Below are 72,089 nucleotides of genomic sequence, written 5' to 3' on the forward strand. Positions count from 1 at the left end.
CAAATGCCACATGATCTGATTTACATGTGGAATCTAATAAAGTTGGACCCCAGAGGTGTTGAATAGAAAGGTGGATGCCAGGAGTTGTAGGTGATAAAAATGAAAAAACATTGGTCAAATGTTACTAAGCTTTAGTTAGGCATGATAGATCAATTCTGGGAATCTTATTACAGCATGAAGGCTATGGGTCAGAATTCTCTATTGTACACTTGGAATTTGTCAAAGGGCAGATTTTAAGTGCTCTCCATATGCATACAAAGCAATGACTATATAAGGTAATATGTAGATTGACTGGCTTACTTGTGGTAATATATATGTAATAAATAATATTACGTATTATTTTATTGGTGAATTATAGTCATACATCTTAATGGAGGACAAGATGGTGGAGGCACACATGCACACATCACTCATTTAGCCCTTCCCCAATTCCCACCCTATTCCCTCTCCTCCCTCCTTCTCATGTTTGGCTTAGTGATTGACTTTGATATGTTTGTGAATGTAGATCATGTACATTAGGGAATTTGCCTCTTCCTCTCTCCCATCCACCTTAGTTAAATTGCCTTATTTGCTCATCTATAGATTTTCCTTCTTAGTCTAGAGTTCCTTCTATGACCCATTTTCTCCCTAGCTTTCACATAGGGAGAACATCTGAATTTTTGCTTTTTGTGACTGACTAATCTCCTTAGCATAATGTTCTCCTGAAAATGAATATAAATGAAATTGAATCTTCTGAAAATGATATAATTTTGTTCTTTTTTATGGCTTAGTAAAATTCTATTGTGTACAAATTCAAATAGCCAATAAATTTATAAACAGTGTTCACATCATTAGCAATGAGAGAGATGCAAATGAAAACTACTCTGAGATTTCACCTAACCCCATTTAGAATGGCAGTCATTCAAAACACAAACAACAGATGCTGGCGAGGATGTGGAGAAGTGGGAGCTCTAATACATTGTTGGTGGGACTGAAAATTAGTGCAACCACTTTGGAAAACACTATGGAGGATCTTCTGAGAAGAATAATGAGAACGAATCTACCATAAGATCCAGCAATACCACCTCTGGGTATCACCCAAAAAATGGAAAGCAAACTACCAAACTAATGTGTGCGTATCTGTGTTCATTCCCGCACAATTCACTTATGTCAAATGACAGAACCAGCCAAGATGTCCATCAACAGATGAATATTAAATAGATATGTAATATATGTATTTTAAAATAGTATGTTTTTAAACTTTAATGTATTTAGTTTTTATTAGACAATTATACCTCAATAGAGTTTGAGGGAGAATTAAAACACACACACACACACACACACACACACACACACACACACACACACAAGCTCTGGGAATTTAAACATAACATGGACAAATAATTTTTTTAGGATGAAAATATTCACAGTTGGTTTCAATGAAGGATACAACTGAAACTAAAGACACTTGAAGTTAATCTGTTTTTATGTTACCAAGGCACAAGCACCGGAAATGCTATATTTAAGAAGCTTCTCAGCCGTCTCAGCAGTTGTAATATGTGATAAAATATCAGTGCTGTGTGCATGTGTTTCTATCACACTGAACTCTATTTTTAAATATAATTGCAATGCACCAATAAACAAAGAAACAAATCAAAAAAGAAATGACTCTGAAAGTCTTCAGTAATACGTGGCTTTCTTAGATACAAATTGCCTTGTGGTCACTTTGCTAACAGTACAAATTCAGCAGATTGGCTTTTAAGAGGCATTTTACCGAGCCGGGCATGGTGGCGCACGCTTGTCATCCCAGCATTTGGGAGGCTGAGACTGGGGGATCCTGGTTTGTTGACAGCCTCGGCTACTTAGTGAGGCCCTCTGCAACTCAGTGAGACCCGGTTTCAAAATAAAGAATAAAAAAACAGGACAGGGGATGTAGCTCGGAGGTCAAATGCCCCTGGGTTCCATCCTCAGACCTGCAAAAAGCAAAACAACAAAAAGAAAGAGGCCTTATACCCTGATGTGAACATAAACACTTAGTGTTAGGATTATTCAAAAACATATTTAAATATACTCTGAAAGTTGAACCTTAATCTGATGATATAATAGAGGGTTCCAAATATTCTGCTTTGATTCTTTGTGACATTTTTGGTGATTTTCTTCCATTTATCTGCTAATTTAGAAGCATATAAATTAAAATGGAAGTATTTCATGGGTTCTTTCTGGATTTGATTCTTAACTTCGGCCATTATGGTAATCAGTAAATTAGGTAGATATGGATGATGAGCCCTCTAGTATTGATTTTACTACAATGAATCTAACACATGGACGGCTAGGTAGTCCTCAGGTGCAACCACCTAATAGAAACTCCAGTGAATACTTACCTTCCTTCCTTCCTTCCTTCCTTTTCCCTTCCTTCTTTTATTCTTCCTTCCTTTATTCTTTTTTTACTTTCCTCCTTCTTTTTTCTTTGATTTTTTCTATACTCAAGATTGAAATCAGTAGCATTCTATCTCCAAGCCTCATTCTCAGTCCATTTAATTTTTTTTTTTGAAATGGGGTTTCTCGCTAACCTTGACTCTCTGGTCCTTCTGTCTCAGCTGTCCATGTTCAGCATATGAAAGTAGTTCATATATTCATTCTTTTTTTTTCTTTCATTTATTATAGTACTGGATTAGTCAGGGGCATTCTACCCGCAAGCTACATCTACAGCTCTGTCTTATTTTTTTATTTTCTAACATTCTCACTAAGTTGCTGAAGGCCTTGCTGTGTTGCTGAGGCTGGCCTCAAACTTGGTATCCTCCTGTCTCAACCTCCCAAGTACTGGGTTTACAAACAGCACCACATTTCTCTAAAGAATTACTTTTTTTTTTTTTTTGGTGGCACTGGGGTTCCTGGAAGCCCTTCCACCTCCAGGTTACACCCCAAGACATATATATATATATATATATATATATATATATATATATATATATGATAGATATAGATAGATATTATATATATATGATAGATATAGATAGATATTATATATATATATATATTTTTTTTTGAAACAGGGTCTCTTAAGCCAGCGCAGATAGCTTCGAACCTGCGCAATCCTCCTGTCTCCCCCTCCCAAGTGCGGGGATTACATGCATGGGCCACCACTCCTGGCCATTTTTTTCTTTTTGGTGGTACTGGGGTTCCTGGAAGCCCCTTCTACCCCTTCTACCTCTGGGCTACACTCCCAGACCTATTTTTCAAATATGGTTCAATAAAACATTTGATATTATATTTCATTAAAAATTTGCCTGAATAGCTCATGGAATTATTATTATTCTAAGGTAGATAGTTATGTTTTAAGGTGATTTTGAACATTTCCAAAATATAATTCTTTTCTTATTTTGGTTTAAAGAAGTAGAATAGTTTTCAAATAACACAATATTAAAAGTATTTGAGTAATTTTAATATTTAAATCTGAAGCTAACCATTATTGCGACCTGAAGAGTAAATCTGTCCTAAAGCCTCTAAAAGGCCGGCTGTGCACGCTTTCTGTTATTGCTCCATAAAGTCTAATGACCTTTCCTATTGAGAAGGAATATGCATCAAATTTATGCAGCTTCCTGTCACTATCAATGATGGTATGCCAGGGTTCACAATCTATCACTGCCATGTGTCCAAGATCTATGTGATTTTATGTGCAGTAAAGAATTCTCTAAGCACGTTTGAATTTTAAATCCTACTTTTTAAAATTTTAAATGTGTAATATTATGTGTGTGTTCATGTTTCACTATTGTGAAAAATGATATATTTGTGATCATGCTAAACTCAGAAGAATATGTAAGTATTAGATAATAACTTGGTGTCATATAGTGGTTGCTTTAGTTTTTATAAGACTTTGGACTTATTATTTTTTCAACTTAATATGCATATGAAAGAAGCAGAGTTTAAGAATATAATAAAACCCTTTCTGCATTTTAATATTTCACATCAAATCCTAATTTCTTAATCTCCAACCTATTCAATAAGTGGTGCTTTATAGTTTTATAAATTCTTGTTCAAAACATCAGCTGGATTATGCGTGTGTGTTTGCGTTTGCATTGGCGTGTGCGTGTGCGTGTGTGTGTGTGTGTGTGTGTGCATGTATGTCTGTGTGTGTGAAGTATAAATAAATCTAGTCCAAACATAATAAATATGCATAGACATAAAATGATTCGAGAGAAAATGCATCTCAGAGTCCAGGTGACGGAAGGAATGAATGTCGCTTTTAATAGAGACTAGAAATTTAACAGTAAGTGACAATAGCCATCGCTTTGAAGCACTCAAAGAGAGAGCTGATCAAATGCAGACCCACACACTCCTGTGGTCCAGGTTTGGGTGGGAACAGATTCTCCACAGAAAAAGAAACATGAGAAGTGACTCTTTCCCCATTCCTCACTAGGAAACCAGTTCCAGAATCAAAATGTTACACCCTTCACTACACTGCATTCTGTTCAGGTAACTTCAGTGTTTAAAAGCCCCGTTATAAATCATGCTACTTTTGCAAAGGATAAATAAGGAATGAATAAGCATTGGTGTTTATGCATCATATGATTATGAAAAGCCAAAAATTCCAAGCAGATAAGATATGGAAAATCAGAATAAATATTTGGTAATATGTTAAATGTAATTCCATCAATATTTAACATTCAATGTCCATGCAAAGAAAAAAAATACAATGGCAAAACCAGTCTTTTCTTTCTTCATATGTTGTACACTGTAGTATGGATAGAGTTATATATTTTTGTAATGTCATAAAATACACACACAGCCATATATGTACACATGTAATCCCCAGAGATATAGCTTCAAAGCTTTTCCAAAAGACTATATATAAGGTATTTTCTGTGCTACCCTATCATTGTATTTGTACCTTTTATTCTTCATTTTTAAATATTCTCTAGAAGGATATTATTACGTATCTCTAATGGAGACATAAAAATGTGTTGTGGATATCCTGAGAAAGGGCATGGTAAACTGTTCTCCACCAGGAACAGCGAGGACCTGGGAAAGTTTCTTAGAAGAAGTGGAGTCAGTTGTTCAAACGTCAACCTATTTCACACAGAGGTGATGTTTCATGTCACCGCAGAGGATTTACACCTGCCCGCAGTCACCCTCTCGGGCTTGGTGTCACCGATGGTGATGTTTCAGTGCACACCAACCACCTGACACAACTGCAGTTTTGTCTCTTTCGTGTGATGTTTTAAAACATTTAGATTTGCCTGTATTTTTAAAACATCACAAAACTTTACTTAAAAAGCTGCATTTCCAGCTTTTACAATTCTAGAATATAGCGGATGCAAACCCTCCTTTCCGCTGTGCGGCAGGTGTCTGATGTCCATGGTCCCTTTGGCCCACCTTGTCTCCACCATTCATTCCACTTTTCTACCGGGTGATCCAGGCCAGGTTAGAATGGCACCCATCAAGAACAGGAACAATAATAAGTACTCGTGATGATGTAGGCAAGTAGGAGCCCTTCTACACTGCTTATGAGGTTACAAATAGGTACAGCATCCATGTTTACTGCACGATTCATCAGCGCCAGAACCCGGCACCAGCCCAAATCCATTGACAGATGGGTCACAACACTGGTGTGGTCTGTACACACAGTGAAATTTTACTCAGCCATAAAGAAGAATGAAATGATGTCATCTGCAGGAAAATGGCTAAAACGAGATTACGTGAGATTAGCCAGTCTCAGAAAGTGAAGGGTCACACGTTTCTTCCTTAGGTAGAAGCTAGAGAAACAAAAGAGATTTCAGATAAATGAGAAGGCATACTATAAGAATAGCGGAAGAGAATTCATGGGGACACTTGATGAAGAAAGCGTCTCAAACAATTCTATGCCCATTTGCGAAGCTACCAATACCAATGTCAATATTATGAACAGGGAGGAGGGCAGGACCTTAAGGGGAAAGTACAGCGAGCTATGTGTTCCTGTGTTTTTTAATCTTATCATTCAAAACCTCAATATAACGTTTGGTTACAATGCAACAATAAAAGTATACTTTAAAAAATAAAGAGTGACAATAGCTTCAGCCAAGCAAATTGCCAGAGGATAAATTCCAAATCTTTAAGCTAAGGTTTCCATAGTAACTGGAGCCTAATAGCTTAATGGAGATTGTAGAGGGAAAAATAAAACATATCAAGTGTTTATTACAATAAAGTCAGATGTGTTCATTGGAGAGTTTGATACTATTGGCTTAAGTTTATATTTCTGTGTGGGAAACTGGAAGCCAACCCAGTTTTAAAAGTCTGTACATCATACCGATTATTCTTTTCTTAATACCAGATTTTTTCAGCTCCAGGATGTTGTTTACTAGATACAAGGTACAAAAGAAATCGAAATGAGGCGAAGAATTTTTAAACTCTAGGAATCCATTGCTCTGTGTGGACCCTTTTCTCCAGTCTTTTATGGATCACTCGTTTTTTATATTTTTATGCTTCTAATAATGTGGGTGATGTTTCTCCTAAACTCTATTCTCTTATTATCAAAAGGGTGGTGGTTGGTTGCTTTCAGTGCCTCATTCTGCCAAAGCAACTTCCAAGAATCATGCACTGCACTCCTCCCTGCTTGCTTCACACGGGCAAGCCAAGGTTTAATCCCCATACCTCAATTTGCAGTTTATGTCACTGCTCAAGTACATGCCAAGACGTTCTGTCTAGTATTGTAATCTACTTATCCCCAATAGCCTGACTCTGTTTTAAAATGAACTGTTCTTCAATACATCATAGTGTTCTTATGATTTTTTAAATGACCTAGTATCTTATTGAAATATGTTAAAGAGATATATGAATTATCAAGATACGAATTATTAGTGGAAAAAATTCAAAGCCCATTGGGTGTGGTGCACGCCTGTAGTTCCAGTTACTTGGGCAGCTGAGAGAGGAGGACCATGGGTTTGAGAACAGCCTGAGCAGTGAGACTCTCCTCAAACTAGAGAGAGCCTGCTTCAAAGTAAAAATAAAAAATAGGTCTGAGAGTGTAGTTCAGAGGAAGAGTGCCCCTGGGTTCAATCTCCAGTACCACCAAATAAAGAACAAAAGCAACAAAACCCATAACTAAAAGCTGTATTTTTTCTATTCAGATAACAAAAGTCTGAATAAATTTCATTTTGGACTCATAAAATAGATATTTGCTTTCAAGGTATTTTACCTGTTATTTCTTTAGTCAATTATATTTAAAGATTTCCAAAAATAGAGAATAGAGGTGTGTCAACTCTTTATTAACCAATCTATAAGCTGATAAAATGTATTTTATCATTTTCTCAACTTTTTAATGCCAATGAAATGAAATTTTTATAAAACATGTGATGTGTTCATTTGAATTTCTTTCCCATTCAGTGGAAATTTCTTTCCACTAAAGTCCAACTAAAGCCATTGCTGAGTGAAACTGACTCATTTTTGCCATTGTTCCAGTACATTCTAATGTGTCCATTTAAGACAGAGTGAGGAGGTTCAATAAAGATTAAAATGAAATACCAGATGACTTCGACAATGCTTTCTACTGAGTCCAAGTTGAAAAAGGTAGCTTAAAATTGGGTGTTCTTATGGAATGGGATTATCATTTTTCCTTTTGCTTTCTGAAGTTACAGCATTGTATCACTTGTGTTTTAAACCACAAAAAGAGTAAGTTAAGGTTTTGAAACATAACGCGCAGCATTCATGGTTTCGGAAAAAAAAAAGGTGATATATTAAATAAATTCTTTAGAAAAAAGAAAACGTTCAAGCTAGGTTTTTCTTTGGGATGTAGAGCCACACCTACTGTATTATTCTGCCCCTATTACATTTTTGAGTTTTTATTTCCTGCATTATTCCAGGGATCCTGGATAGGCGTCTAAACATAAAGAAGGCAGAGTGTTTTTACAGCTGCTCCGACACAGTTACACCTGTGCCACGAGGACCACACAGGGGGAGCACAGCTTCTCAGCTACTGAGGTCTTATCAAGAGATGATTGGAGTGAGCTTCTGCCGTTTCACTGCTTGGTGGGTAGACATACTCACCAACTGGGAGACAGATTAGGAAGGGGGCATACTTTGGAGAAACATGTTTTAGAATAACAGGAAAGCAAGGAAAAGTGCACAGTATAAAAATAATTAAAATCCCATAATCCGGAATGTGAAAGGTGATGGATTATACAACTCATACCGATAACAGCTCCATCACATCTCAGACATGTTGGAGAGTAAGACAGAAAAATCAAATGCAAGAGTATGTTCCAGTAGTGATGTGGAAGATTTTACTGTGATTGCCAGAGTAGTCTCTGGAACATTCAAGAGAATTCCATCACTTCTGTGTTGTTCGGCTCTGACGATATGTATTTGTAAAATGTATATATAAATGAGCAGATATCTTCACAGTAATAAATACACTTACACACACACACACACACACACACACACACACACACACACCTCTTATAGCCACATAGATATACTTATACCTACGCATACACACCTCTCATTACCCAAATCTGTCAACAGAACAAAAAGCAAGAGAAGAAAAATCACATAAATACTGAGCTCTCTATGCTCACACATGGAGTATTTAAATCAATATCAACCCCTGTGCTCAATTGTTTTTCTTAAGCATAAATATTTTAAGTAGCTTTAGAATCAGTATCTTCCACCTCCAAAAATAAAAATAAATAAATAAAAAGGAAAATGGCCTAGGTATTTGAAGAAACAATATGACCATTTCTACTCATTTTTTAATAGTTTAAATTAAGAACATTAACAATAAAGGCATATTATTTTCAAAGTTCCTTTGCTACTTTAAAACTACTTTTAAAATGTGTAAAAATGTTTTAAATGGTGTATCACAAAAGAAGCCAAGTGATTAGTAGCTTGACCTATTGAGATATAAAAATAGTACTTTTATTTCTATCTTGCTATTTTATTGAGCATTCAAAATGTTATACAGACTTATTTCATTCCATGTAGAAGTAAGGCCAAATTGCTTAAAAAATAAATGATTAAAAGTCTCAGCCTTTCTATGACACTAGATTGTTTTCAACAGTCTTGGAAGAGGCTTTGAACTAGAAGACAGCTATATTCTCAACTGCTTTTGAATCAAGTGGCCTGTTAAAGCTCCTAGACCCTAGTCAACTATAATAACCCAAGTTTTTTTTTTTCCAGAACCCACTTCTGAGTTGTGTTTCAAAATAAATATAAAACATGGCAAGTTGAGGCTAACCAGAATAGCAATGCGCCAAATCTTTAGCTGAATCTGATTGTAGAAAAAACTATTTGCTAATCTATCCATGAACATTTTCCCAGCTGTGAACTAACAGACTGACCAGGTAACATAGAGGAGGGGAGATTTATTTGCTCACACTTTTCCTTGAAGAATTTTGAATTGAGCCCATGTGTGGCTGGGGACCATGGGTGTCAGGGCATGCTGGAGGCAGGATGTGGAGAGAGGGAGAATACACCGGCTGTGCTCCTCACATCATGGAGGCCGGAAGCAAGAACGCAAGCAAAGAGAGGAGGAACCACATGTAATCCTCGATGATCCAGCCCCAGGACATACCTTCTCCAGCCACAACCTGTCAGCCTGGGCCACCACTCAGATAAATCTACCACAATGTATTTATCCACTGCTGAGATTATAACAAAGCCCTGCTTCCAACATCGCTGCCCCATTTCTAGGAGGAGTGAAAAGGCCCCAAATCTAAACCATTATGTTACATACAACATAAAATTAGAGTTTTAAGGAAAAATGATAGAAATAAAAATAATAGATAAAAACATAAATGATTTCTATGAGGCACTATTCATATCTCTCAGTCCTAAAAATTATAAGACAAAATGATAATATCTGAAATGGTACAAATTGTGAGCATGGCAAGTTGTATCATTTTAATTTTATTCAAATACTGTCAATTGAAACTCACAGTTCTAAAATATAGGAGAATGAAACTTGGCTTTCTTACATAGAGGAGAAAACATATAGTAAAGTGTAATTCATTCATACTTTCATAGTTACTTAGTAATATGTTTTATGTCTTACAGCATTAATTATTTTTAAATAAATGTACTTTTATAAGATAAAATTCCATGTGCTTTTAGAAAGTTTATAAATTATTAAAAATAAATTGGAAATAATAAGTAGTAGAGCTAAACCCACCAAAACAATCCATTTCAATTTGAAATCTCAGAACTGTTTTTTTAATTCTACTTCAGTAATATGCAATATTTCCCCAAATTGACTTTAATCAAGATTTAGTTGTAACTTATCACTAGTACCTCCTTCCATCCATTTCTTCTTTGTCTAATATGGTTAGAGTCATTTCAACAAAATCAACTTCATACAAAGACTTCTATCTTTAGAAGCAAAAACATCAGAATATTGTTGGCCTGAATTAAAATGTGTGCGTGTTTGAAGTTTTCATTTTCCACTTTAATGCTTTCATGTCATATAGACACAGCTATCTTCCAGAGACATAGCAAATTTTTTAGAATTTTAAATATTTGAATTTGGCCAATTCTTTAATACTTGAAAAATTTTACAGTCTCTTTTTTTCCCTCTTTGGTTAAATTCAAGGGAGATATCTGTATCTTTCAACTAAGATAAAGCAAATTTAATTTCAAAAAGTACTTTTTATTTTGATACACCAAGATGTTATTGTGGTTTTCAAGCAAATGAAAGTATGCAGTTAGCAACTTCTATTACATTTGAACTTTTATTGAGATAAAACTTGTCTAAAGACAAAATAAAAAAAAATCTCAAAAGTTCATTCTGGTGAATTGTGATAAATACATACACCTAAATCACCCTTTACAATATGGGACATTTCTATTATACCAGAAAAGTTTATTTCTGTATCACCAAGCACATTATCAAACACAATTTTGATTTCTATCACCACATATTTCTAATGCTGTACATGGTCCTTGAACATATAATATTCGCAAATATATGTTTGTGGATGGTAGGAAGTAGGAGTGGATTTTTTTCCCATTTATTTCTCCAGTTTTTCAAGAATTATATGGTATAAAAAGACTTTCTTTCTTCACTGAACTGACTTGGTACCCAAGAAAAAATTTGATTATGTGAGGGTATATTTATTACTCTATTTTATTGACTTGGTTTACTTTTATGCCAAGATTATACTCTATTTAATACTATAGTTTATGGTAAATCTTGAAATCAGGCAATGTTATTCTTACAAAATTATTCTCATATTTTATGATTATTTGGATTATTGTAGGCATTATGCATTGGCGCACATATTTTAGAATATGCTTGAAAATATCTACTGAGACAACTATTGAAATTCGGATTAGTATTGAAGTTCAGATTGGTATTTAAATTTCTACATTAATTTAAAATTAATACTTTGAGAAGGAGAAAATGGCAACTGTGGGACAACACATCTCAGTAGCTGTAACAAACAAAAATCAACTACTGAGAAGGCAGCCTGATGACGAGAAAAACAAAGCAGTAAAGATATATATGAATAAAAACACAAAAAAAGGGAACCACAGTCGGATAAAATCCAAGAGTCAGAATGCGAGCTCTACAGCAGAGAGCCCGAGAGTACAACTGACCTGGCACCGCAGCTGGCACTATCTTGGGCCATCAGCCAGAACCACTACTGAGAGCTAAATACCACACGCATACCCATGTTCAGAATAACACAATTTGCAATAGCCAAAATATGGACCAACCTAGGTGTCTATCAACAGATGTAGGGATTGCAAAATTATGAAAATATGCAAAATGGAATTCTACTCAACAATAAAGGACAGCATCATGGCATTCACAAGAAGATGGAAAGACCTGGAGAACATTATGCTAAGATCAGCCAAGCAAAGAAAGAGAAGGGACATATATTTTCTCTAATATGCTCAACCTAGGGAATATTAGGGATACCAGAGGGACTCCATATAATAGAGAGGAAATCTGAGCAAAACCAGAAAGAAAGGGGAGGGGAGGAGCAATGTTGACGTGAATTCATGGAAATTCTACCTGGGACTATGTGATGTGAATATAAGATTATTAACCTCGACACTCAGTATTGGGAGGGAGCAAAATGGGGAAGTGGGGGATACCAAGTGCTGTGTGAAGATATGCCATTCTCAGCATGATCCACATTAAGATGTGAGACTATAGTGAACCAATAAAAATATAATAAAATTAAAATCAAGTTCATGATCCAAAATATTAATACTTTAATAATAAACAACATTCTAGCACGTATCTTCTTCATTAAGTTAAATCATGTATAATTTTTCTTTTTAATTATTTTTCTTTCAGTGCACAGGTTTTCCATCCAATTTCTTAAATGATTTATAAGTACTTCAAACACATTAAAATATTTTAAACTTAAACATTTCATTTTCTTAAGAATATGGAAGTAAGCCAGACATGGTAGCACACGCTTGTAATCCCCGAGCTTGGGAGGCAGAGACAGCAAGATCACACAGGTTCGAAGCCAGCCTTGCTGGCTTAAGAGACCCTGTTTCCAAAAAAAAAAAAAATATATATATATATATATATATATATGGTCTGGGAGTGCCTGGAGGTAGAAGGGTTTCCAGAAACCCCAGTAACACACACACACACACACCATATATATATATGTAAAAGTTATTTTTATTTTGCTTGCCTTTATGCTATAAGTTTGCTAAATGTATTAATGTATTACTTAACCTAGAATAATTATTTTTGTAGGAATAGAAGATTCCTCAGAATTTTCTTATGCAACAAAGTGTGTAGTCTCTGTAAACAGACAGTGTTAACTTTTCCTTCTGATCTTTATGTCCTTATTCTGGTCACTGTATGCTTAGCCTGGGCGAATATGTACAATGTTTAAAAGACTGGAAAAAGCAGATATTCTTCCAAGAAACCACTTGATACTTATTCCTATGATCAGGTTGTCCACACACATAACTTATCCTTAAGGAAGCCCCCCACAATTTCCAGTTGCTAAGAGTGTTATTGTTATAAAACTTCATATATAGAGCTATTTATAATATCCGTATATTATACGGATATTAAGTTGACGTACTTGAGTCATGAGGGTTGTAATCCCAGAAGTGGATAAACCCATGGTGATGGAGTTCCCTGGATGGTACTGGGTGGCCTGGTAGGGTGTAGCTGGAGGAAGTGTATCCCTGGGGTGCAGCCTTGGAATTCATCATATCTGGTTCCTCCTCCCCCGCTCTGTCTTGTTTCTGCTCTCCAGCCCCTGTGCCCTCCCTCTCCCCACTTCCCGCAGCCATTCCCTGAGGTCCATGGTCCCAGCCTCACATGGACTGAGCCCGAGACTGTAAGCAAATAAAGCCTTCTCCCTCTAAGTGACCTGGTTGATCGTTTAGAGCAATGATAGAAACCGCGTGTAATGTGTGTTGACTATTGCCAAATGCTTCCATAGACATCTATTGAGAGGACTTTTGTTCATTTATTGATTTAGAGGGATTTGTTTTTCAATGGAAAACAAGCCTTGTATTCTTGGGAATGCATAACCCCAAAATGGCTATGATAAAATCCTAAAAGTTTATTAAGGATATTTGTTTCTATATTTAAGATTCCATCTAAGTTCCTCACTTTATCTTCTACTCGTAGAAACACTCTATTTATATAGAGGGGTGTGTGTGTGTGTGTGTGTGTGTGTGTGTGTGTGTGTTGGGTTCTTAGTTTCAATGAGTTTATCAGTTGGAATCTGAGGTTGGAATTAGAGCAGGTTATTTTCTTAAATAAAAGGAGGGAGGGGTCCTTGGTGGCCCCACAGCCACAGAGTCTGACAAAGACGGTAGTTGATGGCTGTCTATTGACTCTCCAGGATCGAGTGGGGAAGACACTAAAGTAGAGTTCACGTGTGCACGTGTGGTTTGAGTCTCAGCAGCCCGTAGGTCCCTCAAAGCTTCCCAGCACCCCTGATATTTCACTGTCAAGAGAGAAGCAGTCACTCTGTCTTCACAGCCCATAGGTGCCTCACTTACACCTCAAATCAAAATGTGTCCTCTGAAGCTCTGGACTGTTATAGAAAGAACATTGACACTTAGGCCATAAACTAACCTGGCATTTTTTTTTCCCAAGACCAGAGTGGATTAGGATGTAAATCCTGATCTCAAAGAGAATAATTAAGAACTTGGGTCCTATCTTTAAAGGTAACAAGTTGAAAAGATTTGGCGGTATCAAGGTCCAATCTTTTACAAATATTTGGCTAAGACATATTATACATTGAGATTTCAGTATTACCAAAAGTAAAATAACTGCACTACTTTCAAGATGTACCTATCACTTTTGTATATCTTGAATGTGGATTAAACTCTGGAAGATACTTCAATGAATAACGAAAAAAAGTTTCATACTAAAAAAATTTTTAATGTCTTTAGATAGTCCAGGCTCAAGATGTAAAACTCTCACACATGACTTAGCAATGTATCTAGGATTTTGGTTCCTTGCAGCTAAATCTTGATACGCTTACGTTGCCAAAATAAATCTGCTTTAGCACATCAGTTGCCCCGTCGTGTGCAGGCAGCAGCCCACTTTGGCATCTGTGGAGCTGAGCGCCAGGCATTTCTAACGGTTGTACACCAGGGCAAAAACACTTGCACAAAACTACTCGCAGCAGGAGAGACTTGGTTTGTCCAGCCATCTGCTTCACCTGTGCTTTTAAACTTTTAATTTTAAAAGCAAATGAAGTTGGGTAAGTGGCATATACCTGTAATCCCAGTACTTGGAAAAGACTGAGATAGGAGGATGGCAGATTCAAGGCCAGCCTCAGCATCTTAACAAGACCCTCTCTCAAAATAAATAAGGGCTATCTCAGGGGCAGAATGACCCCGAGGTTCAACCCCCAGCACAAAAATAGCAAAATAGCATGTCTTTCTTCTTAGACATTATTCAACCGGCAAATATTCTGTAACTATTTTGTAATTATCTGTTTTGGAATATTTACAAAAAGAGCAAGTCATTTTTTCTTGACCCTTTTAGCCCTTTATGAGTATTTTATCTTGACCTTCATTTGAACTGAGAAGATGATAAGAATTCCATAAATATTCTCAAGGCACAAGGTCTTTTTCTATTTCATGTCTTCTATTTCATGTTTCAAGGTATTTTCTATTTCATGTTGGTGTGATCTGTCATTACTGCACCTGCTAGAAGTATTTTGCACGCAGATTAGGAGACCTGACAGTTAAAAGATAGCTGCTGTCCATATAAAATATAAGTATTTATTTTAAGTCTTATAGCTGTAAATCAGGCATCCAACTCTGGGGAGTAGAATCCAGCTTGGAATGAAGGTAAAAGTAAGTAAAAATATTCATTTTCCATATGGTGTCAAGGGCCCAAAACAGAGTTAAGTATATTTTCAGTTCTTGTGTAGATCATCTTTAATTGATTCAGTAATTCAAATTAACCTACAAAAATATTTGAAATGGCAAAATTATTTTAAACGACACACCTAAATACATTCATTGGTTTTTCTGTCATAAATAACACTTATGATGTATTATTGGTCATAATTTATTGAACGTTGTCAAACACATTTTATTTACTCTTCTTATTTTTTAATTTCATTTTCTTTAAACTACAGTCCATGTTTCTTGTTTTAAAAGTAAAATAGTCTAAAGAATGTAAAGTTCCTCAGTCAAAAGCTAATGTTCATTTTCAACTAATTAATTGAATACATATATACACGCACATATATTCTTTACTTACAAAATATATCACTATGGAACATTATTGTTAAACTCACTTTATTATTAAACTCGCTTTGTATTTAATACTTAGGTAACCATATTTTAAAGTTTTTTACCATATAAATACAAATAAACTTCTCTTATTTTTAAAAAATGTGATAAAAATGCAAAACTAGTCATCTTAATCACTTTAAACGTATTCTTTAACAGCACCAAATATATCCACAAAGGGTAACCAACCTTCAAAAATTGCTCAGCTTGTAAACCTCAAGTTCTAAACCTATTAAATAGTGACATCCCATTTCACCCCCCTCTAGCACCTGGCAACCATAATTCTATGTTCTGTTTCTATGAATTTGATGACTTTAAATTCTTCAGATAAGTGTAATCAAACAGTATTTGTATTTTTTGTGACCAGCTGATTTTACTAAGCATAATGTCCTTGAGGTTTCTACTATGCACCAGAATTTACTTCCTTTTAGAGCTGAATGATAGCCCATTGTTATGTCCATATGACATTTTATTTATCCATTTCTCCATCAAAAGATGTGGGAAGCCAGGCGTGGTGGCGCACGCTTGTAATCCCAGCATTCGGGAGGCTGAGACCTGGAGGATCATGTTTCGCGGACAGCTTCAGCTACTTAGTGAGGCCCTCTACAACTCAGTGAGACCCGGTTCCAGAATAAAAAAAAAAAATAGAGCAAAAAAATAGAGCAGGGCGTGTAGCTCAGAGGTCAACTGCCCCTGGGTTTCATCCCTAGACCTGAAAAAAAAAAAAAAAGACATGTGGGTGGTTTTGACCATCCAGCTATTTTAATATGTTGCTTCGGACATGAGTTTTCCCAATATCTCTTCAACAACCTGATTTCAATTTTTGTCACTGAAGAAAATAGAAATATATTGTCATATAAGTAAAACAAAGAGGCATAATACTTATATATGCCTTTCCTTAAACTGTAAAGTCAGAAAACATTTCCACTCTGTTTTGAGCTAACCCATATCTTTATATGTGTGAGCCATCTAAAACAATTTGTTTTAGCTAGAAGCTAGCTCTGATTATATGTGAGTTCTAGAAAATATGGATGCAAAGACTGATAGCTTTGTATCATTTAAAATAAAGCTATTTAAAAACCTTAAATCCAATAAAACCTAAAATGATGAATTGGTATAAAATAAAACAAGTTTTTTTTTATTTTACTAAATATTTTAATAAAAATGGGAAAAAAGATGTCTAGATCTAAAAAGCAAATAAAAATAACCAACAGCCGGGCGTGGTGGCGCAGGCTTGTAATCCCCGCGCTTGGGAGGCTGAGACAGGAGGATCACACAGGTTCGAAGCCAGCATCAGCTACTTAGTGAGGCTCTCGGCAACTTGGTGAGACCCTGTTTCCAAATAAAATATTAAAAAATAGGTCTGGGGGTGTATCCTGGAGGTAGAAAGCCTCTGGGTTCCACCCTCAGGACCACCAAAAAAAGAAAAGATAAAAAAATAAAAAACAAAAATAACCAACACATAAAATATTCCATTTACAATTTAAAAAGCCAGGAAACATAAATTTTGCTCATAAAATTAAAGATAGAAAATATCTTCCAACTTTAGATTTATCCAGAGTGTGAAAGAAGGAACTTTGGCTTTGAACCATCTGTAGGTGTAGGAATAGATAAATCCCATCTGAAATCTCTCGATGTCATCTATATTTACTACGTTTAAAATGTAAATAATTTTTGCCTGAGAACTCCTAACTTTAAACATTTATGCCATAGTAGATAACTAAATTAATTTGCACAGATACATGTATCAAGGTGTTCTTCATGGGGCTACTTAAAACATTGAAGAGTTATAACCATGAATCATTAATTAGTTTAATTCTGATTTATCTATAGGAAAAACAATCTAGACATTATAATTATGATGAACACCTGTATCTGTTTTTACAAATAATCACAATTAATGTGAAGTTGACAAAAAACTTTTCAAAGCAGCATCCCTAATAATATTACGTAGATATATAAATATTACCTAGATATACAAAGCAGAGAAATATCTAGAATAATATTAACCTCATTTACTTCTTGATAATTTATATTTCATTTTGCTTATATCTTCTACAATGTAAATTTATGATTTAAATAAATTATTGTATTGCTATTAAGTCATCTGCCTTCCTTATATATTTTGGATATTAATCCCTTATTACATGTATGATTTACAAACATATTCTCCTATTCTGAGTGTCTGTTTACATTGCCATTTGCTTACTATTTTGCATAGTTAGTATTTTGCAGTCATATTTTGTTTGTTGATATCACATTTGTTTTGTTTTTTAAACATTTGTTGCCCAGGAGGATACAAAACGGGGGAAAAAAGAAGCATTCCCAAATGTGTTTCACAATAAACTCAGGTAAAATTGGGAATCGGGGAGAAATTTTAGAAAAATATTTTGCTACTTCATATGCCTGCTGAGAATATCATTATCTTTGGAGAGTAGAATCCTGCCACCAAGTACAGAGCAAACACACGAACATAAATCACAGTTTCTGATCCTCAGATAAGAGAAGGTATAAGAGAAAGTGCAGCCTGATAATAACAGTAATTTGATAATTAGGAAGTGTGAACACTTGTAATCCCTGATTTTGAGAGACTGTGACCACAGGATCTAGTAGGTTTGACGCCAGCCTCAGCAACTAACCTAGACCCTGTATCAAAATGAACATAAAACATCAAAAGTCTCTGAGTTACTTTTAAGTACTGTGATATCTTTTCTTTGTCCCAGGTGTCAGTTCTCACGATATGCTCCTACTATAAAACGAGTTGTTTTATTTTATTCCAGTCTGGTAAAGACAACAGATCGTGGAGATGACTGCCACTGAGAAGACAGTTTGCTGCCCAGTTCTCAAGAGGAGTCAGAACATAATTACAGAAGACAAGTACAAAGGAGAATGTAAGAATATTTCCAGAACAAATAAAATTATCACGTGGCTATCTTAATAACTTTAACTTTTACCTTTTCCCTGGCAGGTACTATCTTTGGCCAAACAGGATTGAGATTTTATTGTGGTTTTCACGGAAAAAATTGGGCAAGGCAGGGTAAGCAGGTTTAGCATTGAATAACTGGGATAACTTCAGCAGGCTCTCGGGCAGAAAGACTGTCCCCATTTGCCTGATACCTGGCCATCTGAGTGAGGGTGATGCTCTAAGAGTGCCTGGGCCCAAGAGAGTGGGTGGGGTGCAGTGGTGCTATTGATCTGGCGTATCAGTCTGCATGTCAAGGGCATGCTCACAACGATGTTTGTTATTCTTCCTAGGAATTGACTAAGACCAGCAGGCAAAGTCTCCTCTGGGCCAGTAAGACCTCAGATATCCAGATAGCAGAACGAACAGGTTTGGCATAGCCTTCCTTGCTTTCTTTCGCATAAAATTTGCCCTCAAACGTGTTTACACTAAGGCTGAGATGGCTGACATATTAAAACGTTACCACTCCCAAGGGAAAGCACGTGGAGGCAGGCGTCACCGAGCAGGAGAACTGAGTGCCTCTCAGGCAGGAGGTTCTCCCAGAAGCTCCTTGGTTCCTATCTTGAGTTTTCAAAAACCACAGCTGAGGAGGCACACCACATATGCTGCCTTGTTGCCCCGTTCATGGCATGGCCTTCCTTTGTGATATCTGGAACAGCATTATAAGTGAGGATCTAAACCAGATGCAAACCATCCTTTTCAAATAAATACATAAGCAGTAAAACGTGAGTTTATTATGAAGTCGATCACCAAGCAAATGCTATAAATTGTCTCAGTGACATCAATCACAAAATATTTTTAAAGACTAGAAGTTTCCCTGTGTTTCTAATGCTTCTCTATTTTTTCCTTAAATATTTGTTATGTTTTCTTTAGTTTTAAAGAGCATTAAAACGTTTTCCCCTAGGTTTTTATAGAAATATATAGCTGCAGAAATCTTCTTGAAACTTTTGGCCCACTTCTTCCATTTTTATATAAGTTTTATTTATTTATTGCTTATCTTACTCTTTTAACATACTATTTTCTGGTGCATGATATTCTTACATCACCGAGTACTTCATAGTGGCAGTGACACGTGTGTACACAGCACTGGATGGGCTTTCTCCCAGGTCCTACCCCATTCTGGGTATAGAGACCGGCATTGATATTCTCATGTATGTCCATAATATGATTGGAAGTGCTTCCTTCTTTAATTTCCCATTGCCCTCCCCTCCCAAGCCCACCTCTCTCACTCCTCCAGAGTTTTTCTTCAATTATCGAATGTCCCTCCTTGAATCTTGTTTACTCCCTTGCTCCCATATGAGAGGAAACATATTAACCTTCACTTTCTGTGATCAGCTAATCTCACTTAACATAATGTTCTCCAGGCCCACCCGTTTTCCTACAACTGGCATAACTTTTTCTGTATCGATGAATAGAATTTCTTTAGATATACATCCCATAATTTTGCAATCTATTCATCTCCTGATGGACACCTACCCTGCTTCCATGATTTGGCTAGTCACAAGACTGTGCTGCTATCAACATGGACATGCATGGATCACTATAATATTTTGATCTCAGTCCCTTTGGAAAGATACCCAGGAGTGGCATGGCTGAATACTATAATGGATTCATTTCCAGTTTTCTTCACTGATCTCTGTAGCAACTATACTAATTTGCAATCCCACCAACAATGTAGAAAATTCTTATTTTCCTACATTCCTACTATTATTTGAGTTAAAATTTAACTGCCCAAAAGTGCTATATACAATATCACAACACAGAAGAAAGAAAAAAGATTGTCTCATAGAAGGCAAGGCCAAATAAATCGTTACAAGACTTAAATGATGGACAATCTCTATCACTGTGAAAACAGTATCTTTTTAAGAGGTAACAGACAGAATAAACCTGAACAGAGCACCAATACTTAAAAAGCAGCAGCAGAAAAGCTCAAAGGCAGACAGAGGGCATAAAAGTACCCCGCCTGCCTCCAAAGGCTGTGGCTGCGGAAGCTGTGGTGGTGCCACCTTGACTCACTGTCCCAGGGATGTTGTCTCTGGGGACTCCTGATACCCCCAGCAAAAAAGCCAGAACCTTGAAGCAAAGTGAGTGGCTGCAGCTCAGCAGAATTGTAAGCAGTCGGCTCCTCATCTGCGCTCCACAGAGACACTATTGCCTGGATTCTAGCTAACTGCACCAGCGGTAGCCAAGCTCAGCCTAGGAACTCTGTAGATCCAGAGCAGTGCTTAACAACACTGTAAGTGTAACCGCCATCCTGTGGGAGACTATCCAGCCTGGATGCAGAAACTTGAGCAGCAAGCTAAAGATACAATAGATGCACCTGGTCTGAGACTTTGCAGTTCACCCTGGTGAAGGTTGGGGTGGAGTCTGCTTTCAGATGGCAGAGGCACTGGTTAGCAGACAGCCCCTAGGGCCATTCAGGAAAGAAGGTCTCTAGTCCTGAGGGAACAGTGCCCTAGAAGCTCTGAAGGAAGTGAAGGACGCAATTATTGAAATGAATCTTGCTCTTAGAAGATGATCATTCCAAAAGTGAACATAGAGTACATAATAAAAAATTCAGCAGCACAAATGGGATACTGAAGATATATGGGCCCATTTTAAAAGAGCTAATCTAAGAAAAATAGGCATAGAAGGTGAATCCAAAAGGATAAAAAATATTTTCAAAGAAGTAATATCAGAAAAAATTTCAAACATATAAAGAGGTTATTACACAGGTACAGGAGACTTAGAGATGCCCTTTAGACAAGATCAGAGAAATGTTCACCAAGCCACATAATAGTCAAACCAATGTAGAAGCCAAGGAGAGAATCTTAAAGGAAGCAAAAGCAAAAACCAAGTGATAGTCAGAAGCAAACAAATTAGAATCACTCCAAACTTCCTCCCAAAAAATCATGAAAATCAGGAGGGCCTGGAGCAACATCTTTCAAACTCGGAAAGAAAACAACTTGCAACCCATAATTTCCTACCCAGCAAAATTATATCTCAAATTCAAAGGAGAAATGAAAATCTTTCACAACAAACAGAAGCTGAAAGAATTTATGTCTTCCAAACCAACACTAAAGAAGATATTCAAAAAGTTTAACTGCAAAGAGGGAATACTTAATAAATGCCAGAACCAGAGAAACAAAAATTTCCATAAAAAAAAACAACCGGGCAAAAAAGAACAAACAGTACCCTAAACAGAAATTAAAACTCAATATGTTAGGAATTAAAAATCGTCTCTCAATAATCACACCGAATATAAATGGCCTCAACTCCCCAATAAAAATATATACGGTGGCAAAATGGATTAAAAAGCAGAATCCATTTATCTGCTGCCTACAAGATACACACCTTACAAGTAAAGATAGTCACAAAGTAAAGGTGAAGGGCTGCAGCAAGGTGATTTGTGGCAACAAAGACAAGAAAGAATAACAACTATGATATCAGGTAAGTTTGACTTCAAGCCAAGCTTATTAGAAGACACAAAGCAGTTCATTTTTACTGATAAACAAACAGATTCAAGAGGAAATGATGTAGTTAAGATTTATGCACGAAACATAAGTAGAGCCACTTTGATAAAGCAAACTCTTTGTGACATTAAGTCACACATAATTCCCAATACAATAATACTTGGAGACTTTGGTACCCCTCACATACCACTAAATTGACCTTCTAGAAAAAAGGTCAGTAGAAAAGCTTCAGACCTAAGGAACACAGTAAACCAAATGGAGCTATTAGGCACATACAGAGTACTCCATACAACTACAGAAGTGTTCACATTTTTTTCAATGTCTCATGGAATCTTCTCCAAAATAGACCACACCCTGGGACAAAAAGGGAACACTAGCAAATCCAAAACCATGTGACGTACTCTCCTGCATCTTTCCAGACCACAATGGAATACAACTAGAAAACTATAAGAACAAGAATAAACATATTAACATTTGGAGACTGAACGACACATTGCTGAATGAGGAATGGATCATAGAAAAGTAAGGGATTTAAAATTAAAAAATTTAAAATTAAGAAATTTCTAGAAACAAATAAAAATAGAGATACAACATAGCAAATATTCTGGGACACCTTGAAGGCAGCAGTAAGGAAAATTCATAGCACTGAGTGCCCACATAAGAGAAATGGAAAATTGCCAAATACATAACCTAATAATGCACCTTAAAGTCCTTAAAAAACAGAAACAGGCTAACCTTAATGCCAGGAGAAGACAGAAAATCATCAAAATCAGAGCAGAAGTCAATGAAGTAGAGAATAAAAAAATACAAAAAATCAACAAAACCAAAATCTGATTTCTTTAAAAAATAAACAAGATAGATAAACCACTAGTCAACTTAACCAAAGAAAGAGAGAACCGATTCAAATTTTAAAAATAAGAAATGAAAAAGGAGATATTATCACCATTAGCATGGGAATTTAAAGGATTATCAGAAACTACTTTGAAAAACTATACTACAACAAAATGGGAAACCTGGAAGTCATTGAAAAATTCTAGATACATACCATCTAAACTAATTAAAAAGATATAGAAAATTTAAACCAACCAATAACAATCGAAGATATTGAAACACCAATACAAAGGGTATCATCAAACAAAATTTCAAGACCAGATGAATTTTCAAGTAATTTTATTTTCTTTTGCAGTACTGGAGATGGAACCCAGGGGCATTCTACCTCCAGGACACACCTCTAGCCCTAACTGTTATTCTCTATTTTGAAACAGAGTCTGCCTGAGTTGCAAAGGGTCTCACAAAGTAGCTGAGTTTGTCTCTGTGAACTGCAATCCTCTTGTCTCAGCTTCCCAAATCCTGGGGTTTTATAAGAGTGCTCCACTACTCCCAGCTTTCTCAGGTGAATTTTACAAATCTTTTATAGAAGAGCTAATCCCAATACTCCTCAACCTATTTCATAAAATAGAATGAATTGGGACTCTCCCAAATAGATTCTACAAAGCCAACATCACATTAATACCAAAATACCAAAACCAAATAAAGGCAGATCAAAAAAAGAAAATTACAGACCTATACTGTTGATGCATCCAAAACCACATCAAGAAAATCATACACCATGACCAAGTAGGGTTAATTCCAGGGATGCAAGGCTGGTTCAACTTATGAATATCAACCCATGTAATTCATCACATAAACAGAACCAAAAACAAAAATCTCATGGCCATTTCAACAGTGCTAAAAAGCATTCGACAAAATACAATACCCATTTATGCTAAAAGCACTGCAGAGAGTCAGAATAGAAGGAACATACCTCAACATCATAAAGGCAATCTATAATAGGCCCACAGACAATATGAGGAAAAACAGAGTATTCCCCTTAAAAACAGGAACAAGACAAGGATGTCCATTATCACCATTCTTTTTTCAGTACAGTACTTGAGACTCTAGGCAGAGCAATAAGGCAAGAAAGAAAATCAAAGGAGCACAAATAGGAAAGAAGAACTAAAACTATCCCTATTTGTAGATGACATGATACTAAGAAGACTCAACAATCTCAACCTAAAAGCTTATAGAACTGATAATAAAAATTCAGCAGTTTCTTAATACAAAACAGTCTTAAAAAATCAGAAGATATCCTGTATGCCAACCATAAATCTACTGAAAAAGAAATCCAGAAACACTTCCACTCAGAATATCTGACAAAAATTAAAATAATTAGAAATAAACCTAACCAAGGAGGTATAAGACCTCTATAAAAAACTTATAAAATATTAAAACAATTGAAGAAGACCTTAGGAGATGAAAAATTCTTCCATGTTCATGGATATGTAGGATAGATATCATCAAATGGCCATTCTTCCAAAAGTGATCTACAAATTCCATGCAATACCCACTAAGTTACCAAGTTCAGCCTTCACAAACATAGAAAAATCAAGCCTTAGATTCACTTGGAACAACAAAAATCCCAAAGTAGCCAAAGTATTTCTCAGCAACAAGAACCATGCAGGAAACATCACAGTATCTGATTTCAAACTCTACTACAAAGCCATAGTAATAAAAACAGCATGGTACTGGCACAAAAACAAACCATAAATTAATGGAGCAGAATAAAAGACTCAAAAACAAATCCATACATGTCACACTTACAGGCAATTGATTTTGTTTTGTTTTGTTTTGTTTTGTAGTACTGGGGATAAAATCCAGGGGCATTCTGCCTTTGCACTACACCCCTGGCTCTATTTTTTTTTTAATTATTTTTAAACAGGGTCTCACTGAGTTACAAAGTGACTCACTAAGTAGCTGAGACTCTGTATAAACTTCTCGCTCAGTCTCCCAAATGTTGGGATTATAAGCATGTGCCACATCACCAGGCCAGCCATTTGACTTTTGACAAAGGGGCCAAAAATGTACACTGGAAAAAGGATAAACTCACCAACAAGTAGTGTTGGCAAAACTGATTAACCATATGCTGGCAAATGAAAATAAACCCTACTTTCTCACCCTCCCCAAAAGTCATTTCAAGATGGATCAAAGACTTGAAAATCAGACCTGAGAACTTGGAGCTCTTAAAGAGGGCATAAATCCAACAATTTAACACATAGGCACAGGTAAAAACTTTACATCAAGACCCAAAGTCACAAGAAGTTACAAAGAATATCAAAAAGTGGGATTGCATTAAACTGAAGAGCTTCCATACGGCAAAGGAAACTATCAAGAATCTCAGCAGATTGCCAACAAAATGGGAGAAAATTTTTGCCAACTACTCTTCATAAAAGAACTAATATTTAAAATATATCATACAGAGAAATCAAGAAACTCACTGCTAATAAAACAAATAACACAATAAAAATGACACATGACTAAATAGAGACTTCATAAAAGAAATTTAAATGTCCAAAAAAGTATGAAAAAATGTTCAACATCATTAGCAGTCAGAGAGATTCAAATCAAAACTACCGTGAGATTTCAAATAATTCCAATTAGTTTTATTTTATTTTGTTTTGTTTATTTTTTGTGGTACTGGAGCATTCTACCTCTGCGTTACACTCCAGCTCTATTTTTTATTTATTTTGAAACAGGGTCTTAATAAGTTGCCAGGGCCTCACTAAGTAGCTGAGGCTGGCTGCAAACTTGTGATCCTCCTGTCCCAGCCTTCCAAGTAGTGAGATTACAAGCATGTGCCACCACGCCTGGCTACCTAACCGCAATTAGAATGGCAACCATTCAAAACACAAACAACAACAAATTTTAGTGAGCATGTGGAGAAGTGTAAACTCTAATACATTGTTAGTAGGATTGCGAATTAGTGCAACCCCTTTGGGAAAGAGTATGGAGGATCCTCAGAAGAATGGGAGCAAGCCTACCAAATGATCCAGCAATACCACTTCTGGGTATCTACCCTGAAGAATAGAAACTAAAATACCAAGCTAATGCATGCATATCTATCTTCATAGCCACACAATTCAAACTTGCCAAACTATATAGAACTAGCCAAAATGTCCACCAAGAGATGAATGGTTTGCAAAACTATAGGATATGTACACAATTTTACTCAGCCATGAAGAAGAACAAAATTATGTCATTGTCAGTGAAATGAATGAAATTGGAGGTCATTATGCTAAGTGAGATTAGTCAGTAACAGAAATTTAAAAATGGGATGATCTCCCTAATATTCAGAAGCTAGGAAGAAAAAAGTCATAGGAGGAAATGTAGATGAAGGAGTAACCATTAAAGAAAGAGCACATAAAGTGACTTAACTCAGGGGTACGAGAGAGGGGGAAGGGAAATTGCTTGATGTGCGATGTGATGTAAATTTATAAAAAATCAGGGTATAAAAGACTTAAAGATAAATATAATTTTAATATACTATTAAGCTTATTCTTTTCCCAAATAACCCCCCCACACACACATCCTTGTCTAGCTACTGTTTTCATTCTCAAATACATCTTTCTTTTAATCATTCTCTCTCTCATAAAGTTTAATTTGCCAAACTTCTAAAACATGAAAATCATCCTGCTGAAAATCAGTGACAATTTTGATTTACAGGTCTGTAAAACATTCCTTGGTAGCATTCAGAATGAATTGCACATCTCTGTCCAAAGCTTTCCCATATGGCACAAACACAAGCAATTTATTTAGAAATTCCCCTTGATCACACTGGTTGGAAGAGTTTAGTAGAAGCAGCCAAAATATAGGTATGGTATGCTATCTGATGTGGTCTGTGTCATAAAATAGCTAAATAAGCATTATATTTATTTAATGTAGAATTTATTTTTATACTATATCACTGAGAATCAAATGGTATTAGGTTCATAGAACCATCTGGTATACACATATACTTTTGAAATTCAGAATTTGCTTCAACAAGGTGGAATTCAGCACATTTGCTATAGCTTTCCAATTCTTCCAAAGTACAGTGCTATATTCATATAATTTTTATTATTTATAAATATTTTATATGCTCAGAAATAATTAATAAAGTGGATTAAAAAACTGAAATATCTATTAACATGATTTTCTAATCAAATCTTAAGATTTTTGCATCCAACTTGCAAGAAGTATTTCAGAGTATAACAGTGCATGGTCATATAAAAATTTAACATCTTTAATAATGCCAATAACTAATAAAAAGTGCACTACCATAAATATTAATCAGATGGTGTTAGTGTTAGAATCACATAAGAATTTCAATTTTCAAAAAACATTTGTTTCAAGAAGGAGAAACCCTGGGGGCGGGGCGATGGATGGAACCTAAGAGAAAGAGACAGGCTGAGGGAGGGAGATTCAACGAGGGAAACACAAGGAGAGACCTGACGTGATGTGGACACACAAAATCACCAATGCCAGTCTCAGTACCAGGCACAAGGAGGCGGCGGCAGTGGGGAGCGAGCTGGGGGAAGCTCACCGAGGGGTGTGTGCATGTATGTCTCTGGCTTTGAACTGCATCATGATGTATGATTACAATGCACCAATGAAATAGCTACTAAAACAAGGTTTAAAAAGGTCTGTTTTAGCCATCATTTGGGTTTCTTAAGAGGATCAGTTCATTGATCTTTGTTCCTTTTGAAAGAATACAAAATATTCATTATAATCTCCAAGTATAGGGATTTTAACAGTAGGTCTTAAACGAGTGTAATATGGCATTCCGTATGACTCGCTTCTGACTTAAGACCTTATCGATGTTTCTGTCTCCTACTAGAACTCAAAATACTCAAGTGTCCTATGGCCCAGGGATGTGGGGAAGGGACACGAGAGGAGGAGAATACTCCTCCAAAAAACGCAGGAAGGAGAACAGTGGATTCAGTCCTCCCACAAAATATCAGAACAACAAAATACAAGGTCACTGCCAAATAAGCAGCAAAAAAGAAAAAAAAGTAAAAAAATAAATGAGCATTTTTAATGTTGAATAAGCTTATAAATTTTTGGTCTTTGTTTTGTGGATAAAAAAAAATACATAAAATCCTTACATTTTAGTGTGCATGAAATATGCACATGTTGAGAATGTGTGGAATGCCACTTGTAAATGCTATCTCATCTACTCTTAGAACACACCTAAATCATAGGAACCATTACTGGCCACATTATCCAAGTCTCACTTGCTGTGTGAGTTGGGATACCAAGGGCTAAACACTCTTCTCAAGGGGCAACATTTAGAGACACATCAGAGCAATGTTGACACCTCATACTTAAGTACAATGTATGTTTTGGAAAAATTCTGAAATGCTTTTTATATTAATAATTTATACAGAAAGAGACTATTGGGAGACTTAAATTTTTCTTAATGTTGTATAAGGAATCATGTTGAGAAAAAAAACCCGAATCACACAGCTAGCTAGAAATATAAAGAGGCATCTTCAATACTTGTTTTTTATTCAAGTGGTATTTTAATTATGACCAGAATTCCTACTCTCTTGAATCAACTCAGGTTAGAAAAGCTGCAGAGAACAGGGTATTACTTTTCTAATGGCAGAAGTTACAAAGGAAAAATATTTTAAAAAAAAAAGAAGCTAGAAAAATGCTAGAAAACAGGTTGACACCTTTCTTTAAAAATTTCTTTTTATAGGAACAATCGATTTATTTCTAGGTCAGTTAGAAAAAATAACTTTGAATCTTATAAAAAAAATGTAGGGTTTATCTTACACCCTGGGAAAGTACATCTGTCAAGCCACTAAATCAAGCCATCAGTCGATAACTGCTTATTTAGAAAAGCTAAATAAATACATATACCAAGAATATATTGATTCAGACACAAGTTGCCAAATTAAAGGTCAAATGCTGAAAGAAAACAGTGCAATTGTAGATAAGAAGGTGGTGTTTCTAACTCCAAAGGTTAAGTTGATAATACAAAGAAGAAATAAATGTAAGCTATATGTTTTGGGTGCTGAGGCTGGAACCCAGGTCCTTGGCAATTCTCAGTAGATTCTTCTCCACTGAGCCAGGCCTCTAACACCTGGGAGGCAAACTCTATACCCAGATGTTACTGGCTTGTAGCATTCAAGTGACAATTGAATATGAGATCTTTGGCAAGATATTTAATCCATCTCATCTTTAGTGTCATCAATAAGAAAAGCGTGTGCATGATGAAAAATATGTATCTGTATCTATATTTATGTTTATATTAACCAAAATAATAGGAATTCCCAAACTGGTAAATATTATTATTAGCCCCATATGAGGAAAATATTCTATGAGCAAAACAATTGATTTGGGTCTTTTTTAAAATGAGGACTTTTAAAAAATTATGGTCACAACACTTAACATAAGGTCTACTCTTAACAAAATTTTAGCATATTATTGTTGGATCCAGGAACAGTGCTATACAACACATCTCTAGAGCTCTTTCATCTCGCTTTCCTGAAACAGTATCTCTGTTGATTAGTAAATCCCATTTTCCAATGTCCTAGCACATAGAAACAACTATCCACTCGTTTATTCTATTAATTTAACTATTTTATATACTGCGCATACATAGTCAGCAACATTTGTCTTTCCAGGACTGATTTCATTTAGCAGATTATTTAATTTACCAGAATATCCCTGCGCTTGGGAGGCGGTTCAAAGCCAGCCACACTGGCTTAAGAGACCCTGTCTCCAAATAAAAAAATATAAAAAATAGGTCTGGGAGTAAAGCCCAGAGGTAGAAGGGTTTCCAGGAACCCCAGTATCACAAAAAATAATAAAATAAAAAAAGAAATAAATTTAGCAGAATTTTCACACAAACTCACCCATGTTGCCATATGGTACAGAATTTCTTTCTTAATGGCAGAATAGTATCCCATCATGTGTGTAGACCATAATTTCTTTATCTATTCACATTTCTATGGACATAGAGATTGCTTCCGCAACACGGCTATTATAAATAATTCTGTGGCAAACATAGGAATATTCACATTTCTCAATATACTAATTTCTATTATCTGGGGGTAAATACACAAAGGTGGAATGACTACCATACATCTGTTGATTATTTTTATTTTATTTAATTAATTAACTTCTTTATTTATTTTTGGTGTTACTGGGGATGGAACACTTCTACCTCCGGGCTACATTCCCAGATTTATTTTATATTTTTTTATTTGGAAACAGGGTCTCCCAAGCCAGCACGGCTGGCTTCGAACTTGTGCAATCCTCCTGTCTCCACCTCCCAAGCGCAGGGATTACAAGCGTGCCCACCACGCCCAGTGATTTTTTTTATTTTTTGATGAATATTTATACTGTTTTTCATAGGAACTACAGTGTGTTGCATTTCTAACAACACCGCACAAGGTTTCCATTTCCCTCAAACACTTACCAATACTATTTTCTTCCTTTTCTTTTCTTTTTTTTTCAGTAATATCTATCCTAGCTGGAAAGGGTACACACTTAGAATCCTAGTACTCGGAAGTCTTGACATGAGGATTGAGGGCTAGAAGGCAATCTCAGCTACTTACTGAGGCTCCCTGCAACTTAGTGAGAGACTTGTTTCAAAATGAAGAATAAAAACTAAGTCAGGGGGTGTAGCCGAGAGGTAAATGACTCTGGGTCCAATCCCCAGTACTGCAAAAAAAATTAATAATAATAATAATAATAATAATAATAATAATAATAACAACAACAGCTATTCTGACGTGCATGATATCTTTTTATGGGTTCGGCTGGTAAGATTTTCTTAATGATTACTGAGAGTAAACACCTTTTCTATATACCTATTGGTCATTTCCATCTTCTTTGGATAAATGCCTATCCAGGTCCCTAGCCAACTTTTTAATTGGTTTATTAGGGATTTTTGTTGTTTACTGTTGAGTTCTAGGAGTTCCTTATGCATTTTAAAAGTTAAGCCCTTATCACATACATGGGTTGGAAATCTCTCCCTCATCCCAGAAGGTATCCTCTCAAGCTGCTCCGTTTCCATCGCTGTGCAGAGCCTTTTTGGTTTGATGTAAAACCACATATCTCGTTCTGCTTTTGATGCTGTGCTCTGGTGTCATAGCCCCTTTTGTTTATTTCTAATGGTATTTAGTGTTTTCTCAAATTTATTTCTTAAAATTCTCAAACATTCCAAGATAACAAAAAGCATTTTCCTCTTGAAAGTGAGTATAATGATGTAAATCATGAATTTCCTAAAACAGAAATATTTTCATAGCATAGGATACAAACATTCCAAACTTCATTTAGTCACAGTGTTTTCTAATTTCCTTGAAGGATATTGATGGAACCCTGAGAAAACATTGTAATGAGCATGTATTACTTTTTCCCCAGTTGTCTTCCTGCTATAACCAGCAGAACAATTAGTAATTGAAGAGCTGTCCCGGTGTGCACTGGCAGACAAGTGGAGGATTTTACAGACATTTGGAAGATGTAAATCATTCTAGAAGAGTCCTAGTAGTCACTGAGGAAAAACTAGGTTAAGCTTTCAAACTGCTAACTTCTATAATAAAAAGAAGCTTAAGGATATCTTTTTCCTTTCCACTAATTCATTCAACCAATTCTAATAGATATTCAAATAATAGAAGCTGTGAAAAGGCAACTTTCCACTCATAAGTCAAAAGAGACTTTAGAATTAAATAAAGAATAAAAGGGTAGAAAAATCCCAAGGATAAAAGGGTAGGAAAGCTCCTTATCTTCATCCTCTTTATATGTCATATAAGAACATCCTTTGATGTTAGCACAAGTCTATCCTCGGGTGGGTAAAAAAATGTTTTATTTCTTTAATGGGTAATTACTACATGAACCAAAATAGAAAAAGAAATACAACTTAGTAAATCAGGGGGAAAACATACAATCTAAAGTACATATATTTATTCTCCTGATAAATTTGAAAACATATGGTTTTATTCTTTAACTAATATGGTTTTTGCTTGCTTCTTGTCTGCTTATTTTCTGTAGATGTGTAAAGAAAAATGAGAGGTTATTATCTGGAGGACGTAGTTGAAAGGTAAGAATCATAAGGTTTCGTATCATTCATATTATCTCTCATTCATTCACGCATCCTATCAAGTGTGTGAAATCTCCCTGAGAGAGCAGCAGAAGACTGTGTTAAATCTGTGAGAAACCTGGAGACAGGGAGTCAGCTTCATGAGGACCATGTCTCCTAGGATGGGAGTCCAAAGGCATTGGGTTGAAAAGAGCCTTAGATGAAGAAGTGGACCCTCTAATTATAAGCACCTCATTTTACAAGTTTGACTCTCGAGACAAAAGAGAGGATAGCAACTGATGTGTTTAATTTATTTTAATTGGGTAAATGTCAGGGTTAAATGGAGAAATATGAGAGGTGAAAAGAAGAGGGAATTGTTGAGAGAGAGAGAGAAACTGAACAGACTAGGGTGGGGGGAGAAAAATGTGATTTCAGTGTAGCAACTAGAGGATGAGGAGAAAGGAAAGAAAGATGGCTTGTTCCAGCATAGAAAATGCTCATTAAAGAAAAACAGAGCATCTCCAGTCCTGCATGTCAGTGTTCCTCTAACTTTAATATACATAAAAATCCAGCCAGGGGTCCTGAGGAATGCAGATTTTGACTCATTGAGTCTGGGTTAGAGCCTTGGAGTCTGTATATATACATACATATATTTTTTATTTTTTATTTTTATAAATTTGCCCAGGTGCAGATCACATTTGGAGTGTCAAGGCTGACTTGCCCTTTGGTCATGACAAATGAGAAGCTCCCAGCATCTGGCTGTAATTTTCTATTAACTAGACATGGTCATCAGCAGCTGAGGACAGAGTGTGGTGGTGAGAGCACTGATATCATTTTTCAGAGACTGGGCGAGTTGACTGGACCTGAGTAATGTGGCAGAAGGGCAAGGAGAGCGCTGAGGGCCGCTCAAAGACAGTGGCCTCCGATTTGTACTAGGACTCTCCTCTGCTGCTGGGCCCTTCCCACGTGCATGTTGAAGAAGTTCTCAGTGAGTATTATCCCTCATTAGGTTTGTACAGAGAGTTAGGATGTGAAATGACAAAGACAGAGGAGGTGGAGAAGCTCGTGCTGATGGTTGAGAACAGGAAAGGGATCGACGGACACAGGTTATTTCTGAGGCCGGACAATGTCAGATGGTCTTTTTGCTTTGGAGTTTGACGTTTTACTCTCAGCACGCATTTACAGGCCACTGTATAACATAAGCTGAATAGGGTCTGATTCAATCCGCAGACATCAATGATGAGGCACCAAATTGGAAAATTGCCATGTCTGCTCTGTGCACCAGGGAGAATCTTCAACCCAAATACCTCAATTCTAGTGTCATTCTGCTCTTGCTTCCCATGTAAGAGGTGGCATGCCACAGGGGCTTGAGTTTAGCCTTCTCAGCCATGGTTTGTTAATGGCTAAGTAACTACAGAAGAATCCTGGGGATAGGAAGAAAATGAGAATTTTTAAAAAATGGTTATTAGAATTGAAAAAGAGCATTTACTACTAGAAGTCAGCTGAGCAGAATTCAGAGTTCATAGTAAGTATCAGAGTTCATTACCTGGAGAGAAGGTTTATTTAAACTGTATTTAGCAGATGCAACAGGATTATAGGTCAGGCTGTAGGTCTGCACTCCAAACAGTACAAATCTGCTAAAGACCACCAAGGAAGTCTGTGGCCTCCTCTTCTGAGAGGCATTGACCCAAAAAGGTCATGTGTGAGTCAGGTCAATTGGCTAACAAATGTGGGCCTCAGGAAAAAAAGAACACTGCTCAAAAAATACGCAAGTCTCCTTAGCAATGTTCTACTACTATGAAAGACAAGATTATCTTTGTAGAAGGCTGGCCACCTAGAATTTTGCAATCTCTTGTCTTCATTGCAAAACCCTTCCTCCAAATAGACACACCCCACCCATCAAATAATAGAATAGCAGAAACACACACACACACACACACACACACACACACACACACACAGACTCATAGCAATGCCAGTGTACCACCTAACATTGACTTCACCATAAATTCCTGTATTGTTAAATTACATTTTTCAAGGAAGAATCTCTTCTATTTGTTGAATATTTACTTCACTACTTTGAAAAAAGAGAGTTAATTATATTAGAACTGCGACAAAAGATAGGTGATACCCATAATTTGTGTCTATGACTCCCCACAGCTGTCCTCAGATATGATGTACCCTCTCATTTTTTCTAAATCAAATCTGCTTTCTAAGCCACATAGATACCAATTCCATCCTGGTAGAAGTAGACTTTCCATACAGAAATAACTTGAGCTATTTTGTTTCCCAGCACCAGTTTCTTGATCTGTACATCTGCTGTGTGTATTAACCTTATTCCTCATCAATATTTGTAAATGTAGAATTTTTCCAGATGATGGGATTGCACTGGGTTAAGAACATAGTCTAGGTTGAAACCTCAGCTTGCCTCCTTAAGAGCAAGGTCAACCTAGAGGAATTAGCTTAGTGTCCCTGGGCCTCACTTTCTCTCCTAAGGAAAGCCAAAGACAGCAGAGTGCTTATTTACTGAATCTATTTTTCACTGGTATGATGGGCTATTGAGTATGTATCATGGAAGTGTTGAGGCAAAACTTGCAATGGACAAAACTAAACAGAAAACTGATGTCTTGTTCGAGAGTATTGCAACAGGCGAAAGAGACCACAACTTGGATCAATTTGACTCCACTGAAATAAAAGACAGAGGGGTTGAAAATTAAGAAAAAGTACTGGAGACATTAGTGTGAAGAGAACATTGAGTTATTCTTGGTTCGCAAAACACTGTGTTTTTGTTTTTGTTTCATTTTTTTATTAAACTTTTTTTGTGGGGGTATGGTTTCCTTATACATGACACCCAGGCTCTAACTCCATTCATCATTACATTTGAAAAATATGGTTCCCAGCTTCTTGAGGAAGACATGGCTGGGTTGTAGAGCTGGCAAGAGACTTTTAAAGTGATTTGCATTTCAAAGCAGCAGAGAAAAAAATTATACTTACATATTTTCTAAAGTAAGTGAAAGTAAATGGAGGTCAGGACCAAGATTTAGTAAGTAGGGGAAACTTTAAGACCATCTTGATCAGTGTCTGTTGTTTTAATTATTATCATTATTGTTCATTTGAAAATCTGAACCTTCTCCACCTGGTTAATGAAAGTCTGTATGTATTTTAATACAAACTCTTAGGGTATTGTCAAATAATATTAAGGTTAATTTTTTTTCAGAATGCCTAGAAGCTTCTTATTTGACCCAAAATACTATTCTTTTCTCAAATTCTTCAACATGTAACATATACACAAGAATCAATATAAAGTGAAAACCAAAATATCACATGTCCTTATCACAAATCCCAGAGAAGAAACTCTGATACATAGGTTAAATCTGTGGAGCAAATCATTTCCTAAGCAATTAAACTGAAATAGAGTCTAGCAAAGACAGACTCAGAAAACTCAGACTTTCTCTGCCTTTTCTGCTTAAACCTCACTTAACCAACCAATAAAAAGTACAAGTTTCAGAGCAAATGTGATATTTTTACAACTTCTTCCATGAGTAAAAAAACAGAAAGAGAAGACAATACATCCTGGCTGTTTTGTACTCATTTTCCCTTAGAATAAAACTCTGTAGCCTTTTTCCTTCTATGGGAATGTATTAGACATAGGAGAATTGGTAGAAGAGTGTTGAAGGTCATACCTCTTCCTTTATAGGCATTACTCCCTGCCCACTCTGCTGGCATCTGAAGGGCTGGTGCCCAGTGGCAGGAGGACCGGGATATTTCTTCCCATCATTGGCAGAGGGCTGACTTTCACACCTTTCCTAAGGCTCCTTACTGTCTCCACTCCAGCTCAACATCTCCATCATCCCTTTCACAAACATTCTCTCCCAAGGTTACCAAAGTCCTCTAGGTTGCTGAAGCCTTCCTTTTTCTTCAAGAATAAAATTATTCATCTAGAGTTCCTCCTATGACCCATTTCTCCCTAACTCTCACATATTAGGGAAAGCATCTGATTTCTTATTTTTTGTGCCTGATTAATCTCACTTAGTATAATGCCCTCCAGCTCCATCCATTTCCCTGAAAATGGTGTAATTGAGATTTTTTTGATGGCTGAGTAAAATTCCATTGTGTACATATTCCATAGTTTGAGCAAAGAAGACAACCTAAAGGAGGAGAAAGGAGGGGGGAAGAGGAAAATCTCTAAAACACACAATGTACTTAAACACATCAATATCAACCACTAAGCCGAGCAAGGGAGGGAAGGACAGGGAGGAAATGGGGTGGGAATTGGGTAGGGGTTAAATCAGTGATGTGTACATGTCTGTACACACAAGTTTTTTACCCCAATATGATGTATGAATATAATGCACCAATAAAATTTTTTTAAAAAGAATAAAATTATTGTTAGGAATTGACAACAATTCCTAAGGATGTATGCTTCTTTCCAGCTTTTATACATGTTCATGCCTCCACTAAATTATCAAACTCTCTCTCTATATATATATATATATATATATATTCATAATTAATAAAATCAAAATTTTAACAAGGCTTACCCTTGTTAGAGAAATAAAAATGAAAACAGTAAAAAGAAAAAGATGGTATGAGGCACATTATTTAAAGAAAATTTGATCCCCATTATCAATGAGGTACACTGGATCTGGCTATTTTTCTAGACTTGTTTGACATAAGTGTCTGGAGTCTTAACATGCAATCCCTATTCAGTTAAGATATGGAAGAGGAAATTAGAAGATTTAAGGCAGAGGGAACTTGTAAATGGAGAACAAAATGTACATACATCTGTTAAAATTAATATCTCATCTAAAACCTGAGAATGTCTTCAAGGCTGTGCACTTTAGACATTGTGGAATTACAGGTGGGGAAGCAAAAATAAATGAAACGGGAGCTAAAGGGAAGAAAGTCCCTTTTGTATAAGAGCCGCTTTCACTGATAGGGCACCGAGGGCAGAAACAAGTGCACAATGATTGAGATAAAAAGGTGGACAGTGGAGACAAGAATCATTCCCCGCCCAGCACGTGCCCTGGCGTCCTAGAGTTGCTGGGGAGAATCACAGTCAGGGCCCCGTTAGTGCCGGAATGAGAAACATGGCAGATCCAGGGGTCAGAAGTTTTGGGTCAGCCTGTTTCCACATGTCCATCAGGGACTTGGTACCCACCATAGTATGTGGTAAATCACTTTCCTCTTTTTATAGGATAAAACATACATAGAAAAGATTGTACACTAGAATCGCATATAACTAAAAGTATATATATTCTATGCATAAGAGAATCGGGATACTTCGTAGCAATAAAAGGGTAGATATTAGGGAAAGGGGCTTAAAAGTTTGGCAAAAATTGATATAAATGTGAAGAATGACGAAAGGAGTTGAAAGAAGGAGCAGAAAACATACCCCTTTGAAAGTCCAACTAGACATGGAACTATGAGTCTGTTGTGGGGGCCATCCTTGGGACACAAGATTTTATCCATTATGTTTGTAGGATTCTGAGTTGGTGTTCCATCAGTAAGTCAAGGAGAAACACTGGTCAGAATTGAGGTGGTAAAGAGTAAGTGATAAGACACAGCTGCAGGAGAAAGCAAAAGTATCTCTGGAATCTACGATCAGCAAAGGTGGCTTTGAACTTAGGGGATTGGCTAAACCCTAGTGAGCTGTCTCTGCAGGGCCCCAGGGATAGGAAAAAATATAGAATAATAATAAAGAAGAAGAAAGAAAAAGAAGAGCCCAGGGCTCGTCCGGTGTTGACCCCCACATTATGCTCTTCAACGAGTGTGATAAACTGGAAATAAGCCCACTCACCCCCAACATGGAGGCCAGAGACATTGCTTACACTAGCTCTTGCCACAGAGTTGGGTGGAAAAGGAAACAAGTCTGCTCCAGTAGCAATGTGCTCCCACACGATGTCACTCTTATGTGTTTGCAGATGGAGTTTGCACTACCTGAGACCTTCCACATGGAGGAAAAGTGCCTCATAGGAAAGTCAGGGTCACCACTGGCCTCAAAGCAGCCCACAGACCAAACTAACCAGCTCTAAAGTAGCAGATGCAATTCACCTAGGACGGAAATCAACGAGCGTCATGACACAACAGAAACAACACAGGGCTGAATTTTTAAAACATGCTGTAAGCAAAATTATCGACTCGCTGTTCTTCCCACTCTTCTCTCCTCGTAGTTAACCTTAACACTGGCTCCTTTCGCTCTTAGATCTGGACTACACATGTTAGCAGTTGCAAAGAATGTCTGGCCACACACCACATCCAGGGAACTAACTGTGCTTGGTCCTAAGCCTAGAGTGAAACTTATTTATAAGCACACTGCTGAGGAGCCTACCCCAGGGAGCCATCATATAATTGGAAAAAATATACACATTAAAATCATTGTGAATTGAGCATTTTAAGTAACCAAAGTATGCTCCATACTTGGGGCTGGGGATGTAAACATATCTTTTTCTGTGACTGCTCATATCACATTAGATTCATGAGTCCCTGGCTCTGGGTAGAGACACATTCTAGTCAGAAAATTGAGTAGGTCTATGACTCATCTGTCTCCAGAAGTAAGAAATAAATTCAGTTTTTCAGATTACTATTATTATTATTATTATTATTATTATTATTATTTGTACCGAGGATTTAACCCAGAAGCATTCTGTCTCTGAGCTATACACATCTAGCACGTATTTTGAAACAGGATCTCATTATGTTTCTGAGGCTAGTCTTGAACCTGGGATACTCCTGTCTCAGATCCACAAGTACTTGGATTACAGGCATATCTTATCACATCCAACTCAGTTCTGAAGAATATTTTAAGGGACTGTACTCTCTTCCTTATATCTTATTTCTAATATGATACTACAAGATCCCTTAGATGAGTGCCTTATCTTCAAATCACATAGACTTTTGTTCATCTCTTCTGTAGATCTGACTCTGACCAAAAGACAAGAGAGAACAGTAGCCTATCACTGACAGAGCTTTTGAACAATGAATGATTAGCTTTTTATTTGGTATTCTTAGAAATAATGAAAACATTTTAAATAATGCATTTTTAAATTTTTCAGCTTAGTCCTTACATTAGCAATGGTTATCAATAGACTCTCAGAATGCCATTGGACTTAACTGAGCTACATTTTCCAATGTGATTCTCCCCAACAGGAGATTCCAGTATTTGTTGCCCAAATAGATTCCTAATTTAGAGCCCTGGAATTAAGGAATATTTTGTAGCAGGTTAAGATGGCCCTGCTTCTCACAGATTATTTAGAGTAAAAGAAGATTGCAGCTCTTAAAACCTTAGGTCAAAAAGAACCTGTTTAAGGTCATACCTAAAGATCTTTTCTGCTTTACTTACAATACATTCAGATAAACTTATTTTTATTTTCAAAATAAGATTGAGGGATGGCCTTCATTTTGTGAATCTTTCTCATGTGTCTACAAAAGAGAAAAGTAACTTTGACTCTCAGTTCTGGAGATAAGACTGTTCTCCCCAAATTCCAGAAATGGCTAGATCTTGCATCTGAGGAAGTCATGCCCAAGGGCTAATACAAGGACCAGAGCTAGAATTTGAATTCTCTGTATCCACAGCTGGCCTTGGTGGCCTTACTTAATGAGTAAATGCTGGAAACCACACCTGAGGTATAAACTAAACACGTCCCTGACTCACTCCATGATGACGGTGCCCCAAGACACCCATTCTGTAAATCACCCACAATCATGGTCCATGACTCCTGAAATTTGGCCTCTTCTCCCTACAGAGGGTCTGGACTGCCTCCTGATTATGACAGATAAACACTAGTGATGTCTAATTATTTCAAAATGCCAATGTTGTCTCAGTATGGGTCTCACACGGAAGGTGGGTCAACTTCAACTTCTAAGGGGAGATGTTCTGAGCCTGAATGATATCAAGTGACCTTCCCAAGTATTAAGCCATTGCAGTAATGGCCTCATTGACTGAGTCAGTGCAGCCCAGAAAGAGAATAATTCTGCTTTCTCTACTTTTCTGGGCATCAGTAGATTTTTCAGACCATTGCACCTAATCAATAAATTATTTTAAGACATGCCTGGAGTGCTGCTTAAGAATCAAACATTCATCAAAGAATGAGAAGTTTTATCCTCCTTCACGCTGTAACACAAAGTCCTTTCCTCTGTCTGCTTCGTCTGTGCAAGATTTGTTTAAAAAAAATAAAAGAAGGAGGAAATTTAATTGATTACAAAACTTGGGAAGAAAATTTGAAAACCCTTGTTGTAACTAATTGACTGAAATGATATTTTGGTACAAATTATTTGAAAACTCCTGATTGTGCAGACCCATTTTCAGACATAAATAGCAAGTTGGAAAGTTTTGTTGAAAACCATAACAACCAAACAAAACAACACTGCCTGTTGTCCCAGAGCTGCCAAAGCTGACCGGCTGTGCCTGGTGGGAACATGCTGTGTGCATGTGTGTGACAACTTGTCATTCTCCAAGGCAGCAGTAATTAATGGGGGTGGGTGCAGCATACAATTTCTTACAGCAAGGTTTGCATCTGGGTTTCTGAGTGGGTCAACAGAGACAGGTCGCGTTTTGGAGCTAACCGATTATCACTGTCTTGTGCTGAATTATGATGGGATTCAGTGAAAACACACAGATTTTTTTTTAATTTACCTCGTGGCTCTGTTCAAAGGTAAGGAAGAATTTTTAGGTAGTTACTGAATGTAGCATCTGAGCATAATCTCTTGCAAAGGAGGAGACAACTCTTAGAATATCTCATCTGAATATTTTCCAAGCTGTTGTCCAGATTTTGTGGTGTCTTGGAAGACATATGCTCCCCAATCAATTTGATGTTCCTGATTGCTAATGTTTGCTTTATGGACTTAACACTAAACATGTGTATACACATGTGGCCACTTAGCCTGATTTCTCCACATTTGTGCAAACTGCCTAATGCACTTAATTCACGTAAATGGATCTTTCCTGTGAGATGGATCTTTCTTTCATCTTCACCATTTTGAGACAGTGGAATTTGAATAAGTCCAATGCTTGAATTTAAGAGAAGACCTTTCAAAGTGTTTCATTTTCAGGATTTTTTGAGAAAAAAGGATGAATGAATATAATATTCAACCAGCCCTGATACATAATAATGAAGAAAATCTGTCATAGGCTATGCAACTTATCTCACATCTGGTTATTTATACTAGTTATTTATTTATACTAGCTATTTACTCATATAAAACCATCACTGAGGAAACTGCATGTGCAGCTCTAGACAGTAAAAGAGAGTGAATATTTTAAATGAAAATAGTGCTAGCCTGCAAACCTGCTTTACATTTTAGAAGATCATATTTTTAGAATGTTTATTTGAACAGTCAAATTATACTTAAACCCACATCTTCATCCTATATAATTTCTTTATGAACTAATAATAGAGGGTGCTTTCTTGTTATGAGGAAGACATGTAAATAATGAGCTGTATTCTTTCAATTAGTACTTTTCTTCTTTCCTACTACAACTGATAGGAGCTGCTTTACCATAGGACTGGAAGTAAAATTCAATTGCCAAACTACTTCTTTGATAGTCTTGATATTGAGGTCAACTTCAAACTTTCCCGGTAACATGGAGATATATAAGACTCATGTAGAATTGTTATCTTCGTGTCCGTTACTTACCTCAAGGATCAACCTTTGTATTCCTATAAGAAAATAATTTTGTCTCAGTGAAAGAAAAATGGGAGATATAAAACTAAGTGGCTGTAAATTTCCCAGAAAAGACTGAATATTAGCATGGATTTTTAAAATATAAATCTTTTTTATTGGTGCACTGTATTCATACATCATAATGGGATAAAAAAATACTTTTGTAGACATATATGCACACATCGCCCAGTCAGCCCCCACTCGATCCCACCCCATTTCCTCCCCATCCCTCCTTACCATGTTTGGCTTAGTGGTTGACAGTATTATAGCAATTTAAATTACAGATTTCTAAAGATTCATATTTCTCCTTTTCTAAGCTCCACTCTTTTCATTTTCATTGATTTTCTTTCACCACTTTATATCTAAAAATTATGCTTAACTAGATCTATGTTTATTCCGTGATTTCCTCAATTTCAAATGTTTCTAACAACTTCAAATAATTCATTTTACCTCTTTATTCATGCAAAATCTAGTGCTCGCTCTTCTAAGTGTAAGGAAATTGTCTCTATTTCGTCACAAACAATAATTTAAATTTATTTATTGGGTACAGGGATTCTAAATATATTCTAAATGAATTTGATCGCCAAGGAACCTAATTTTTCTTTTCTTTTTGTTACAAATCATGTGAAGTATACATTCAAATGAGTAGCACAGATGTCAGGCTTACTATGCCATAGAAGTGTATACCCACTTGGACGTGGCCTGAGGCTTGACTGAAAAATAACATTCATCATAGAACTTGTATACTATCTTTTTCCCATCTTGCATCCTTACTTAGATCTGGCTAATCAAGGAATCATGTTATGTAAAATTCTCAAATTTGTCTTTTGAACTTTCAGCCAAGTCCATGAACTATAAACATCAGGCACTATACACATTTCTGGGGGGATCTGTAAGTTATGTTTCTTACCTTTTGGAGGTTTAAAGTCCTAGCTCTGTTGTTGGCTGTGGGTAGAACATCTAATCTTTGTATTATTAGCTTTTCTCTGCCTCAGCTTCCTTATTTATGTCAACTGAATCATAATGTTATCTACATCATTCTGGTAGTTGAGAAAGTGAGTGATTTATTATTATTTTTTGGTGGTACTGGGGTTCCTGGAAATCCTTCTACCTCCGGGCTACACTCCCAGACCTATTCTGTATTTTTATTTGGAAACAGGTTCTCCTAAGCCAGCGCGGCTGGCTTCGAACCAGCGCGATCCTCCTGTCTCCTCCTCCCAAGCGCGGGGATTACACGGTGTGCCACCACGCCCGGCAAGTGAGTGATTTAATAGGTAGAAAATATCTTAGAATCATGCACAGCAAAAGAATGTTAGTTTCTATATGAGTAGTACAATCTTAGATCTTTTTTTATTACAAATGCCAAAAATAGTATAAAGGAGAAGTACAATAGCTATCAAAGCAGGTAATAGGATGATCTCACAGATGATAATTACTTCAATATAGATAACTTGGACAAATATATAAAGATGCAAGAAAACTCCATAGAGATACCTATGATAAAATATTAAGTAACTCATAAAATTGTAAAAAATAAATGAATACATTTAACTCAGTTTTTTATTTTGTTCTTCTGAGAATTTTCTTTAATGTTTTCCCAATGTCACTATCTTAGGATAAAATGTCAATAAGAAAATAATAAAAAAACGAATACATTATTAAAATATAACAGGTTTCAAACTACAAAATAAAAATGGGGAAACTATTCAGATGAGTTTTCCACAGCTGTATCCTGAGTACAACTATGCATCAGCGATGAAAATTGAAAATTACTTTCTCGTCACTCCTATGAACTTCCCAGAAAACCATTTCTCCTTTAAAAATAATATTTTAAAGTTCTCTCAGAGTCTCTTTCCGTTCTCCTATTGGTGACGGAAACAGAGTGGTGAGAATGAGTGGCAGCCACCTATGTCAATGTGTTATTGAGAAAGGAGAAGAGCTTTGAGATCCTCATCATCAAACGTGAAAGGACAGGAAGATGGGTGTCGAAGTCTCAGGCCAATTTCCAATAGTTATGACTATCTTAGGTGGATTCCAGAAGAGCAAATAGAGAAAGAAATACGATATTCATTTACAAAAGGATTGCCCGGCATGTCTGTTCAATAGGTATGGATATTTAGAGAGTCGTAGTGTTGTCTAATCTGAGGAATAAAAAAGAGATGAATTTTCACTAGAGGAAAGTTGATAATATTTTTATTATGACTATTCAAACTATACATTTCTCTAACAAATAGCCTTATTAAATGTCATCAAGTTTTGGTAGATTTTATTTTATATATTTAACTTATTTTTATTTCTTAATAAAAAATAAATCAAAAGGCTTGCTTTTGTATTTTCCTATGTTTTCAAAGTTTGCCTGGCTAATTTAGCTATTCTCTGTTATCTTTTGTTTTTGATTCTAAAAGTTTCATCATGTGAGAGAGCCTAGGTATTTATGACAGTAATTATTATAAGTTAATTGCTAAAAAATTAAAACTTGGAACCAAGTTTTAAGACTATTTTTTACTTGAAAGATTGTTTATTTTTCAGTTATTTTATGTAGGACTCTATATATCACCATTCGGACTCTCTATGTCACCATTCTTTCAATTGTATTTGTGTTAGTCAAGCCATTTAACCTTACTGATTTTATTTACTATCTGTATCATTTAAAAGTCATTCAATTGCTCTCATTGATTTAACTTTTTATTTTCTCTTTAAAGTTATGCTAATTATTTCTCTATATATGTTGAAGATATGTTATTTTGTGAATACTATTTTAACATGTTTATATCACTTCATGGCACCCATGTCCAATTTAATGACACACATTTCTTTTCGGTCTTTTTCATTTTTTAAACCTTTCTTGGTGCATACAGTCTCACGTGACAGCGCTGGTTGTGTCTGCCCTTAGTCCTGGAGCTGGCTTTGCAAGCTTCTCCTTGACTGCGCATCTTCTCCCCTTTATTATCCCGGCAGTCATGCCATACCACGCCCCACATATCTTCAACAACAGGAGATAGGTGGAAAGACATTCATTAAACACATGTGTATGCATTTAGCTGCTTCTCTTGCTATGAGGAAATCTCCAGGTTTATGCAGTTAAAAAAGAAAAGAAGTCTTCCCCAAAATGTCTAATGCTTGCGAAAATTCTGTCTGTACCAGCTGTTCGTTCTGTGTTATGCTGCCATAATGGGAGGTTTTAATAAACTCACCAAGCAATTTAGGGGGAGGAAAATATAACTTGTAGACTGCAGGTAGCCTGGTAGTTTTCTTCCACATTTGTAATGTGATTGGCTTTATGGAAAACGCTATCTTGAATATCTGAGAGGTTCTAATTTTACTTTCATTGTGTAGATCATGCTTACACTTGCTCAGATAGAAGCTTCACCTCATCAGCCACACACAAGCATGAGAAGAGTCAAAAGTTGCTTTTTTCTACAAACTATTTTTAGGATTATGTGTCACTAGGTCAGAAAATTTCAACTCTGTATTTATAACTGAATGTCTGGATAATTCAAAGAAATGATATACATTTAAAAACTTAATTCCATGTATGATTAAAGTCCACACGGCAACATAAAAAAGAACAACACTTTTTTTTCCTGCCATCATTATTTACATAAGCAAAATAAAATTAACCATATGGGTAATAAAGCCCTTAGTATAACTTATAAATACTTGGGGAAAGCCTTTGATCTAATGGTAATGTTTTTCCCAGCCAGAATCAAACACTCTTTTAAAGAACTTTTATTAACCTAGGCTAAAGTCTCAATTAACATGGAATTTAAGTGCAGCTGCAGAAAGGGGAGTCCAGTAAGCATCTCTTGAAGTGATGTTTTCATTTGCTAACTGTATTCTCAGTTCTCTCCACACAAGTTCCTTTCGACTATTGAGTCATTTTACGTTTACCTTTTTATTATCTTGAAGTGAAATTCAGAGATAAAATGAACCTTTACAAATTCTATGACAGGACTATCCCCGAATCTATAATAAAATGATCAGGTGTTGTCACCAATTTATAGTGACCACATCCTTATTTAAGTAAATAAGCATATGAATTACTCTGCATTAAATAAGCAAATTACTGCACATATGGAATAAAGGAAAATGGAAATTAGATATAGGTTGTCTTTAAAGTAATAAATTTCATTAGGATAAGTATTGATAAACTATACTGGTCTATGACAAAAGAAAAGAAAAAGTCAAAATGGCCTATAATTGACTGCCAAAAAGAACAAATTAAGATGCACATACCCATCTCATATTTCCTTAAAAGTATTAATGTGGCAATAAAAGTAAATACATAACAATGTGCTATATACGGTATAGGTAGGCATTTTAAATCAGTAACATTATTCAATTCCCAAGTTATTAACTATTAGTATTATGGTATCAAATATATATGTGGAATAGTATTAGTAAAACATTTTTATTCTAATTATATACTACATATTGACTTTCTTCTAAATTATTAGACTTTATGAATATTCCTGTAAATTTTTTAGCATTATCACATCTAGATGTATAGACAATTATATCTGCAATATATTTTATGCATAAAATATTAATAAGTTCTATAATTTGGGAGAAAATTATTTGTTATGAAGGGCCTCTCTATGGCTTGCATCCCTCCCTAGTCTTTACAGAAAAAAATACTAGAAAATTCTTGCCATAATTATTTGAATATTATCATAATAATTTTATTATATGTACATATATATGTACTTAGACAAAAGTACACAACTGCATATTTATAAAACTTTGAAATTTTAAAATGATAAAAATGTTTTTCCAAAGATCAACCCTGTCCTAGTAGGAACTGCTTCTTTGAATCCAGTATTGCTATGTCATCTCAGCCTTTCTTTTCTCCATTTCTTTGCCTCAGAATTTTCCAATCCCTTCCTCCACCAGGGCTCAGTGTCTTCTCTCCCTGCCACTATGACTGCCAAGTTCGTTGCATGGTTGTCTCTTCCCCTTTGGCAAGTGTCACTTTACTTCACCTCCTGATACCAGGCTGCCTGCAGGAGCCAGCTCAACTCATCCGCCCACTCTTCCTTTTCCAAGGCCATTCTAACCTCCTAACTGTTTCTGTTGCAGCATCTATAGGATTCACAACCTTTCATCCCTCTACCTTGAGAATGTGAGCCCAAGGAAAGGGACCATGCCACATTGTTCAGAACAGCACCTTGAGGTCTACAACAATGCCCGTTATAAACAAGAACAGCCACTGAGAATTGAGTGAGTGCTGGGGCATCCTTCAGGCCTCCCTGGAACACGTGATCACCCAGTTTCTCCAGAGCTGGTCTCCACATTCAGTGGAAGTCCTCTGACATCTAGAACTGCTTGGCTCCTCTATGTAGACCAGATGAACAGCGATGTAGGTGGGGATGAGACACTTGTCACAACCTCAAATTTTATTTTAGAGAATAATGTTGAAATTCATTCCAGACTCACATTCTTCACATCTCCTCCCCATATGTTTGCCTATCTCAGTAAAATTATATGGCTCCATTCAATTGTTTAGATTGTTTAGATATTCCCCTAGAAAACCTTATAGGAATGAGACCATTAAATACGGTTGGTGTTAGTCACCGTTTTAGTTAATACTGATTCTTTTTAATCTTGCTTTCATATTAAAAAATGTCCCCCAAATAAAGCAGAAACATGGCCATTCCTGATGGTTGGTTTTATCAGATTAGTTTTCCTTTCCAGATGCCATGGTTTTATGTGGTGTAAATGATGTGCTCATTACCAGAAGGAATGAGAAAGAAAGCGCTTCAGGGAGGTATATGCTCTATAAGCCTGTACACAGAGTAACTATAAAGAGCCACGATTTGTAAACTAGCCAGTAAAGTATCTTAGCTCAGCGGCTAGGGCTGGAAATGCAAACATTGAACTCCCAATCTCACCAGATGTGGACATTCCTAATGGATGAGGAGTTCAGGCAACCAAAAAAAATGTTTTCAATTTAAAGCTTAAAGTTATGATTTAATGTTATTTTTTTGGGGGGGGCCTGGAGAGTAAATTGAAACAGTTACCAAAAAGTAATTCAAATTATTCTACAAAACAAATGTTCACCAAAACAATTCTTCCTCTAGCTGATTTTTAAAATTCGACATTATATTATTAATGATACAAAATAGAATTATGTAAGTACACAATTCAGCAAAGTGTCTGGATACAACATCAATCTTGGAAAATCTGAAGCTTTCCTGTATACAAACCATAAATCAACTGAAAAAGAAATCCAGAATATACTTTGACTCACAAAAACTAAAATACTTAGTAATAAACTTAACTAAGGAAGTAAAGATTTCTAGAAAGAAGAATATAAAATTGAAAATAGAAATCGAAGAAGACCGTAAGAAATGAAAAGATCTTTTATGTTCTTTAGGTAGGCAGAATAATTATCATCAAAATGGCTATTCTTCCAAAAGTTAGCTACAGATTCCCAACAAAGCCCATTAAATTACCAAGGTCATTCCTCACAGGCATTGAATAATCAGTCCTTAAATTCACTTGGAACAACAAAAATCCCAGAGTAGCCAAAGTAGTTCTCAGCAACAGGAACCATGCAGGAATCTTACAGTACCGGACTTTATACTTCAAAGCTGTAGTAATAAAAACAGGATGGTATCAGCACAAAAACAGACACATAGACCAAATGAGCAGAATAAAAGATTCAGAAACAAATCCACACACTCACAACCAATTGACAAAGAGATCAAAAACATACACTAAAAAAAAGATAGCATCTTCAACAAAAGGTTCTGGCAAAACTAGTTAACAACATGAAAAAAAAAAAGGAAATAAACCTCACTTTCTCACCCTGCACAAGAGTCAGTTCAAGGTGGATCAAAGATTTGGAACAAAGACCAGAGACTTTGCAGCTCCTTGAAGAAGGAATAGGTGCAACACTTCAACACATAAGCACAGATGAAAACTTTCTCAGCAAGAACATAAAGGCACAAGAAATTAAAATGCAGATCAATACATGGGATTGCATTAAGTTGAAAAGGTTCTATAAGCAAAGGAAATTGTCAAGAACCTCAAGAGAGAGCCAACAGAAGGGAAAAAAATTGCCAGATACTCCTTCAATAGAGGAGTAATATCTAAAACATACAGATAAATCAAGAAACTCAACACTAAGAAAACAAGTAACCCAATAAAAATGGGCAAGTGAACCAAATACACTTGACAAAAGAAGAAATTCAAATGGCCAATAAATTTATGAAAAATGTTCAACATCATTGGCAATCAGAGAGATGCAAATCAAAACTACCCTGAATTTTCAAACACAACCACAAATGCCGGATGTGGAGGAGTGGAAACTTTAGTACATTGTTTGTGGGATTGCAAATTAGTGCAACCACTTTGGAAAACAGTATGGAGGATCCTCAGAAGAATGGGAAAGGACCTACCGTATGATCTAGCAATACAATTTCTAGGTATCTACCCAAAAGAATGGAAACTAAACTACCAAACTAATGCACGTGTATCTGTTTATAGCTGCACAATTCACAATTACCGAACTTTGAAACCAGCCAAGATGTCCATCAACAGATGAATGGATTGCCAAACTTTTGAATATATATATATACACACACACAATGGAATTTTACTCAGCCATAAAGAACAAAATTATGTCATTGCCAGGGACATGGATGGAACTAGAGAACGTTATGTTAAGTGAGATTAGTCAGTCATTGAAAGTAAGAAATAGGATGCTCTCACTAATATGTGGAAGCTAGAGGGCAAAGTTCATAGGAGTAATTCTAGATGAAGAAGGAGAAACCATAAATGAGCAAACAAGGTGATCTAATGGGGTGATGGGAAAGGGGAGGAGATAAAATGTTTAATGTATATAATGTGCATTCATAAATATATCAAAGTCAATCAGTAAACCAAACATGAGAAGGAGGGAGGGGGAGGGAATGGGGCGGGAACGGAGTAAGGACTCGATGAGTAATGTGTGCATGAATGCCTTTACCTTCTTGTATGCACCAGTAAAAAATTTGAAAAAAAGAATTGCATAAGTGCTAAAATAGGTGCTTACCATATATGTATAACTCCAAAGTAGATTGTGACTTTAATTATAGTGATCCTACATATCATCAGAGAATAGGCATTTGTCCCACAGTTCCTTATCAGGTGTTGATAAGATTATGTAAATTCAAATGCTCAATAAGACATTTTATGCTCATAGATAAGACACCGACTTCAGCATGTGTATGACAAAATTCAACACCTTTTCTCTAAATGAGATCTTGTTGTTGATACCTGTGAACGCACTATCATTGCCATAGACTTAAACACAAAAGGAACAGTCATCCACAGCTCTATTCTCTTTGTCTTTGTATATTGTCACCAGCAGTGTCCATATGTTTTTCCTTTGCTTATCACACCTTTTAATAAGTTTGCCTCTTTTTCTGTCCCAAGCCCCTGGCTAGATTCATCAGTGTATTATTGTTCAACTATCAAAGGAGCCTCAGACTTCTAAGCCTTTTATGCAGAGGAAGTTTACTATTAGCCTATAACTCAGTCATGTCATTGTGATGAAATAATTCATTCAAGAAAAAAAAGTATCTTCTTTCCCTTTTTATCTCTGTCTCTGTTTCCTCCTCCTCCTCCTCCTCCTCCTCCTCCTCTCCTCCTCCTCCTCCTCTTCCTCCTTTCTTCTTCTTCTTCTTCTTCTTCTTCTTCTTCTTCTTCTTCTTCTTCTTCTTCTCTCTTCTCTCTTCTCTCTTTTCTCTCTCTCTCTCTCTCTGAATTAAGTCCAGACTTAGTGAGCTAGTTAAGGTACACTGGGATTTCCCCATTCAAACTTCCTCCAGGACATAGATGTAAACTTGGGTCCAACTAGGAGACCTTAAAACTTTACTCTTTCCTGCTTTTATTTTAAGTGCTCCTAGATACTAGAAAATACAGTTTTAGCATCTTAATAACATTTAAACATTCAACAGAGAAAAATTTATAAATTATGATGTTTTGATTTTAGATTTTTATTTCTATGTATCAAATATTAGCTGTGGCAATGAATATATAAAATTTTTAAAAAGCAGCATTGGTCATCATTCAGTTGGTAATATGTATTCAAAATTCACATGTTCAAAAATAATTAATTCTTTATTACATATCATGCACTGCCTAGTCAACAGAAATAGAGAGCTAAAAAGACATATCAAGTTGCTTTTGCTTCCTATGCTTATCTTCTCTGGGTTATCATGGTCCAAACTTTGCAATAGGTTGCTCACACACACACACACACACACCCTAACATAGAAATCCCTTACAAAGGAAATTTTTTCTTGCATGCTGTCTCCTTCCTATTGATTATGAATATTTCTCTCACCAGATCAGCAATCTGCTCTGTGCGGTGCTCAGTGGTCTCCTTCCTCTAGTCCCTTATGTCAATGCCAATACATTAGTGTACAAACCCAGACCTTCCCTCTTGGATATCCATAGACAAAATTTGATTTTCTTGACTGAATTAAAAGTAAATATTCAAACTCCTTTTACAGAAGTGAAATGGGTAACTGATTGAATAGACACTTCACAAAAGAAGATATACAAATGGCAAATAGATAGATGAAAAATGTTCAACATCATTAGCCATCAGGGAGATGCAAATCAAAACTACACTGAGAACTCCATCTAACCCATTTCAGAATGGAAAGCAAAAAGAAGTCAAATAACAATAAATGTTGGCAAGAATGTAGGGAAATAGGAACTCTTCTACACTGTTAGCTGGATTGCAAACTAGTTCAACTGCTATGGAGATCAGTGTGGAGATTCCTTAGAAAACTGTGGATGGAACCATCATATGATCAAGCTATACAACTACTGTGTATGTTTCCAAGAGTTTGAAACTAGAGAAATATAGTAATATATGCATACTTATAGTAATAGGAGCAAATTTCACAATAGCCAAACTATGGAACCAATCTAGGTATACATCAACAGATGAATAGATTACAAAATTATGGGAAATACACGCAGTATAATTCTACTCAGCAATAAAGAACATTTCTTATAAATGTCATTTTCAGGAAAATGGAAGGATCTGGAGAACATTATGTTGAGTGAGATTAGCCAGTCATAGAAAGTAAAGGGTCATGTGTTGTTTTCTACTATGTACAAGGAGAGTAATTGGGATATAAGATAAAGTCCAGATAATGGAGAAACCCCACTGGATCCAGGGAGGAGGTATAAGGAAAGGGGAAGAGGGAGACTGAGGTTCATTAATGAAAATACTACTGTGGACTACATGTACACATGTAAATATACCAACATCAATAACCCAGCACTGTATTGTGAAGGTAGAAATGGGAAGACAGGGGTTTTAGCAAGTGCTGTGCATGTATGTCACTGTCAACATGATTTACATTAGGATGTGAAACTATACGCACCACGAAAAGCACATAAAATGTCTAGATGAATTGGCTATTACTAGACAGGCGTGGTGGCACACACTCGTCATCCCAGCATTCGGGAGGCTGAGACAGGAGGATCGCAGTTCTCGTACAGCCTCAGCTACTTAGTGAGGCTCTTTGCAACTCAGTGAGACCCTGTTTCAAAATAAGGAATAAAAGTAGGGCTGGGGGTGTGGCTTGGAGGTCTAATGCCCCTGGATTTAATCCCTCAACCCCCCCACAAAAAATAATGACTATTACTTCTGTAATATTACAAATGTGACTTTTCAACTTCTTAATTCCCTCATCCAAATTAGGAAAGCGTGTGTGTGTAATATAACGAGAACAAACAGAAGCACGTGCACCTTGTTTTCTCATGCATGCACATGTGCACCTTATTCTCACTTCAATACCCTTCTCTATGAACTTGCCATAAAAATGAAAAGAGCATGCAGTGACACCTTGATTTATGTCTGTGAATGCAACTCTTGAAGTTCTCAATGGAAAGATGTCAATGAGTTTATTTTTTTAATCTTTTTTTTTTTTTTTTTTTGGTGGTACTGGGGGTGGAACCCAGAGGCTTTCCACCTCCGGGTTATACTCCCAGACTCTTTTTTGTTTTTTTATATTGTATTTGGAAACAGGGTCTCACTAAGTAGCTGAGGCTGGCTTTGAACCTGTGCGATCCTCCTGTCTCAGCCTCCCAAGCGCAGGGATTACAAGCGTGCGCCACCACGCCCGGCGATGTCAATGAGTTTAGTGACCAGAATAAGAAGGATTTTAGGTAGGCACCAGAAACAGGATTTGGCTCTTTGCCTAAAATGAACTGTCAACATTAAATTTTATTTGAATTTCTCAATTCATTATGGAAAATAATATCATATACATTTAACTAATTTGTTTAAGAGTCATTCTTTTTCTGTATTCTCTGACTTAGAACAAAACCAAATACTCAGAGTATTCATTCCAATCCTTGTGGAAGCCTCCCTCTCACTTTTAAAGCTTTAAAATTTCAAATGTTCAAATAAATCTTACTCTTTCTTCTCTTTGATCCTTAGTGCTACATATAGTAGCAGTGAAATTAATTCCAGTTTTGTTCCCAAAGTACAATATTTTTGTCCCTCTCAGACCTCATGTTAAGTAATCAGAAAAATGTAAAGAATTACAAATGTGACTTTATAATTCCTTAGTTTCCTCATCAAAATTAGGCCTTTCAGGAAGAGTGTGTGTGTGTGTGTGTGTGTGTGTGTGTGTGTAAAATTTCAAATTTTATATATATGTAAGATATATATATATATAATCTTTAGTGTTTTTGTCATAAATGTGGAAAATAGAAGTGATGAGCCAGCTTAATGCTAGGTATACAGAAACACAAATAAATACTTTAAATTATAAATGAGTTTATAAACCAACTTAGAAAACAGAAACATACATTTTCTTTAAAAAAGGAAAACCATCAAGTAAAGTATTCCTCATGTTGACAATTATTTTTATAAACAAGGGGTAGAGATATGACTGGGATAGACATTTTAGAGAGCTAAAATGGAAAGGAAAGAAAGCCTTCATTTAGATATTAATCTTTGGAGAAACAGTTATATTTAAATTAAAAATAAAAAAGATAAAATTTTATAAATAAAAAGATTAAACAGAAGGAACTAATCTATGTAATAGCTAAATTATTGACATGCCAATCGAAACAGGCTTGGGCATTACCTATTTGAATTGATTTCTCCTTCTTATATTGCTTGAAAAAATATACAAATATAAAATCAGATGTATGTATTAATATAGGAAGTTAATATTCACCTCAATTGTCCCCAGGTAGGTCTTATTTTATCAAATCAGTGTTGACATGAATACCCATTATTATATGCTATATTTAATTTTTAAAAGAATTTTTTATATTTTGAGCCCTGGGAATTCTCTGAACTTATAAGAAGTAAAAGTGAAAAGAACATTCAAGTGTTTAAGATAAAAGGTTTTTGAAAAATAAGGCAGCTGGCTGCTTGGTATTCCAATTCCAACTCTCTCTTTCCTTTTTGCTGCCATTACACGATGTTCCATTTCCTTCCACTCCACTGTAGACTTTTTATAAGCTCAATAAACATAAAAGGGGGAGAGGGCACCAAATATAGTTTAAATGTATACTATTTATGTTCAACAAAAGGAATTGTTAAAAAATAAAATAAAATATAAAAAAATAAAAATATAAATCTGAAACTCATCAAAAATTGTTGAAAATATATATGTATATATATACTCATTGTAATGTGTGATCCATCAAAGAAAACTTTATCCATAAAAGTAGCCAATTCTCAGGGCTGTTGATCTGAGCAGTTAAATCTAATATTATACCTGAAAAATCTTCCATAATATGAGTGTGAAAATCAGAAATCGTCCCTGAACTTCAAAGTGCTATTCAATTAGGACATAGAATGTTAAATGAAGCCTGAGTATTTGTATATAAAAAACTATATTCTCAAAATGAAATTATAATCATGTAAGTCCTACATATTAACGTCATCAGGCCCTTGCAAAATCTCTTTTTGAACAGTGGTGGTTAGAAGGTGACAAAGAATTTAATTCTAAGAAAATTAAAGCAACACCTGTTTACTGGGCAACCATTTTTTTTAGGAATATGATAATGTTCTAAAATTAGATGATTATGGCTTGTAATACTGTGAAGATACTATGAAACAGTGAATTTATTTAAAAAGGGTAGATTTTGTTAATTGGTGAATTTTATCTCAACAAGACTGTTATACAATAGGAAGAGGAGAAGAACGAGAAAGAAGAGGAGAAAAGGTGGAGGTGAATAAGAAGAAGGGGAGGAGGAGGGGTAGGAGGAGGAAGAGGAGGAGAAGGGGAAGGAAGAGGAGGAGGAAGAGGAGGGGGAGAGGAGGAAATAGCAGAACCAGGAGCATCCAGCTTCTGGAGATGCTTTCCTCAAAGAGAAAGACTCTGCCTAGTGGATAACTTAAGGCCGTCACCTCATAAGCACAGGCAACATTTCTGCCACAGCATATGCCTCTAAAGTACCCTTTCTAAGGTCATACAGATATTACAAGCACAATCAGAATTCGCTGAGGCTTTCATATTAAGGTGGCAGCTAAAGTGCTGGGTATTGAGTGCGGCTTCCAAATATAAGATAGTTGTGCTGGGTCAACACTTCCATGAAAAGAGTGTGAAAATCCATTAAAAACAAATGAAAACTCTGTTTAACACAGCGAGAAAACTACCAGGTTAATAAAGTATGTGTGAAGCAAAATATCAAGAAGAACTGCAAAGAAGGAGCCAAAGTCATAGAAACACTGATCTTTTTTTTATACGCCCTTTTTCTAGGTATATTACATAGGGTGAAAATCCAAGCAAATATTATGGTATATGGCTACACCAAACTGGAGATAAATCAGCAGTACTAGTGCTAGGTAACTAGCAATACAAAATTTAAACATATAAAGTTCCAGAATCCCAGAGAGAAGGAATCAGAATTAATCAAAATGTTTTTTCACAGATATATTCTAATTTCTTTTGCCCTGCAGTACAGACATCTAAGAAGACAAGCAAAAGTAGATTAGAAACAGAAAAGCTGTCTCACAGTTCCCGGGAGATGCAGGAGGAATTCAGATTCCCAGAAGAAGAGGCCACAGGTAAAGACCCTGGATGTCAGCTGGAATAACTTGGAAACTGTTTTTGGAGGAAAGGAGATGTATGCATTCTTTATAATATTTAAAACCAATGAAGCTCATTCTCTGAGTGGCGAAGCTAAAAGATTTATTCTTTCTTCCCCAAATAAGAAAGGATAAAGTCTCCATAAGAGAACTAAACATTAGAGTTTATTTTTTTACCCTGTGTTGATTTAATCACAAAAAATAGTCAGTAAAAATAGATACACAGGCAATAGATGCTAAATTTTTACCCTGTGTTGTTTTTAGTCACTAAATATAGTCAGTAAAAATATATACAGAGGCAGTAGATGCTAAATTATTCAGAAACGGACTTTGAACTTGCTGTAACTAATATATTCAAGAAAATAAAGTAACAGAAGAAAGAACTAAATAAAAATATTTTTATTTTTGCTAGACACATGGAATTTATTTTTAAAAAGACTTTTTATGTAGTAGAAACAAAACCCAAAAGCTGAAATTAATAACTTTCAAAGATTATTTTAAGCAAAATAGTCATATTAGGAAAATAGGATTATTGAACTGTAAAAAAAGACAAGAGACAAAACCCAGCCTAAAGCAAAGAGAAAAAAAGTATGAAAATAAAAAGAAAAAAAGAAGAAAAAAATAAAGCAAATAGAGCACATAATAGGAACATTGGGCTATAAAATAAATTTAATGCTTAAATAGAGTTTATAAACATAGAAGTAAAAATAAGCAGAAATATTGAAGATACAAGTTAGAAATTTCTAAAATCAATGAAGACTAAGTTATTAATACAAAAGCTTTTGATCTTCAAAAAAGGTGAATCAAATTAAAACTGCATCTATGTAGCAAATCACGAGACTGATGGCCAAAAATATTAGGTAAATAGATGATGATGATGAGGAGGAGGAAGAGGAAGAGGAGGAGGAGGAGAGATAGATAGATAGATAGATAGATAGATAGATACATACATACATACATACATAGAATAATAATACTGTCAAACCAAAACTAAAAACATTTTTGACAAGAAAACAAATATTCAAAGAAATCCTAAGTAAAAATCTTTATGCAACTTAGAGAAGATCCCAGACTAAAACTGAGTCATAAAGACACGAAGAATGAAAGTAAAGACAAAAACATAAATGCATGTTGCCCATAAAAAAATAGAAACAATAACATCTTAAGAAAGAGTACATCCACAGTATAATTATCCACAAAAACAACAGAAAGTCAGGACATAAATAGAAGTAAATATCACAAGTTGTCAAAATAATGCAGGGCTTGATAATAATATCCATTTATATCAAATTATATAAAGTCAAGAAGTGTTGACTAGAATGGTTGTTTTCGACAAGGGAGAAATTACATATAGAATATATAGAGTATTTGGCAACGGAAAGAGACATGTTCACTTGTCATCAGTTGGAAGTGCTTTTGGCATCGAGTGAGAAGAGTATGGATGTTGCTAAACATCTTAAAATGCACAGAATGGCCTCCACAGTAAAGGATGATCTGACTTGAAATAACAGTATTCCCAGGCAATGTAAAATATCCTGCACTAGATAAGAAAAATAAGATATAATATGAATTTTAAAATGGAATTATAAAACTGTTAAATCAACAGAGAAAAAAAACTATAAAATAGTTTGGGTGACAAAAAAAAGCTAAATAGCAGATGTAAATCAAATCATATAAGAAGTCATGCTAAACATAAATGGCATAAATATTTTAATTGAAAGATTGTCAGGAAGGACAAAAACTAAAAGTTTGCTGTTTAAGATATACGCAAGGCAAAGTAATAAGATGATCTGATTTACAAGAAAGGTGAGAAATTCATTTTAGCTCTGCTAAGTTCTGTCCTCAGCTAAATTTTAACATTTTTTTAGTATTAGCATTCATACATTATCAGGTAGTGTATATTAACCTAGTATCTCCTTCATGAACAAATAAAACCCAAAAATAAAAACATGAAGTTATTGAAGAGCAATCTGGAAAAAAGAGTTAAAAGAATATAACTTTAAACATAAAAAAATAGAAAGGGAGCTACATATTTACTCTTCCTTTAGTAAATTAACACATTTACTAAATCACAATTCAGTAGAATAGAGTCCAAAAAGAAAGTAGCATTTTTTTTTCTCAGTTAAAGTGTAGGAAGGTAGGATCTAGAGCAATTCAAAATCAAGCTGGCTAGAAATTATTTAAATAAAATCACAAAAAGTTTAAAATTTGATTATAAATTCTCCTGAGGTTATAAATCCCATTTATAAATCTATCTTATAAGTTCATATGCATGAACTTTGGGGATTGGAATGGTATACCCAAATGCACAAGCATACAAAAGTGGAGAGATTAAAATCCATTTAGAAGTATCAAAAACCATCTGAAGAGCCAGGCCTGGTGGCACACACTTGTAATCCCAGCATTTGGGAAGCTGAGACCAGAGGATCACGGTTCGCGGACAGCCTCAGCTACTAAGTGAGGCCCTCTGCAACTCAGTGAGACCCTGTATCAAAATAAAGAATAAAATATTGGGCAGAGGGGTGTAGCTCAGAGGTCGAATGCCCCTGGGTTCCATCCCCAGACCCGCAAAAAAAAAAAAAAAAAAAAAACCTAAAAATAGAGACCAGATGTTGGAATACATGCCTTGCCAAAGAAAAGAAACCTTGGTGTAGACATTGGCTTGGCATATAAAGTGGCAGCTGGGGTAATTTTAGCAACCCACTATGTGCACAGACATTAAGAGGTGAGTTGCCTTTAGTTAATTTATAAACAATGAAGCTAACTCCCGAAAGGCTCGTGTTATCATTCTAAGCACTGTCTGATGCAGCTCTCCTTGGAATGGGCCTCATCATGTCTACAGCACCATCATCCTTAGCTCCATCTTTAGCACCATCTCTCATAGCATCCGAAAATCTTCGTTTATATCCTTATAACCATGTGTGAGAGAAAAAGCCATACAGTAAAAGTAAGTCAAACTCTCTAGGCAGAAATATATTACCTAGAAGAAAGAAACTTAAAAGTAAACAATTTGCTCTTATAAGCCAATAAGAACAAGGCTGCCTGCTGATCGTCTTTCTCAGGTGTCAGTAGACTACAGCTAACATCCAACCTGCCACCTGTTCATGTTCATAAAGCTTTACCGAAGCACAGCCTGGGCTAAACTCTTAATTATTATCACTCTACTTGTATACCACCATTTCAGAGAAAAAAGTTAGAATAGAGACCTTATGGCTCACAAAACCCAAACATTTGCTTTTATCCCTTTTCACAAAATTTTTTTCAATCTCTGGTATAATGTTTGAGTTTATATTTAATTAAGCATTTCTTTCTACCTGGATTGCTCTACTCTCTTCGTAACCCACCCTCCATTCTTTAAATTTCATATTTTCCTCCAAATATCTTTTAACATTTTAAGAAAATATTTGGGATTTTTTAATGGATAGCATAGAGGAAATGAGAAAAGTTATAGCTGGGAGTGGTTGTACACACTTGTAATCCCTGTATTTGGGAATCTGAAACAGGAGGATCATGGTTCTTGGACAGTCTTAGCTATTTAGTGAGGCCCTCTGCAACTCAGTTAGACCCTGTTTCAAAATAAAGAATAAATAATAGGGCTACGGGTATAGCTCCAAGGTAGAATGCCCCCAAGTTCTATCCCCAGCTCCATAAAAAAAGAAAAAAAGGAGAGTAAGAACAACAAAATTCCATTTACCCTGAAGTTTATTTTTTTAGACTTTTATTGGTGCATTGAGTCATACATCTTAATGGAGTACAAGATGGTGAGGCATACATGCACACATCTCCCAATTAGCTCTTACCCAATTTCCACCCCAGTCCCTCACCCTCCCTCCTTCTCATGTTTGGTTTAGTGATTGATATTGATATGTTTGTTAAAGTACATCATGTGCATTAGAGTTTCCCTCTTTCCCCTCCCATCCCCTCAGTTAGGTCACATTATTTGCTCATCTAAAGACTCTCCTTCATCTAGAGTTCCTCCTATGACCCATTTTCTCCCTAGCTTTCACATATTAGGAAGAGCATCCTATTTCTTATTTTTTTTGACTTACTAATCTTATTTAGCATAATATTCTCCATTTCCATCCATTTCCTTCAAATTATATAATTGTGTTTTTCTTTATGGCTGAGTAAAATTTAATTGTGTACATATCCCATAGTTTTGTAATCTATTCATCTGTTGATGGACATCTTGGCTGATTCCATAGTTTGGCTATGGTGAATTGTGTAGCTATGAACCGAGATACACATGCATTAGTTTAGTAGTTTGGTTTCCATGCTTTTAGGTAATTACCCAGAAGTGATATTGCTAGATCAAATGGTCAGTTCAGTTCTCATTCTTTGGAGGACCCTCCATACAGTTTTCTAAAGTGGTCACATTTTGGAAATAAATGGAAATAAACCCCACTTTCTCACCTTGCATAAGAGTTGAGACTTGGAAATTAGACCAGAGACATTGAGGCTCCTTAAAGAGTGCATAGGTCCAACACTGCAACACACAGACATGGGTAAAACTTTCTCAACAAGGTCCCATAGGCACAAGAAACTATAAGGTGAATCAATACATGGGATTGCATGAAACTGAAGAGTTTCTGTTCAGCCAAGGAAATGTCAAGAACCTTAATGAGAGCCAAAAGAATGAGAGATTTTTGTCACCTACTCCTCTGGTAGACAACTAACATTTAGACTATCCAGAGAACTCAAGAAACTCAGTACTAAGAAAGCTAGTAACACAATAAAAATGGGCAAGGGAACTAAATAGACACTTTGCAAAATAAAAAATTCAATTGGCCGATAGATGCATAAAAATGCTCAACATCATTAGCAATCAGAGAGACGCAAATCAAAAGTACCCTGAGATTTCACCTAGCTCCAACTAGAATGGCAATCATTCAAAACGCAAACAACATAAAATGTCCTGAAGTTTATAACTTGTGATTAAATTAATTTTTAGGCTCAGGTTTGTATAGTTTGTTTTAACTTGGGTTCAAATAATTTCTAAAAGATATTCAATTCAGTAAGTGTGATGGACACCAACTAAAGTGCATCAGAACCAAAGTGAGATGACCACTTATGCCCAGGGTGCAAATCCGGCCGTTTGGGATTGGACTGGACCTGGACACCTGAGTTCCTGAGATCACAGATTCTTACAGGTAGACTGGAACTTCTCAGGTTTTATCATCCTGTGAGTAACCCTCATAAGAAACCTCTACCCTTTTACAAAGAATGAATTTTAAATGAGAAAACTTGTATATATTTATTATCTAGATCAGGACATGGGTTCACATTAAGGCTTCCCTGAAGTACTGTTTTTAATAAATTCTTAATTTAGTGATTTGTAATCACAACCTAAAAGTCATTTTTTCTCTTTAAATGAAAACCAAATTATTACTCTATAACCAAATGCGATTTACAAAGCAGCTTCAAAAGCTAACTTAATTATTCTAACATGCTCTCAAAATGATCCTTCGAATGCCCTATCTCCAACATATCACTTTTATTTTTTATATAATTTTAAATATCAATTGATATCTTACATATAAACACAATTGTTCATATATGGGAACATCTTCCTTACATCTAAAGAAAGTACATTCTACTGAAGTCGGATTGCTTATCAACTTTCGATTCTTCTAGGAGAGAGAAAAAAAAAGCCAATTGGCTTTCTATCAGATATTAAAATGTTACTTAAAATTATATTTCCATATAAAATCTTGAGTAAATGTATTTATAAATAAATTCATACTCATATCTTACTTAAAATTTTACTGTAGGTTTTATAATCAATATTTCTCCCCTATTAGAAATAATTTGGGAATATGTATTTTAAAATTTCAGAAAATCTCTATTAACCTTTCATGAAAAGGTTAATTGAGAGAGTAATCTCTATTCATAATAATATTCACTGGAGTCAAGAAGTTTGAAGGGAGAAATGGCATAATGAACATTGTGCTTTGAAGCAGAATACTTCTTAAAGCCTACGATGCATTTGATCTCAATTGGATTAATTGGGGCTTAGCAGTGATTTGCTGGAGTTCAAATATAGCACACAATTCTAAGGAGTCTTTTACTTGACTAATATAATATATGGAAAATATTTTTCTGTCAGTTCTTAGGAATGGAAGGGAAAAGAAAAGAAAGACAAAAAATGTAAAAGAGAAATTTAAAATATCGTGATCAAATGTGAGCTCTGTTTGAACATATAGGGACACATCGAGTAGAATTACGGTTTACCGGCATTTGGAAGATTAGTTAAGATATAAATTATATTTGAAGCTGGGTGTGGCAATTCATACTTGTAATCCAAATATTTGGGAGGCTGAGACAGGAGGATCACAAGTTCAAGGCCAGACCCAATAACTTACTGAAGATCTCAGTAACTTAGTGAGACTCTGTTTTAAAATAAAAATTAAATATGGATTGGAGTGCAGCTCAAAGGTAGAAGGCCCTGGGTTCAATTGCAATTACAAAAAAAAAAATATTGAAGTGTGTTTAAAATACACTTGTTATATAAGTCAGTATTATAGTACTAAGGATATTTGTTTATGACTATTGTAATTGTTTCATGTATATTTATTTTTCACTTCTAATTTACACTGAAAATGGGTTGATAGATAGAAAGATGTACTATTTTTTAAATGGTCTGAGTTAGTGTTGATAGAATGAGACAGAGAAAACCTTTTTTGGGGGGGGTGGTACTGGGGGTGGAACCCAGAGGCTTTCTACGTCCAGGCTATACTCCCAGACCTTTTTTATTTATTTATTTATTTATTTATTTATTTAGAACAGGGTCTCACTAAATTGCTGAAAGCTTCACTAAGTAGCTGAGGCTGGCTTCGAACCTGTGCGATCCTCCTGTCTCAGCCTCTCAAGCACGGGGATTACAAGCATGCGCCACCACGCCCAGCTAAGACAGAGAAAACTTTAAAACACAGAATCAGCCGGGCGAGGTAGCGCATGCTTGTAATTCCTGCTCCTGGGAGGCGGAGACAGAAGGATCACACAGGTTCGAAGCCAGGTGGCTTAAGAGACCCTGTTTCCAAATAAAAATATAAAATAGGTCTGGGAGTGTAGCCTGGAAGTAGAAGGGTTTCCAGGAACCTCAGTACCACAAATAAATTTAATTAATTAAATAAATAAATAAATAAATAAATAATAAAAAATAAAACACAGAATCATGGCAGGAAGGCACAGACCCCTGGAGTATATAATATTACTATTGAACATTTTAATGTTTTAGTCACTTAAAACACATGACCAACTAGAGTCGAGAGATACTGGAAATTTTCCTAGTTTCTCCTCCTATCAGTTGCCTTCATTTGACCTGACTAAATTATTTTAATACAATAATGAAAAAATTACTGTTTACTGAGTACATATCATAGGTTAGACTTTAAGTATACCACACACATTTGTTTGTTTTACTCTGAAGACAAATCTAAGAGCCAGGTAATGTGAGGATCACATTTTTTATTGGTGCATTATAGTCTCACATCAAATGTAGATCATATTTACAATGGCATACATTCACCTTGCACTTGGAGAAGGTAAGGAAACTTCAAATCACAGAGTACAGGTAACTTACTTAGGAACGCACAGCTAGCGAAAGATTGAATCCCACGTTCAACATGCAGCCTGGCCACCGTGCCTTCTGGCTACATTCTTACTCTCCTACCATTCTGTCTGGCTTTCTTGAATGGCGGTGATTTCTGGCTCGTTAGATGTTTAATTTTAGGAAAGCTGATGCTATCACATCACCCTAAAGTGAAAAACTTCGAAGAACTAAGATTTCAAGAATCTATTATCTGCCCAAATGATCTTTAGTTAGGACTCACAGAGTCAGAATGATATTGCTGACAGTGTATAAGATGTGTGTCAAATGTGACCAGAAAGAAACCCTTGGTAAAACCAGGCAGCATAAAGAAGAGTTTATCAGTTCTTCTTCACGTATGATGTCAGTAAAGAAACAAAGACCATAAGTTGATAACACGTAAGAACAGGTATTTGAGCCGAGATAGGGATGATAAAAATGATGCATGTAGCATTAGCTTTTTTCTGGATCTCTCCACAATGCTCTGCTGTGATAAAGAGAAATTCAGAAGGAAAAATGTCACTGTTTCTTAAAAAGAAAAGAGTGGAGGTGTGTAAAACAAAGGAAGAAAACATGTATTTTGCAATTATCTCACTCAAGAGGCTTCAGAACCACTGACGGCAGTACTCCATCGGAATTTCACAGGCATTCTCTATGTTCTGTTGTCTTCCTGAAGGTGTTGCAGACAAGTGAGAGGAATCCTGAAGAAGGACCACAGAGGAAGGATCTCTACAAGACTGCTTCTGTGTGTGGATTTGAGAAATAAATTTTTCCAGCAAGAAATAAGGCAGAGCCCGAGAGAAACCAGACTGCGTAGCAGTTCTACACCTGCGCAGAGTTCTTTCTAATAACAGTGCTGACAAGAAAACCCAAGCAGACCAAGGAAGCGATTTAGAGAGGGAATACAGAATATGAGTGTCGGCTATTGTTTTGCATTTCCAGACCGTGTACTGATATGTGGGTGACATGAAATTTCATCCATATTCCCTGGAGGGCAGAATTAAGAGCCCCTTCCTAAGTGGGGTGTGGTGGTGCAAACCTGTCATCTCAGTACTTGGGAGGCTGAGACAGGATTTCAGACTCAAGGCCAGCCTCAGCAATTTAGTGAAAATCTTAGCAGCTCAGAGAGACCTTGATTCAGAAAACAGTAATAAAATAAGGCTGGGTTGTACAGCTCAGAGGTAGAAGGCTTCTGGGTACGGCCTTGAGCGGGAATAATAATATATATCAGTGTAGATGTTTAAACAGAGGAGATAAATGTAGGACAAGTAGAACGACTCATGGTAATTCAAACACTTTTTTAAGAGATCTCTGTAAGAAATAACATTCATAAACATGTAAGACTGGAATTATGCATTCTTAGAAATAGTTATGAGTTAATCTTATTACCTGTTCCCTACCCCCATTCCTACAGACAGTTATATTTTTCACTTATATAACTTTTCAATTTTTTTTTATTTTTGTTATTTTTTATTGGTGTACTGCAGTCACACATCTTAATGGAGTCCAAAATGGTAGAGGCACACATGCTCGTGAAAGGAACAAAGTCGAGTTTGGAAAAGCTGCCAGCGGTCACTCACAGGGTGAGCTGCTCGTCCACACTGCTCTTCATTTCTTTTGCCCACCCGAGCCGTTCCTCGGGAGAGTTCAGAATTCCACGAAGACCTGTAGGCATCCTGCCCACCTGGGAACTGACTTGCAGGTCTTGAAAGTCAACCCAGACCTGAGTTGTATTCAAAGCAACAGCCAATTAGCAGGTTCCCCAGCAGCCTGGATATTACCTGGGGAAACCCAGACTGACACAGAATCATCTAAATAGTTTGGAAATATGTTTTAATGAGGTGCCTTTCTACGGGAAAAGTCTTGATACTAATTAAAGAAAAAGCCAAGAATTTTTTTTTCTTTTTGCATTTTTTTAAGGATGATCCGGAGAGGCCTTTGCAGCTAGAAAAGTGATGAAAATCTGACTCTGTTTTGGACAAACACCAGGTAGAATTTGCAGGATTGCTAATCAGCACCCAAGAAAGCATCGTGTAAGATTTATATTTGACTTCGTAAGCAGAGTTCTCAAACAGAAGGTTTCAGTTTGAGAAAAACACGTGGATTCATAATTTATCAAATTACCGGAATTTGAAGTTTTTTTTTTTTTTTTAAATGAAACTCACTGCGCTGTTATACTATCTGGTAAATGATAGCTGAGCTCAGCGTAGAATGTTTCTCTCATCCAAGTGGAAGCTGGAGCGGTGAAAATGTACAAAAAATATTTTTCTTTGCTCTCTTACACCTTCTAAGTTTATCTGAGAAATTGATTTTTGAAACTTGCTATATTTGATAGAGCTAAAGATGATTTTTCAAATAATGGGTTCAAAAGTTGAAAGCCCATTTCTAACTTTCAGCTGTTCAGCCTGGATGGTTCGCAGAGTCTTTTTCTCTGGACGAGGCAGTCAGTTTCATGTTGCTGTCTACCTTAGCGACCACGGAGAATCAGCTACCGTTTAGTTACCACGTACACTAACAAATGTAAAGAAAATATTTCTGTTTAGCTATCTCCATTATTTCATAAAATGCATTTTCAGTTTTGTTATTAAAAGAAGATTAATGAATTATAATTGTTATAGAGGTTATTTTGCTAGATTAATGTTAATCTCATGTCATCTGGGCCAATTTCAATTTATCTTTAGGTAGAGCTACTCTACAAAAAGGAATAGGATATATATTGTTATATGTTATGTACATAACAATGTCATATATGTAGCAAGATTGCTGCTAATCGAATAAATATGTCTTCCTCTTCTTTTGCTGCATATGATATCGGGTATTGAATTCCGGGCCTTTCTACCTCTGAGCTATAGCCCCAATCCTATTTTATTGTTATTTTAAAACAAAGTCTCACTAAGTTGCAGAGGGCCCAAATTACAGAGGCTGGCCACAAATTTATGATCCTCTGTCTCAGCCTCCCAAGTACTGGGATTATAAGCATGCAACACCACATGTGGCTCACTCCCAGAATTTTTTATTTTTTTCTTTTGAAGCAGGGTCTTGCCAAGTTACTAAGGCTGGATTGAACCTCCCACCCTCCTGTCTCTGCCTCCCAGAATAATTCTTTCTTGAGTACTAAGGAGCAGACAATGTGCTAGCCACTGATGATATATTATAAATGTGTCTATGATTTGGCCCCTCTCCTAAAGAAATTAAAATCCTAGTAGGGGTGACAGGCCTGTACACAAATAATTACAATATTTTATTAAGGTTTTATTTTTTACCATCCCAGAAGATTATAATAAGACAATATGACCAAAAGGAAGGGGATTAGGAAAACCTTGATGGGAGAGATAAAAAATCAGGAGAGTTTTCCAAGTAGACCAAAACAAACAAAGAAACAAAAACAGGGTAAGCAAAGGATAGCATGTTCACAAACAGGCAGCAGAGATGCCATAAGACAGTAATTCCTCATGGCTTTTTATTTCAATGTGCATGGTGGTGATAGCACAGGTTAAGTTGGAAGTTGGTAGGCGTCAGATGGTACTCATAAACGTGTTCTGTATTCTGTGAAGATGAGGAGACGATCAAAGCTGGAAGATGCCAAAATCAGGTTTGTTAGAAAGGTTAGAACTGAGTGAAGATCACTCCTGCTGGATGTTTTTGCACGTCTGGAAAGGAGAGCTTTTTTTTTTTTCTGACAGAAAAAAGGAGAACTAATGCGCAGGTCACTGAGATTAAAGGAGGAGGAGAGCTGAGCCTGGCTTGTTACGTCCATCTCCACAAGCTGGAAGAAATCGATGCATAAGATATATACAGGAAAGGATTTTGTTCTTTAATAACTATTACAAAATCTTTGTTCAAACAGCCTGTCTTTGTGGATAGCAAGGACTTTTAAGTTACTAAGCAATGACACTAAAGTTTAATATAATAACTTTCTAGTAAATTCTAGCTGGAAACTAGATGTAGGACAAGTGAATGCCTCTGCTTTATGAGCCCGTACAGAATTTCCTGAAAGTACAGAATTACCTGCAGAAAGACCTGGGGGGGTAGGGAATATTTTATACAAATACTTGATACCTTGACAGTTGTCTTTCTCAGTGAACTAGAGAGTGTAATGTTATCCTTTGATGGCATCCATTAGATGGCAATTGAATGAGACTGATGGTGCTAGAAAATCAGATTTTCAGTTAATACAAAATATATGCATTAAAATCCGCAATGGAATTTTACTCAGCCATAAAGAAAAATAAAATTGTGTCATCTGCAGGGAAATGGGTGAAACTGTAGAACATTATGCTAAGTGAGATTAGTCAGTCACGAAAAGTAAAATATTGATGTCCTCCCTAATCTATGGAAGCTAGGGGAGAAAAAGGGTCATAGGAGGAACTCTAGACGAAGAAGGAGAAACCATAGGTGAGAAAATAAGTCGACCTCACTAAGGGGGATGGGAGGGGAAGAGGGAAAATCTCTAATGTACATGATGTACGTTCACAAACATATTAAACTCAGTCAAATCCCCAGGTAACAGGGAGCAAGAGACAGGAGTCATAAGCAGAACATGGTGGCCCTGGAGGAGTCAGACGTCACATTCTGGTAACAGAGTGGGTTACTAAGGGGAGAACTTTCTAATACTGATGCAATTTCCCCAGAATGTTTAGGTGGTTCCCAAACTTCCTACACAAAGATAAGACTACAAGAGATTCAACAGAAGATAATATTTAAAAGGAAAATAAAGGCTGGGCATGGTGGCACACACTTGTAAACCCAGCATTCGGAAGTCTGAGACTGAAGGATCGCAGTTCATGGACAGCCTCAGCTACTTAGTGAGGCCCTCCACAACTAGGTGAGACCTGGTTTCAAAATAAAGTATAAAAATTAGGGCAGAGGATGTAGCTTGGAGGTAGAATACCCCTGAGTTACATCCCCATACCTGCAAAAAAATAAAAAAATAAAAAATAAAAGGCAAATAATGTGAGCAGAGAATTTAAGAGCCAGGCAGTACCATGGAAACATGGTTGGAGTCCCATGAATTCACTGGAGCTTAGAGACCAAACCCCATTTTCCATGTGAACCCCAGGACCATGTTTTAGGAAGAAGAACCATATTTTATGACAAGAAAAAAATACATTCTCGGACTAAGGCAAGAGGTAACATCACTTATCCAAAATATGCTAAAAATAGAACATCCCCAAATCAAGGAAATCTAATAGCTTCCTTTTCTACTGGAACAAACTGGGATACTACTTAGATAAATATATTTTTGAATTCTTATGATATGTCATCCACATCTGGTTTGTAAGCTAAAACTTAGTGCACATATCATGAAGTAAAATTTTGTGATCCCCAGTTAAGAGAAACACCAGGCAATAAAAGTAGATCAATAAGCCTATTTATAGGCCTGGGGTTTAAAACAGTTATGTGCATGCATGTTACTATAACTATGAAATACACCATGACATGAGACTACAATGTACCAATAAAAGTATAAAATTTTTAAAAAATTAAAAAACACCGCCAATATGAAAATATATATTTATTAAAAGGGTTGTTATGAAGGGATAGATAATCTTAGGACAAGTATAAACCATCCTTGTGCCTCCCTAAAAGTTGAAGACGCTAAAACTGAAAAACAGAAGAATTCATTAGTGCTTAACACCAGGCATGGCAATGCTGGGGGGAAATAATCAGTGAAGCCAGGCGTGGTGGCACATGCTTGTAATCCTCGTGCTTGGGAGGCGGAGACAGGAGGATCGCGCTGGTTCAGAGCCAGCCTCACTGGCTTAGGAGACCCTGTTTCCAAATTAAAAAATATAAAATAGGTCTGGGAGTGTAGCCTGGAGGTAGAAGAGCTTCCAGGAACCCCAGTACCACCAAAAAAAAAAAAAAAAAGATCAGTGAAACTCAGATAACAGAATAGCAAAAGACATTGTATTTCTTACTTTGCTGATGAAATAGAATTTCCCATTTTTTGTAGCCAAGATAAACAGTAAGGATTCAAAAACATCAAATATGCTCTTTTAGAATTTTCTACAATATAAAAAAAGTAATCCATTGGACTGTAGTCTTGGAAGGATACTTATGTATATTACATTTTAGCACAACATGTTACATTATATATTAACCACTATTATGGTTAGAAATGTCCCCAAGAGCTCAATGTGTTAATGTTCACAGTCAGTGTAATTAAGTTGTGAATGCTGTAATCTCGTCAGTGTATGAAGCCAGTGTGGTTGGTTTACCTGGTTAGCAATGTAGGCTGGTGGGTTGGGGCTGGAGAAGGTGGGTCTCTGAGGGCGGCTCCCTGGCTTCCAGCCTCCAAGATGTGAGAAGCAGAGCCCTTATTCTCCCTCTTTGCTCTCCTCTGCCGTTCCCTGAGCTCCGCAGATGTAACCTGGCCTAACGTGGACTGAAACTCTGAGATCTCAAAAAAATTGTGAGCAAAGAACTTTTTCTCCAAGTTGTACAGTCAGGTTTCCTTGGTTACAGTAGTGAGAATATTGACTGAGACAACCACTCAGAATGAAGTTGCAGTAAACTTCTTATTATAAGGTTAATTAAAGATGAATAAAATATTTGACATCAAAACAATAAAAGCTTTTTGAAAAAATTTTGTTCTAACTAAATATGATGCTATTTCTGAATGTCTAAAAATTTTTGAGGGAAAATAACTAAGGCAAAATACTCTGTGAAATACACTCCAGGGATAATAGTGAACAGATGGCTTGATAAAGCAGACCAAAGCTAAGTCTAAATTAAATGCGCTGTGTGGGAGAACTCTTAGGTAATGATTAGATAGATGACTGATGAGAAATTAATACTGGAAGAGAGTCAAAAATTATTTCTAAATCAGAAAATATGTGAAAATCTTGTAGGTTGAAGGTCAGTATGTCTAAATATTTTCACTTTTTCCTTTGTTAGGCCTAATCATTAGGAAATTTTGAAGTATATTTGATGTTGAATATCACACAATATATCTTTAATTGTGCAAATGGACGTACACCGTATAAATAGCCCTCTGTTAAGGATTTTTAATTTTATGTCTTTGTAATACAGATGAATTAATGTTACTATGGGAATTTCAACTTTGGAATTTCCTGACTCTTGCATGCTTAATTTCTCAACCGTAATGTTCCAACAACAGATCTGAACATTTCTATCTGCTCAAGATGTTTCCAGGATGTAGCCTTTAACATTTTATTTTAAAAATAATTTGAGAGGAAAGAGACAAAGAAGCACAGAGAATCGGAATCTGTCCTGTTGATTACGAGCAGGTCTCTTTTATTAAATAGTTGGATGAGGATTGTGAAGAGGAATCAACACCCACAGCAGTGACAGAAGGTGGGAAAGCGGCAGAAAAACAATGATGATTGAGACATGAAAATGTGTGAAAAAGCCTCCGATGCCAGGGGGATGATGTCCAAATGATCCTGCTTAATAATTAATAGCTGGAGAGAAAAACACGCTAAAAAACCTTTTATTAAGTAAATTTCCACTGAATCGAAGCAGAATGGCATTTTGAGATCATCTATATGCACAGAAAGCCAGTTCCCCGAATGGGCCATGATGCTGAGGACTGGTACCCAAGTAAGCCTTTGGAACATCACTGCACCCACCTCATGGAGGACTGTGCCTGTGGAGGGCATAAGCGAGGTGCCCATGCGAATAGCAATGCTGCCCAATTTCCACTAAATTATAAGAGTGTTTTATGGGTTTGTCATGTGTATAGGAGAATCTCATATGTGGAGACCATGAGGTCTAATTGGAAACACTGCATTTTTAACAACTGAGGCGCATATGACATTACCTCCATGCTAATCAGGTCCTTGGAAGGAGTCTCAGAACAGATGTGCTAGAGAAGGCTCTGTGCACAGCGTTTGCAGACACCAGTGGGGCGCCTGATTCTCATTTGGCCCACCTCTGGTCACATTAGATATTGCTGCTTCTCTCCAATGCTGTATACTCAAAACATAAAAGTAATCAATCTCGCTCTCCGTCCCTCCATCATAGTTCAAGTCACAGAAATGATGTGTGGTATCTCCAGCCAGGAACATGTGTGTCCTGGCATTTAGCACTCCAAAGTTGTTGGCGAGATGGAAAATTATCCATTCTTAAAAGTATGCATGATTACATTATTTTTATATTGTTTTACCTTTTTCTCCATCTTCTCCCTTGATTTTAATATGCATATAATTTTTACCAAAATTTTAACTAAAAGTAAGAGTCTATTTTTATTTTAATGAATAAAAAAATTTAATGCTATTAAAAGAAACTTTTGACAAACTGGGTGTGTTGGTCTGTATCTGTAATCCCAGTACTTGAGAGGCTAAGAGAAGATCATAGTTTCAAGAGGAACCCCAGCAACTTATGCAATTTTCAGCAACCTAGCCAAATGCTGTTTCAAAAACCAAAAATAACAACAACAACAACAACAACAACAAAAATCTGTGGGTATAGCTTGGAGGTAGAATACCTCTGCGTTCAAGCCCCAGTACCACATACATACAAAAAAAAAATCTTCTTAGTTTAAAAAAATGTTATTTTCATAATTATTATATAAAGATTTATTAAAGAGCAACTGTGCTCACAAAATATGCGCAGAAATACATGCCGAAATTCTTTATCAAGATTTTTCAAGACAAAAACTACAAAACACATTAACACATTTTGATAACCAAATATCTTTTTACTCTGTCTAGAGTAAACCATGAACTCTATGTGTCCCTCTCCCTTTGAATGTTATCTCTCCTTTTGGATATGACAGAGTCCTGAATAGTGCTTTCTCTCTTTCTCCT

This window comes from Muscardinus avellanarius (assembly GCF_963383645.1).
Source record: "Muscardinus avellanarius genome assembly, chromosome: 6".
NCBI lineage: Eukaryota > Metazoa > Chordata > Mammalia > Rodentia > Gliridae > Muscardinus > Muscardinus avellanarius.